Below are 57,599 nucleotides of genomic sequence, written 5' to 3'. Positions count from 1 at the left end.
CTCCCTATTTAGGTCTATTATTCTTAGAATTACTGACCAAATGATGAGGGTGGTTACCCCAGCATTATAGATTTGTTAGAAAGTGTCTTTTCTCAAATCCAAGTCATCCACAGTCACAAGGAAATAAGAAATAGCATGAGCAATACTAGAAAAAGAGGGTAGATAGCCATAAAACTTTTAAAGGCAGAACACAACACTTTTATTAGCAAAGAAGCTGGCTGTGGAAAGAAAATAAATACAAGGAAGTTTTTGTTGTTTGGTTTTGGAGGGTTTTTTTTTTTTTACCATTTTTCCCCTAACTACAATAAAAACATCAATCATGCCAGCAAAATCCCTGCCATTGCCCTTGAAGGCCAAGGTCTGCTTCCTCAGAAAGGCTGAAGATACCAGGCCTCATGCCGTTAGCACACAACTGAGTAACGAGATGAGAGTTTGAGGAACAGTCCATGGCTCTAAGCTCCCTCGAGGAGAGGAATAATAAGAGGACCCAGGCAGATGAGGATGAAGTGACTGGTCTCCTGAGGCACAAAATCCCTTCCCACAGTGCCATGCCATGTAGGATTATATTTCTTGTCAAACTCCTGCAGAAGAGACCACTAGGAACTTAGCATTACTACTCAAGTGCTGTCTTTGGAGAACAGAGGAAAGGACTTAAAAGGAACTGAGAAAGAGAAAGGGAAGAACTGGAAAACTGCATATAAGGGGGACAGAAAGAAACATAAGGACACTAGTCTGCAGAGAAAGTCTGACTGCATTATCTAGTGCCCACAGAACTTGCTTCTCTAGAACTACTTACCCACCAACATCTTTGCTTGATTTTTGAAGTTCATATAGTGTTCGGCAGGAGCACATTATAAGCAAACACTTATCCTCCTTCTATGAGCTGCAATGTCACGCTCAACTCTGCATTCTTCCAGACACTGAATGGCACACTCCACAGCATCTTGCTGCATCTCTTCAGACATATCTGTATCCTTTATCATAGCCAGCTGATCACCCATGGTTACCTGTAATAAACAACGAAAAGAATTCAAAGTTGCAGGAGCAGCTACCTGCCAGGATCCCCTGCCAAGCAGTCACACGGGTATCCCTGTTCCCAACGGGGTTTCAGGGGCCCATGCTGTGCCCGCAGCCGTGGCTCTGCGGCGGTTTTGCCGGGTGTGCCCGAGGCGCAGGCACAGCCTGTGCTCGGAGCCAGAGGAACGGGGCCTGAACGGCCCGGTCCCATCGAGCACCGGCTCCCCAGGCACGGAGCCACAGAGGCACCGCCGGAGGGGCGTCAAACCCCGCCGGACACCGCCGCCCTCCCAGCCCCTCTCAGCTCGGCACGGCCCGATGCAGGCTGGCGGCCCCGGGAGAGGGCGCAGCCGCTCCAGCGCCCGGCCCCGACGGCCTTTCCCCGCCCAGGGATGGCGAACGAAGCCCGGCACCCCCCGCCAAGGCCTCGGAGCCCCGCGCGGCTCCGGAGAAGGCTCCCGCCTGCAGCTCCCGGGGATGCGGGAGAGGGGGCGCAGCCGCTGAGGAAGAGCCCTGGCACGGGTAGGGCACCAGCCGCCCAGCCTCAGCCTTCCTGGCACCTGGGTGGGACCCGGCCCCTCTCAGGATCCGCGCTGTCCCAAGGCCGCCTCGCAAAGCCCCGCCTGGCTCTCACAAGTCTCCCCTCATGCACTCCATCGTTTGGGCAGGCACGGCAGGACCGGCCCTGCGTGGAGCGCGGCAGAGGGACCAGGACCAGAGGAGCACACAGCCCACTCCCGCCCTCACTCCGCCGCCGCGCCGGCTTAACCGACCCACGCGCACCGTGACCGCCTCCGAACGCCCCCAGCCCCGCCCCCTGCGCGCCGGCCGCCAGCCATTGGTCACCGCCACTGCCCGCCCCGGGCGCTCATTGGCCGACATCGCGGCCCTCAGGGAGGGTGTGTTCCCTTTCAGCCCAGCATGCCCCGCGCCGGCACCCGTTCCCATAGCGACAGGAACGCGCGGTGGCTGCCCACGGTCAGCGGGGACACCGAGGGACAGCGACTTCAGTTTGAACGTCCTGCACCGCTGAAACAGAGGGCACAGCAAGGGAACGGGAAGGAGACTCGGCCAAAAGGCGCCCTGGTGCTCTCTGGCAGATGGATTTAGTGTAAAGCAGTGCCCAGCTGAGCACTCTCCATTACCTCCAAGAGGTAACAAGCTCTGAGAGAACCGGGGGAAGCGGCTTCTGAGCTCCGGTTACTGAACGCACACAGAGGATGCTGAGCTTATCTTCAGGGCTCCACACATCTACCAGCGCAGTCCTTAGCTGCATCAAGTCACTGGCAGGTAGCCATTGGGTAACTGGAGTGCCTTCGACCCAGGGCAAGGGCTCGCGGTAACTCCTACTTTCCTGTCAACCACCGGGCTCCTCTGCGCAGCCTTGGGCTACTGACTCACAGCTGTGTTTAGCTCAGCATTGAGACACCCTGGATTTGAGATTTCTTTGAAAGGTGGTTGTTCACAGGGAAATGAGCACAAGTTAGGGAAAAATACAAAACAGCCATAAAACTCTGTCGTGGTTTAGGCCCAGCCGGTAGCTGGGTGCCACGCGGCCGCTCACTCACCCCTCCCCCAGCGGTACGGGAAGGAGAAGTCTAACAAAAGGCTTGGGTCGAGATAAGGACAGGGAGAGACCACTCACTAATTACCGTCACGAGCGAAACAGGCTGAATGTAGAGAGGAGATTCATCTAATTTATTACTAGGCAAAACAGAGTAGAGCAATGAGAAAATACAATCAAGTCTTAAAACACCTCCCCCCACCCCTCCCATCTTCCCGGGCTCAACTTCAGTCCCGGCTTCAACCTCCTCCCCCTCAGCGGCACAGGGGGGCAGGGAATGGGGGTTGCGGTCAGTTCAGCACACATTGTCTCTGCCGCTTCTTTGTCCTCAGGGGGAGGACTCCTCTCAACATTCCCCTGCTCCAGCATGGAGTCTCTCCCACGGGCTACAGTCCTTCACGAACCGCTCCAGCGCAGTCTCTCCCCCAGGGTGCAGACCTTCAGGAGCAGACTGCTCCAGCGTGGGGTCTCTCCCACAGGGTGCAGACCTTCAGGAGCAGACTGCTCCAGCGTGGGGTCCCTCCCACAGGGTCACAAGTCCTGCCAGCAAACCTGCCCTGGCGTGGGCTCCCCTCTTCACGGGTCCACAGGTCCTGCCAGGAACTTGCTCCAGCGTGGGCTTCCCACGGGCCACAGCCTCCTTCAGGTGCCTCCACCTGCTCCAGCGTGGGGTCCTCCACGGGCTGCAGGTGGAATCTCTACACCCCCTCATCCTTCCTCCATGGGCTGCAGGGGACAGCCTGCCTCACCATGGTCTTCACCACGGGCTGCAGGAGGATCTTTGCTCTGGTGTCTGGAGCGCCTCCTCCCCCTCCTTCCTCACGGACCTTAGTATCTGCAGAATTTCTTACATCTTCTCACTCCTCTCTCCGGCTGCAAAAGCTTCCTTTAACTGTTTTGTTTTCCTTCTTAAATATGTTATCACAGAGGCGCTGATTGGCTTGGCCCTGGCCAGCGGCGGATCCATCTTGGAGCCGGCTGGCATTGGCTCTATCAGGCACAGGGGAAGCTTCTAGCAACTTCTCACAGAAGCCACCCCTGTAGCCCCTCCCGCTACCAAAACCTTGCCACACAAAACCCAACACAAACTCCTAAAAGATGGAATACACATAACATTTTTATTAGTAAAGAAGGGAACTTTGGAAAGAAAATAAATAGAAGGCCTATTTTTTTTCCCCCTATACACAACAAAACCACCAAGCACTCCAGAAAAATCCCTGATGTTACCGCTGAAGACCAAGGTTTGTGTCTTCAGGAAGGCTGAAGGCACTGAGCTGCTGCCGTTAGTGTGCAGTCCTGCAAGCTCATGCAACTCTGAACAATGACCCACAGCTCTAACCAGCTTTAAACAGAACTATATTTACTCCATGCATGGGGAAGAAGATGAAGTGCTTGGTCTCATAAGACACATAGCTGCCAAATTTCCTTCCTACAATGCAGCGCCGAGTGGGACTGTATTTCTTCTCAAACTCCTGGAGAAGAGATCACTTGGAACTCAGCACAGTTCTCACCCAAAACCCGATTACAGATTTTCTGTCATTAATGTGTCTCTTCTTAACAAGCATCACTTTTTGAAAAAGCAGCTAAGCAGCAGCATATGCCTTTACATATAAGGACTGTGTTACTTACCTCTTACACCTCACCTGCTGCCTAGACAAAAAAAGAAAAAAAAAAAGCCCACAGCACTTTGTAGCTGAGCAGGAATAAGCCCAGGGACTGCGATTCCCCCCGCCCCGCAATGATACCATGTTCTCAAACTATACCATTGAAGTATCAGTTCATGTGATCATGTTCTCCCATCATACTCAGAAGCCTACCACGTTTCAAAAGCCAAGATATACAGCTCTACTAAAAGCAGAACATTCCAGTCAGTCATTAAATACTGTCATATCCAATAGCTCTCAAATGAGGAAACTTTCCTGAGAGAGCATGCAAGCATTTCTGATCAGTTATTATGACCCTGGATAAATTATCTCTCTCCACAATTTCTCAGGTTCCAACCAGGAGCCTCAAAAAAATCCAATCCTCTGCTCTTTGCTAACACAGAATGTCATTCTTACAAGTGGAAAAAATAAACCTGCTTATATGTCTGTCAGGGTGACAGGAAAGGAAGACCTCCCCAACAGAAGCAATTGTACCATTTAGTTGAATGACTTTTTCAATAGGTCTTCCACTCAGATTCGTGTAATATTAAACCTTCACTGGTGCCTTGGATTTCTTTATTCTCCTAAGATGGTAAAGCAGAAAGTGAATCAGAACTAAATCTTTTGCGAATCCACTATTATCCTTCATGCACATATAAAACCAGGTGTTCTGTGGACACCAGATAAACAGTACTCCAACACCTGGGATTTTAGCATAGTCCAGCACATAAAAGGAGGATGTGAATACAGAAGATGTGCAGAAAATTACTTTTCCCTGCAGATTTTGAACCAGCTAGCCAATCTTGCACAACTATTACAGAACTATGAATAGAACCTTAAGACAAATTTAAACTCAATTTAAGTCAAGGACTAGGTAAAAAGCAGGCATTCCCTCTGAGGAAAGTTATGGCAGGCTTTAAAGGGCTCTATCTTCCATCAGCATCAGTCACACTGGGAAAAGCCAGGAGATGCTCTACTATTCCACTAGACAATGAGATAGTGAAAACACAAAAATAGAAGGTATCATAAAACAAAAACTAGGAAAGGTACACGTGAGGCATGGGAAAAGGAACACAGGGACATCAGCCCAAAGGAAAAGTCCAATGTACTGTGTGTCCACAGGACTTGCTTTTCCAAAAAAGTGTAGCAACACCTACCCTGCTCAACTTCTGGAGTAGATCGTGTTCAACAAAGGGACATACCAAGCAAACATTTACCCTCTTTATAAGGGCTGCAATTTCTCTTTCAACATTATATTTCTCTATTGCCAAAATGGCACACTCCACAGCATCTTGCTGCACCTCTTCGGACATGTCCGTATCCTTTATCATGGCTGGCTGATCACCCATGGATGTCTGTATTGAACAACGAAAAGAATTCAAAGTTGCAGGAGCAGCTACCTGCCAGGATCCCCTGCCAAGCAGTCACACGGGTATCCCTGTTCCCAACGGGGTTTCAGGGGCCCACGCTGTGCCCGCAGCCGTGGCTCTGCGGCGGTTTTGCCGGGTGTGCCCGAGGCGCAGGCACAGCCTGTGCTCGGAGCCAGAGGAACGGGGCCTGAACGGCCCGGTCCCATCGAGCACCGGCTCCCCAGGCACGGAGCCACAGAGGCACCGCCGGAGCGGCGTCAAACCCCGCCGGACACCGCCGCCCTCCCAGCCCCTCTCAGCTCGGCACGGCCCGATGCAGGCTGGCGGCCCTGGGAAAGGGCGCAGCCGCTCCAGCGCCCGGCCCCGACGGCCTTTCCCTGCCAAGGCAAGCACCCGCTGCCCGGCCTCAGCCTTTCCGCTCCCCCAGACCGGTCCGGCCCCGCTGGGAAGCCGCCCCATACACCCAGCCCGAGGCCGCCTGACGAGACCCCTCACACCGGTGGCGGGCGCCGCGGGACAGGCGCTGTGTGGAGCGGAGCGGGCGCGCGCTCCCCTCAGCGGCGGTTTAACCGACCTGCAACCACCCTCAGCCCCGACCCTCGGGTGGGAGGACGGCAGAGCCTGTCCCCCGAGAGCTTACCCGCTCCTCCGGCCCCCGTAGCTCCGTCGCCGGCCGCTCCTCCCGCTCTTACCGCCTTCGGGCTCACACTCCCCCACGGCGGGGCCGGCTGAGGCGGATCGCGGCTGCCTTCGCTGCCGGGCGCACCGGAGCCGCAGAGGGGGCTCTTGTCCATGGCGGAGGTCACACAGACCGAGTCCTGCAGCACCGACGACGGCGCTGGCAGACGAGCGCCGCTGCCCCGTAATGGCGACGAGTCGCCCACAGCAGTGGCCGGGACCCGGATGGAGCCGTTCCCGGGAGGACCCGCGGGCACGACGGGACTCGTAGGCCTCGGCCGCCGCCGAGCACGCCGGGAGCTGTAGTCCCGGGCACGCAGCGGGCACTCGCACCGCCCCAGCCACCGCCCCGACCGACGACCCGCCCCCCGCCGCCGCCTCGCTCCCCACCGCGGCGCCGAGCCCCGGCCGGGCACCAGGGAGGGCTCCGGCAGCCACGGGCAGCGGCCAGCCCCCCCCACAGGGCTGCGGGACCGCCGGCCCGGCCCGAGACACCCACCGCCGCCGCCCGGACGGCACAAAGTGGCCACAAATAACGACCCGGCGGCTGGGGCAGAGCTCGTCCTTTATTTTCCAAAGCCGTTCTCCAAGACGCAGCAGCAGAAAAAGAAACAGCTCGCGCTTTGGGGCAGTACATCCAGCAAAACAAGAGGGGAAAACTATCAAAAAAAAAAAACCAAACAACAAATCGGAAGAATAAGAAAGGTTTGGAACAGAAAGAACTAAACAGTCAAGTACTTACATAGCACAAGCAGTAACTGGGCAATACTGTAGATGGCTATAAAACTCTCAAAGGCAAAACTGCTCCAACTGCTCTACTAGCAAAGAAGCAGCCTTCTGGAAAAAAAAATAAATACAAGGAAGACTTTTTTGGTATTTTTCCTTTTTATATCCACAATGTAAGATCATCTGCTATAGCATAATCCCTGCCATTGCCCTTGAAGATCAAGGTCTGCGTCCTCAGGAAGGCTGCAGTAACTAGTCAGAGGAGTCAGCACACAGTCCTGTAACCGGGTGCAAGTTTCAGTCACAGTCTGTGGTTCTAACCAGACTTGAAGAGAAGAATAGCAACTTGGCCGAGGTAGAAGTAGATGAAGTGCTTGGTCTCATGAGTCACGTAGCTGCCGAAGTTCCTTCCCACGATGCAGTGCCAAGTGGGATTGTATTTCTTGTCAAACTCCTGCAAAACAGATCACAAGAAATCAAGAACTCTTCTAAACAGGTATTCAGTTTCTGAGTAAGGCAATTAGAGGAAGAGCAGAATCTCATAAGTACTGGGAACATCTAATTTACATTTTATTGTTCACCTGCTGCTTGGTCAGACTCTTCTAAACAGGTACTCATTTTCTGAGCAAGGCAGTTAGAGGAAGAGCAGAATCTCATAAATACTGGGAACATCAAATTTACATTTTATTGTTCACCTGCTGCTTGGTCAGACAAAAAAAAAATCCGCAAAAAAAAAGAAAAAGCCACATAGCTTCCTGTCTGAGCAGTAATAAAGTCAAAAGAAATGTTTTATTCAGGCAAAGCAGTCTTTCTCCACCCATAATTCATACCACGATCTGAAACTATAGCCCTCGAGTAAAAGCTTCACCACTAGTTTTATACCCACAGAGATTAAGCCATAATTTAGACTTCATTGTTTGTCTGCAACATGGCTGATAAAGGGACACATGGAAAATTCTCTGCCACATGCTCTATAACACTAGTACTATCAACAAAAAGAAGAATTTGCATTTTACACATTTCAAACAAATCCTCTACAAAGTCCTACCAGTTGCTACAAAGAATACCTGAAAAATATTAGGCTAAACTCTCTCTTTTCCACTTCCATCGATACTTCCTGCACCTGGGAAAAAATGTCTTTCTGTATTGTGGGCATAGCAAACCAATATTTCTTTAGTGGAAGCAATCATTCTGCTTAGTTTAATTACTTTTTAAACAGCACTTCCACACAGATCAGTTTAACTTTCATGGAGAAATCAACAAGCGTCAGCTTTCCTGAGTTGATGAAGCAGGAAATAAAATCAGAACTAGATCTGTCCCATGTTCAGTATTGTTAATCCGACATAATGAACAACATGGACCTTGCAAACAACAGATAATCAGTGCCACCAGCATTTTCGTGGGTTTTTTGGGGAGTTGGTTTTTGGTTGTTTTTTTCTTGCTTAGGTCACTACCTAAGGAAAGGTGTGATTACAGTAGACTTGCACAAAACTAATTTTCCCCGCAATTTTTGACCCAGCTGAAAAGAACTGTGAACAGATCCGTAAAATTAAGTTCAGTAACACTGAAACCACAGACTATGTAAAAAAGGCTTCCTCTCAGAGGAAAACTATACAAGAGCTCAATAGAGCCCCTGTGTTTTGTAGCAGCTCATCAGTCACAGGGACAGTCAGCTGCCACTCTCTGCTCACCTGGACAATGGGACAGTGGCAGAAAAGGCTGAAGTAGAAGGTACTGCAATAAAAAAAAAAAAAAAAACAAACAAAAAACAGAAGGACCTGGAAAAGTCTACGTAAAGGGTGGGGAAAGGAACATAAGGACACCAGCCAACAGAGAAAGTCCAACTCGATTATCTAGTGCCTCTAGAACTTGTTCCTCTAGAGCTACTTGCCAAGCAGCATTCTCCCTGCTTGATTTTTCATGTGCATAGAGATTTCAGGAGGATGTTACAAGTAAGCATTTACCTTCTTGATGTGAGCAGCAATGTCCTTCTCAATGTTGTACTTCTCTAAGGCCTGAGTAGCACACTCCACAGCGTCTTGCTGCATCTCTTCGGACATGTCCGCATTCTTGATCACTGCCTTTCGATCACTCATGGTTGTCTGGATTGAGCAAAGAAGAGGAGAATTCAAAGTTGCAGGAGCAGCTACCTGCCAGGATCCCCTGCCAAGCAGTCACACGGGTATCCCTGTTCCCAACGGGGTTTCAGGGGCCCATGCTGTGCCCGCAGCCGTGGCTCTGCGGCGGTTTTGCCGGGTGTGCCCGAGGCGCAGGCACAGCCTGTGCTCGGAGCCAGAGGAACGGGGCCTGAACGGCCCGGTCCCATCGAGCACCGGCTCCCCAGGCACGGAGCCACAGAGGCACCGCCGGAGGGGCGTCAAACCCCGCCGGACACCGCCGCCCTCCCAGCCCCTCTCAGCTCGGCACGGCCCGATGCAGGCTGGCGGCCCCGGGAGAGGGCGCAGCCGCTCCAGCGCCCGGCCCCGACGGCCTTTCCCTGCCCAGGGATGGCGAACGAAGCCCGGCACCCCCCGCCAAGGCCTCGGAGCCCCGCGCGGCTCCGGAGAAGGCTCCCGCCTGCAGCTCCCGGGGATGCGGGAGAGGGGGCGCAGCCGCTGAGGAAGAGCCCTGGCACGGGTAGGGCACCAGCCGCCCAGCCTCAGCCTTCCTGGCACCTGGGTGGGACCCGGCCCCTCTCGGGAGCCGCCCCGCCCCACTGTTCGAAGCCCTCACGCGGCTCTTCTCACCGTTCGGCGGGTGCCGCGGGACCGGCCGTGTGTGGAACGGAGCGGGCGGGGCACACAGTGAGGCGAACACGCAGCTCGCTCTGCCGCCGCGTCGGTTTAACCGACCCGCGCGCACCACCGTCGCCTCCAAGCACCCCCAGCCCCACCCACTCCTTACTGACCGCTAGCCATTGGTCACCGCTACCACCCCCCCGAGCGCTCATTGGCTAGGAACCGGCGCTCTCGTAGCATTTTACTGCAGCAGTTTCTTTCAGCCCGGCATGCTTTGCGCCTGCACCCGTTCCCATAGCGACGGGTGTCATTGGAGACGGAGGCCGACACCCGGGCTCGGCGACAGCGAGGCGTCAGAGGCGGCCCCGGATCCCTCAGAGCCTCTGCTGGGGCGAGCCCAGGGCATGGCGGGTCCACAGCATTCTGCCTGTGGAGATGCCTGGGCTGGTTGCTCTCAGGCAATGCGCAGTCTCTGCTCGGCCTTCCCCTTTCTTTCCTCGCTGCTGAGCTGCCTGAACATGGCTGGTTGCTGGCATCTGTACAGCAGCCTGTCACTACAGCGTGAGAGAGGCTCTCCTGGTCACTTCTCTGGTAGGCAAAGATTGTTTCTCCCTATAGCTGAGGCAGACAAAAAAAGAAAAAAATAAACCAACCAAACCCCCAAAAAACGCATATGTGATGCTTTGCAAGGCATCCTGCCCCAAAGAACGTAGAGCAAAAAAATCAAAATTTCAGGTTTTGCTTAATTCTGCAGAAAGATATGGGAAAATCACGGTAGGGTCTGATGAAGGCGCTAATAAGTCTCAATGTGGAAGGAAGATCTTGGCAAGGAAGACCAACTCATGCTCAGGGAATGCAGTGTCAGGTCTGATTTCTCAATGGTGTGATGTAATTTCATGAGAAAGGGTTAAGTAATTTCATTGTATCTACAAAGCTGACAGCATTTCTGGATGACTCAAATAACCTGATAAGCAGGGCAGCTGTTGCAAAAAAATAGCAGAAAACATCCCTAATGTGTACTACTGATCCTACCAGGACTCGGGAACAACCTTCCACTATTCCCCTCAGCTCATTGAATCGTAGAATGGTTTGGGTTGGAAGGGACCTCAGAGATCATCTAGTTTCAACCCTCCTGCCGTGGGCAGGGACACCCTCCATTACTTTGCATTAAATGTTAGCGTCAATGGGACAGGAGATTTCATAGCATTTTGATATTAAAAAATCCTTTAAAAATTGCAAGTGTGATGTATCTAAACATCCGAAAAGAGAGGTTATGAGATTTGTTGCAAAGCTAGGCATTGAAATGAAGTGTCTACATGTATATATAGCCTGCAAATTCTTTTTGTACTTAGTAGGGCTCATTTCAGGCACTTAAACAAAGGTGTCTATGACTAAATGATATGCACAAGGTTATTCCATTTGGTCTCCAGCTGCCGTTTCAAAAGGTTAGAGAGTAACTAGTAGGTCTGCTCTAAGAGCAGCACTCACACCAGAACCCACAAACCAACCCTCCCCCCTACTCCCCACGAGGTTTTACTTTAGCTGGCAAACTGTAAAATTATTTGCAAAATTACTGAAATATGCTGCATAAGGTGTGTTGGATTTGGGTGGGGCTTTTTGGGTTAGGGTTTATTCTTTTCCCTGTCACATATATCGTACCAGGACGGTTTCAGCCCTGCACATAAGCAGCCGATAGCACTGGGGTGTTTGGCGGCTGTTCCAGGCTGAGGAGAGCCCGCAGCTCCTGCCGGGGCCGGTAGGATTTATACCGGTTTGGTATAAATACACAGTGTAGGGGCAGGCCCTGATCCCCCCGTTTCTCAGGGCCGAGTATGGAGACTGGCCACAGCCCGCCCCACCTGGGGCCGTCCCGTCCCGTCGGGCCGCCTCCCTCTCCCGCGGGGCCGGTTGGCGGAGCCGCTGGGCCCGGCGCGGCGGGCGGTGCAGAGGTCGTGCCCTTGCAAGATGGCGGCGGCGGGGCTCTGCCCGTGCCGGGCGCTGCTCGCCTGCCGCGGCGGGGCTCTGCGGGCGCTCTGCGGCTCTGTGCGGGGCCTCGCCGCGGGGCCGGAGACGCACTTCGGTTTCCAGACCGTGACGGAGGCGGAAAGGAGGGAAAAAAGTGAGGGCGGCGGGGTCCGCTACGCAGCCGTGCGGCGCCCCGGGGTAGGGCGGGCTGGGACCTAATGGGGCTTCCGGGCAGCTGGCGCCCATGGGCTGTGGGGGCTAAGGGGTGGTGCAGATGTGCTTGGAGCTGGGCCGTTGGTAGTATCAGTGTTGTGCCAGCTCGATTCTTCCCCCTCAGCTCTGGAAGGGTTACGGCAAGAGGCTGTGTTTCTCCAGAGACGTTTGTCAGGCAACAGGCTCAGTAGGATTCCGTCATTTTTTTTGTAAGGAGTTTTCAGGTGGTGTTTTTGCAGTTCCACAGGGTGGCAGACCATCATGAGGAAATAAAAGACACATTTTACTTCAACAGGAGCATTTTTTAAGTAAATTGCATCTCATTCTTGTGTCCTTTCTTTGCAGTTTACAAGGTCTTTGAAAGTGTGGCCAAGAAATACGATGTAATGAACGATTCAATGACTCTAGGGATTCATCGAGTGTGGAAGGATATCCTCGTGCATAAAATGAACCCTTCCCCGGGAACACTTCTTCTTGATGTTGCTGGAGGAACAGGTAAATAATTTTGGTGAGTTCCACATGAACATGCCACGCTGTTTTTGAACTGTCTGAGTCTGCTCAGAATTAAGTTGCCTTCCCTTTTTTCTTTTTCCTCAGTTCCCTGTTTTTAAAACTGGTGAAGCATCCACTTGATTTCCACAGAGAAGGGTTGAGAGCTAACTTCTTTGTGTTTTGTAATGTTTTGCTCCAAGACTCTGAAAGTGTTGTAGTAGTGCCATGATATGTTACAGAAAACTGTTTCCATTTATAGGAAGTCATGGACTCTTCGTTTTTAATATGTTTCCTTTATATATCTATGTGTGTATATATATACACACGCTCTCTCTGTCTCTCTATACTCTGTGTGTGATTTTTATTTTTATATGTGTAAATATAAAAATATATCTAAATTAACCCAGTTTCATGTTCAAAGCCTTATGTTCCAATTTCCTGGAGTCCAAAAACATTCCAAAACATGTATCTTTCTTTTAAAACAAATGCAGGTGACATCGCCTTTCGATTTATTAATTATGTTCGCTCTGTACGAGAGCGCCAGCTCCAGCGGAAGCTTAAGGACCATCAGAATTTATCGTGGCAGGAAATTTCTGAGAGTTACCAGGAAGACAAGTCTAAGTCACTAGGGGATTCCCAAGTGGTGGTCTGTGACATTAACAAAGAAATGTTAAAAGTTGGGAAGCAGAAAGCACAGCATCTTGGCTACTCAGAAGGTAAGTCATGCATTGTACCATTTCAGTGGTGTGCCTGATAGCAAGAATTTGATGCATGATAGCCATCACGTAATCACCACTTCAGGATTACAATATACACTATATAGCCATGGTGTATATTATAGCTGTGTGTGCATATTTGCCAATGTTGAGTTACTTTTTCAGTGAGCATGTATGTAGTATGTTGTTAAGATGTACAGTGATCTCTTGAATAATACTTGAACTTTCAGAAATACATATATGGAAGTGTCCATGAGGTCTGATACCCAGCTATCCTTCAAAATTGGTTAAATAACCTAAACCTGCTGCTTATATCTGTGCAAATGAATCTGATTTTACTAAGGCAGATAATGCAAAAGAGCTTAGCCCTAGAATGATTACATTAAAGATCTTATAATGGGAATTTTAAGAATCAAGGCAGCAAATAAAAAATGCAAGAACTAAAGTGTGTTGTGAACCTATAAAAATTTCCACAGTTAGAGCATATGCTAATAATACTCAGAGAAACTGAATTATATTAAATGTTAGTTTGCAGGTCAATGGATAAATTCACTGATATCTAGAATTTGTTGGGGACTACGCCAATCCTGATCGAAAAGCCTGATTTTAAGAAGTAAGACATAGAGAAAGAAGTTCTGCTTGTGGCTCAGCGTTTGTATGATAGTTGTTTATCCTCTGTTCATTTATGGATATTTGGCAAATATTTTAGCAATTGGAGGATCCCAAACTTTGTTTGCCTGTGTACAACCATTAGGTATGCCCTGGGCAGCCTCTGTATATGTGTTACAAGATCTCCTGCATGTCCTTTAACTGCACCCTGCTCCCACACCCCCATTGGGATTTCAGCCTACAAATTGTGTAGGCTGAAGGACATACAGAACAGCTCAGTAGCACAAAGGGACTGGAAGATAAGCTACTGGCATAGGTTCTCTCAGCTGCTCTTGCTCCCTGCTGGTGGGTTACCCCAGGCCATTGCCTGCCTGCCTCTTCTTTAAAAAACACACTAATTGTGAAAGCATTGGTTCTTCCAGCTCTGGCAGACTGCTTGCATTGTGCTTATCTGAGCAACTTGCAAGCCTGTCCAAAGCTCTTTTTATGCATCATAGTTTGGGAACACCTGAACTATACAAACATTGTAAGTACAAAAGCTTTATGACTGTAGCTTAGGACCTGAAATAAAGCTTGATGCTGCCTCCTAGCTACTATCAAGAAAACATTTTGTTTAATTGGCTGCACTTTTTAGATATTTTTGTGACTTATCAAATTCTCAAAATGAGTATTTACAGTTTTTAATTTTCTTCCTCTGTACATTATAGCTGTAGAAGCGCAACTGTTGTCTTGTTGCCTGGGTTGTCTTATGCCCCACTGTGCCACAATTCTGACTTCTTACTCTTTTTCACTCCCTTGTTCAGCACATATCCGTTTAATATGTCCTATCTTCTGGTTTTCATCCAATTCCTCCCTGTGGTAGTAATCTCACTTCTGAGCTTGCTTATCTGATGATTGTTTGAGATCTACATATTTTTTTTTCTTAAAATCGTAAGGGGCAGAGTTGTCTTTCACTATTTTCCTATGTACATTCACCAACAGTGGGGGCTGTGCATGCTGAAAAGAAACACGTGTTGCACAATCGCTGATTCTGCGTTTTGGCCAGCTGGAGTGGTAGGCTGCACTGCACATGCCCCAGTTCCTCTCATTGTACACCAACAGCCCCTTTTCTGTATCCAGTTACAAACTCCTGGCCTGTGATTTTACCACAGTGTATTCTGAGGGATGGTTTTGCTGTTGCTCAAAACCTTTTCTTGATGCTCACTTCTTAGGTGTCTTTTCAAACTGTCTGCCATTAAATAACGCTAATAATTGCTGCTTTAATAATGTGTGCTGCTTTGCATACAATACTTTCTGCAACTATAAATATATATATTTTGTAAAACCAGAATTTGAACATCTCCTGGCAACAGCTGTTGTTTTCTGCTGTGTTTTGCTTTCCTCCATGTCACTTTCTAGCATACTGCTCTTTGAAACTGCTGATCTCTGTTGCAGAAGACTCCTGTGGTTTTTCTGTTAGTATTTTTATTTTGCACTTGAGTCACCAAACCCAGTGACTTTAAGAACTATTAATTCTTAATTGAGCAGTCTTATTTTTGGTACAAATAACCTGAACATCCACATATAGACATGGCCTTGATCTATTGGAGTTTGGGAAGCAGTGCAGCTGCAACAGGATCACATACTGATAGTGCTGATGGAGGGAGTGTGGCTTTTCATGTTTGTCAATCTATGGAACCTTTCTAGAAAAATGTTTTAAATGTCTTGGCCATTGTTGCACGGCAAGACATTAATCATTGTTTATAGTTACTCTTTGAGCAGAGATTCTCTTTTTGCAACTTTGCTACAACCAAATGGCAGCCAGTTTCTGGAAAGCCAGTTGCATTCCACTACGATGCAAGATTTGGGTGAAATCTTGGCAGACTAAGGCACTGCGAGCAAAACATGCGTGTATATGTAGAAGAATGTTTTGGCTGATCTGCAAAATTAACTACTTTGCTTGGAAGACAGCTGTATAGTACAGGGTCTTGAAAGGTTTGTCAGTATAGACTAAGGTGTCTTTCCACCAACAAAAATGCAAAATTGAAGTATTAGTTTTAAATATTACTTTATTAATAATAATTTCCTTCTGGAATAGATAAGTTCTAGTCTTTCTGGAGCATTCTGAGTTATAGAAGGTCTGTTCAATACCGGGTCCTTGGCTTTTACTACAGGCTTGTCCTGGGTGCTTGGGAATGCTGAAGAGTTGCCCTTTGATGATGATAAGTTTGATGTTTACACAATCGCCTTTGGAATCCGAAATGTCACTCGTATTGATTTGGTAAGTTGCTGTAGTGTATCCTGACGTGGGGTCCTTAAGATTCATTGAGGTTCTCTTATTCTAGCGGAGGAAGCAAAGGAGGAACTCCTTTGGATAAAGGAACGTCATTGTCTACTCCTGAAACATTTAAAATAAGCGGATGTAGTGTGCAACTTGTTTGAATGAAGAATGCAATTAAATGCCCCACCTTTGTCATAAAAAGTTAGGTTTATACTAGTTGCGCCCAACCCTTCCAGCTTGGCAAGCCACACAATCCCTTCCTAAGGCAAAAAAGCCAAATGCTACAGTGATTCCCCATGACTGGATCTATAGATGCACAGCACAGTCAGTCTGCATGTCTCACATCTTCCTGAAGCACCTGATGTATATCCCACCTGCAGCGGGTCCAGCATTTCCTGCCCTGTTTTGTTCGCCTGCCTGAGCCAGCAAAGCTCCCAGAGCAGAGAGTGGGAAGCAGTTGGCTGCTGCCACCACTGCCACTGAACTAATACATTCAGCCCACTGCTGCTCAGCGTCTTTACGCTGGCTGGTAGTAGGGCTTCCAATGAAGGAGTATGATCTTAAGTAGGGTAGGTAGTACCCTTTGTTCTAAATAGTATCTGTCCTTCGAGAATGACTAGCTGTCTTGTGGGTGAAGATAGGTTAGATCATCTGTCTAGCTAGACTAGTTGTCTGGTTTGGAGGAGTGTGTTACATCCTTGGCAATGCTCCTTCTGTGGAAGGTGTAGCATTTGGATCTGAACCACCTTGAACTGTATACCTTTGAACTTCTCCTAATGTGGATGGCCTTTCACAGTGCTTCATTCACACCCTTCCAAAGCACAGGCTCTATTTTATACCCATTTGTGGATACAGCAGTCTGATAGCATAGCTCCCTGGAGACCTGATACAAAACACATCCAAGCCTCCAATTGTTTTGCAAAGCTCCCGTCACGTATGTGTATTGTTTATATTTTATCCCTTAGGAACATGACGATTGAAGCCAAGCAGATGTACAACCTGCAGAGGTTCTTGAATACAAATCTGCTGTGCTCTTGTATGAAAAAACATACAGTTGTAAACAGAATTTTGTCTTGGTTCTTCTTAGGTGTTTTATTTTGCATATAGGATGTAATTTTCAAAGTAGCCAAAGATTTTCTTCTCTCTCCTTCCTCCCTGTTCTCACATGTTGCTCATCCAAAACCCAGTATCATTTCTTCTTTGATCCTTTGGGTGTGCCTCACAGTTGAGTAAAATCTTCTATTTTGATTTAAAAAAAGAAAAAAAAATCTATCCTGCCTTCTTTTTATTTTCAGCTTCTTGTAGCTGAGTCACCTCCTCCTTTTTGGGTTTGGTCTGTAATTACAAGAGCTCTACTGGCAAACATTCATCAACTAAGAATAGGGAAAAAGAAGAAAAATTGCAAACCTGACATCACAGTTTTGACACAAAGCCTGGTATAAATCTATTTATGTAACAGCAGGAGTATTTGTGGTTTGGTTTTGTTGTTTGGAGATTTTTTTGTACTTGTCTTGGCATGCTTCTCCACATGTAAATATTGGAGATTGGCAATCAGGATTCTCTTTACTCCCCTCAGTTCATCACTGAATTGCCATCACCTGGCATTGATAATAGGCAGGTGCTGTTCTAAAGAAACAAACTTAGCGCATCTGCTTTGTCTCAGGCACTTGAGGAGGCTTATCGTGTGCTGAAACCAGGAGGAAGATTTCTCTGCCTTGAATTTAGTCACGTCAGCAACCCTCTTCTTTCCAGGTAGGAACGTGGTAACACTTTATGCCATGGCACAAGGCTCTCTTATTTGTACTCGGCCAGAATAAGAGATGGAGACACTTTGAAGCCACCTCATTGTGCACTTTTAAAATCAGATACAGTCTCCATAGCATAGTAGTACAGAGATCAACTTGTTTGTATTAATCTGTATTTGCTGTCTGCACAGGCTCTACGATTTGTACAGTTTCCAGGTTATCCCTGTTCTGGGTGAGGTAATTGCTGGCGACTGGAAGTCCTACCAGTATCTCGTGGAGAGTATCCGACGTTTCCCCCCTCAGGTAAGACAGTATTTTTCTGAATTCACTAACACACAAAACACAGTCCCAGCATAATCTTGCAGGCAGCTGGCTTACAGGCCTTCAGGTTGTTATAATTATGGCACTATTATTTTTCAGGAGGAATTTAAGGCAATGATAGAAGATGCAGGTTTTTTTAAAGTGGATTATCAGAATTTAAATTCGGGCATTGTTGCTATTCACTCAGGCTTCAAACTGTGAGTCTACTATGTAGCAAAACACACAAAAGTGTAATTTTTCTGAGGATTATGAAGGCTGTGGAATTTTGATACTACCAAGATTGAAGAGGAGTTTTAAGAACTTGTGTGACAGATACTTGCTCAGTAGTCAGACCCGGATGAACATCAGCCACCTTTTTTCCCCCCAAGAAACCTCTGGATGAAGTCACTCCTGTGGTGTTTTCTTACACTTGCATTTCTCTTCAAGTGTAACATAAAGGACGTTGCCAAAACTGAGCAAAGTTTACAAAGGAAGCAACTTCAGTTACCAGTGATGTGGATACAGAAACAGACTGACTGGTCTTTGAATAAGATGCCTCTTTTTTTAGTAAGCTTCAAGGAGGATATTGTACCAATGAGAAGTAACTTGGATTTATTAGCTTTTTATTAAGCTGTCATTATCTTTTTCATGTGGACTCTAAGGGATTATTCCCATGATTCCTTTACTTCTTTCAAAGGCACATGGAAGGCTTGTGAAATAAAACAGCTCTGCATCAACTTTTTTCACTTAAGTCATTATGTATAACCTTTCTAAGAAGGTATCCTTTCTAAGGAAGGAATGACATGACTTCACCACTACATGAAGTCTTTTTCTTTCAGTGCTAGATGCATAACCTCTATGTGAAAACACTGTTCATTTCCTTCTGTTCTTTAAACTACACTGTTGAAGAACAGGTACTTCTGTAGCAGGATAGAGGGAAAAAATCTACGGAAAATATAAATTTACATTCTGAAGTGACAGCTGTGTAGTGAACTAGTATGAAAATTTGTCTCTTCTGAAAATTGGGAGATGAAAAGACTATTGCTTTTAGCTCACCAGTTCACTTGAAATGAGAAAAGCAGCAACATCTATCTGAACTCCAGAACTTGCAGTGGAGGTTGTGTATGCTGAAACTATGCTTATCAAGAATTGAAAAGCAGTCTGTTTTCTCTTGGGGGAAAATATCTCCTGCAGTTCTCAATTACTGACCGATGATGTATTCATAGATTAGCTCAGGCTTCAGATGCTGTGGATTTGGGGGGTGAAATGGAGGCAAGGATTCACAGTAGAATAGAAGGTAATGCAAACCCCAAGAGGGCAGAAGCATAGAGAACACTCTTAAAGGATAAACTTGTTCCAATAGTTTTATTAGCAAAGAAGCTGTCTTTTGAAAGAAAATAAATACAAGGAAGACACTTTTGCCTTTTTTTATAGCCACAATGAAAATATCAGCTGCTACAGCAAAATCCCTGACCATTAACAATACAACAAAAGACCTGAAGATCAAGGTCTGCATCCTCAGGAAGGCTGAAGGTAGGAGGCTGTTTGGAGTTAGTGTGCAGTCCTGTAACCGGGTGCAAGTTTCAGTCACAGTCTGTGGTTCTAACCAGACTTGAAGAGAAGAATAGCAACTTGGCCGAGGTAGAAGTAGATGAAGTGCTTGGTCTCATGAGTCACGTAGCTGCCAAAGTTCCTTCCCACAATGCAGTGCCAAGTGGGATTGTATTTCTTGTCAAACTCCTACAGAAGAGAGAATTAGGAATTCAGCATTTGAGACAATATTGGTACAGTTCTCAAACAGGGTGTTTTTGCAGTGATATGTCTTGTTAGCAAGTGTCACTTTTGGAAGAAGGCAATTCAGGAGCAGCATATGCTCTTAAGTGCAAAGTTCATCTGTCACTTCAACTTATCTCTTGCTTAGGCAGACACACACACACACACACAAAAAAAAGGCTTCCAAGCTGAACAGGAATAAGCTTAGAACATATGTTTGGGGAAGTAAGTTTTCCCTAAAAGTCACACCATGATCTCAAACCATAAGTTTTAAGAACACCACTGCTTGTTCTGAATCTATACCAGTTAAGCTATTAATTTGACTTCATTAGCTGTTTAAACAAGGATGCTGAAAGAACTCTAGATGGAAAATTCTTTGCCACATTCTTGATACCAGGTCCTGAGCCCACATTCTTCCTACACACTGTAGTCAGGAGCCTGCTATGACTTTCAAATAAACTCATGTACATGTATACTATGAGTAAAACATTGCAGTCATGGGTTATATACTGCAATATCTAACAGCCATCAGCTGAAGAGACTATTTGTGAGAGCATGCAAGAGTTTGTTCTGTTCAACCACAGCCTTTGACTACTTGGAGCTCAATCAGGCTCCCAGTAGGAGTCACAGAGAAAATCTGACACACTGGAAGCTACGAACCATCTGTTCTGCATTAGCATGAACAGTTTGTCTTACATGTGGTGGGGAGAAAAAAAACAAACCACAAAACCACTGCTTATTACAAGGTCAGCAAACCACTACTTCTCAAATAGACTCCAGGGAGCCCCTGTGTTTTGTAGCAGCTCATCAGTCACAGGGACAGTCAGCTGCCACTCTCTGCTCACCTGGACAATGGGACAGTGGCAGAAAAGGCTGAAGTAGAAGGTACTGCAAGAAAAAAAAAAAAAAACAAACAAAAAAACAGAAGGACCTGGAAAAGTCTACGTAAAGGGTGGGGAAAGGAACATAAGGACACCAGCCAACAGAGAAAGTCCAACTCGATTATCTAGTGCCTCTAGAACTTGTTCCTCTAGAGCTACTTGCCAAGCAGCATTCTCCCTGCTTGATTTTTCATGTGCATAGAGATTTCAGGAGGATGTTACAAGTAAGCATTTACCTTCTTGATGTGAGCAGCAATGTCCTTCTCAATGTTGTACTTCTCTAAGGCCTGAGTAGCACACTCCACAGAGTCTTGCTGCATCTCTTCGGACATGTCCGCATTCTTGATCACTGCCTTTCGATCACTCATGGTTGTCTGGATTGAGCAAAGAAGAGGAGAATTCAAAGTTGCAGGAGCAGCTACCTGCCAGGATCCCCTGCCAAGCAGTCACACGGGTATCCCTGTTCCCAACGGGGTTTCAGGGGCCCATGCTGTGCCCACAGCCGTGGCTCTGCGGCGGTTTTGCCGGGTGTGCCCGAGGCGCAGGCACAGCCTGTGCTCGGAGCCAGAGGAACGGGGCCTGAACGGCCCGGTCCCATCGAGCACCGGCTCCCCAGGCACGGAGCCACAGAGGCACCGCCGGAGGGGCGTCAAACCCCGCCGGACACCGCCGCCCTCCCAGCCCCTCTCAGCTCGGCACGGCCCGATGCAGGCTGGCGGCCCCGGGAGAGGGCGCAGCCGCTCCAGCGCCCGGCCCCGACGGCCTTTCCCTGCCCAGGGATGGCGAACGAAGCCCGGCACCCCCCGCCAAGGCCTCGGAGCCCCGCGCGGCTCCGGAGAAGGCTCCTGCCTGCAGCTCCCGGGGATGCGGGAGAGGGGGCGCAGCCGCTGGGGAGGGACTCCGGTGCGGGGCAGCCGCCGGGACACGCACCGCTCTCAGCAGCGCCGGCTGCCACTGTGCCCAGGCACCGGGAAGACTGAGGCATAGCAGCCCGGGCCTGTCCCAGTCTCCCTCAGAAGCCGCCCCGTCCCAAGCGCCCTGCCCCTCACGCCGCTCCCCTCACCGTTCGACAGGCGCTGCGGGACCAGCCCTGTGCAGAGCGGCTGACTACTTAGTGCGCGGTGCGGCCGCCTCCCAGCGCCCCTCAACCCCGCCCCCTGTGCATTGGCCGCCAGCCGTTGGTCACCGCCACTGCTCCCCCGAGAGCTCATTGGCCAGCACTCGGCGTTTTAGTGGGGTTTTACCCTTGCGTTTTCTTTCCGCCCGGCATGCTTCGCGCCCGCGATCGTTCCCATAGCGACCGGCGGCGGTGTGGGCGCAGCCTGGGGCTCGGCGGGAGCGGGGCCTCCGGGGCGGCCCCGGATCCCCGCCGCGGGATGCAGGTGAGGTACCCGGGAGCACGCCCCGCACGTCCGACGGAGCGCACGCTACTGGGGACGTGAATGCAGATTTCGGCCGTGTACGGAAAGCCTCCAGTCCTGGCTCCCGTGCTACTCTGGCATCGTCTAGCGATCCTGGGCCAAAACACTCGTTCCTTCAAGTACGCTGTCTGCAATGCGTTTTAATCTGCCTACCAGTTTCTGTAAAACACCTTTCCACAGCTGATAGTTGGGCCCCAAAGGCCATTTTATTACCCACCTCAGCCCAGATCACAGGCACAGAATTTAACCCGGTAATCTCTGCAACAGGCCTTGTTTCTCTTGGAGCTGGGATAGCTCTTGTGGAAAGGTGCCCCTTACTGAGAGGAAAGCCCACCCATGTCGAGGGAAGGAGTTCCATAAATGGCACTGGATCATCTTTCCCATTCATGTGTCTGTTTTCAATTTGCCTTTATCTTTTAGACTAAGTGACCTCTGATAGAAATCTTTTACCCATGTTTACCAAGTATGATCATGCGAGCTCTAAACTTTGTTCCTTCAGTGAACTGAGTCCATTAGACTTCTTGCATGTCATTTAAGGCATCTTTTGCAGACCTCACCATTTCTGCAACTCTTGCCTTTTCCCTTTCCCTTTCCTTTTCCCTTTCCCTTTCCTCTTCCATTTTCTTATGTTTTGGGAGATCCCCAGCGCTCTGTTTTGTTAGTTTCACTCTCCCTGGGGCACTTTCTGCTTATGCTCTTGTCAGCAGCTAGAAAATTGCTGTTGAGTCTTCCAGAGCTGGTGATCTATTAATAACAGGACTCTGAAATATGTCTATAGCAAACAGCACAGGATAACTTAAAAGAAAGGTTTTCAAATACTGGTTGGTGGGACTGCCATTTCCTTGTAGAAATAAAAAACTTGAGAGCAGTCATCCACCTCACTTGAAATGCAAATATTTTTTATGTTAGTACAATATAGTTACCTGCTCAGCATCACTCATTGCAAAAGTAGCATAACTGCAAGCAACCTTTTGCTTTTGCAAGCTCTGAGGCAACCTCAGAATAATATACCGTCCCCACAATATTAAAACTGGATAACGTACTTATGTCACTCTAAAGTATGTCAGAAATAACTTCTGATTTTAGCTCCCAGGTTTTAGCATTCCAATTAGAAGAGATGCAATTCACAGCTTTGCTTTCTGTCTTGCGTCAGGAGCATGTGTTAGGGACAACTCTGAAAGTTATGAAATTAAGGGAATTTATCTGGTTTAATGCAGCAGATGAAAGGGACCTTGTGTGCTAGCAACTTGAAGAAGCTTTGAATAGTCTCAGGGCCACAGTAAGCAATTAATTTACAGAACTGTGTGTAGTATCTGCAGCACCAGCAATAGTTCTTTGAGTACTAGATAGTTTTGCACTGACAGACTTGAACCATTTAACAATCTTCCTAGTGCTTACAATGAACTTTAGAAACACCCATGAATCTCTGAGGAGGTGGTTGTGTTTGGTAGCTGCAGGCGGATTTCTGTGCATTTATTAAGAAATGGTTAGCTGAAGGAACAGATGTGATGACGACTGCAGGAAATGTCAGTGTGGGTGAGATACATGTCGTTAACGAGAAACATTAAAGCCTGAGATACACGGCTTTAAAGAGAAATATTACAGCCTTACTTGTTAATCTAGAATATAAAAGTATAGTTTCCCTCAGGACAGAGCTGCAGGGGAAGGCAGAACAAATACACATAGGAGGTGATAGCTGGAGTAGAGGAGGTGCCGAAGAAAATTGGGTAATGGATAAGGCATATCATGAGATCCCTCTTGCAGATGGAGATTAGATTGTAAGCACTTTGCAGTTGAGGCTTTTTGTTTTGTTTTGTTTTCCTCTGTGTTGAATACTGTATCACTAGATCTAATAGAGATTTTTCCTGGGGCTGCTAGTTACTATCAAAACATAAAATAATTATTACCAATAAAACAACTTCCATGTTCTTTTTTTTTTTTTCATAAAACTGAAGAAATCTCCATCTTGAAATTTTCTTTGTAAACCTGGAATCTATATGCTAGGGCTTCTAATCCAATTTTATATGTTACAGATCTACATAGTAGTGGAAAAACCTTAGCAGGTGTAAGTCAAGTTATCTCCGTGGTCTCCAGGGAAACTAGATGCATTTACATCATCTCAGAATCTGGCCTCCTTTTGTTGTTTTGTTGGGGTTTTTTTAACCAAACAGATTATTTTTTTTCTTTTTGCTGTATCTGTTAACCACTGAGAAAAGATGAGTTATTTCGCATATATACATTATGTTTGCCTCACTGCAGTTACAAGGAATTTACAGGTAGCAATTTTATTACACAAGTCCTTAACTGTATTTATTCACTTGCCAGGGTTTATAACTTGCATTGTGGCAGAATACTGTAAAGATCCGACCCAGATTCAGACCCACTTGCATGTTAAGGCCCTGCGGTGAAAGCAGGTGAACCGGCACCATGAAGGGCGTCTCGTCCCCACCTCAGGGTGCAGCCGGGACCCAGTAGGGCTTCGCACCATCCCGTGGGGCGCAGCACCCACCCCATTAGGCATGCTGAGGGCAGGTTGAGGCACTCACGTATTCTGCCCCATAGGTAGCTCATCTGGCCTTTGTTAGGGTTTCTGTTTTGGTGGTTGCAGGTGTCTGAGTCAGGGCTGTAATCCACTCATTAGCGGTGAAGCTGCAACAAACCCCTTCATTAAGGAAATGTGTGTTTTCCACTTCTAATGCAGTTTGGGCTGTGGGGAACAAGTATCAGGCAGTCTGTTCTCTTGCTGGAGTGTGTGGGTAAGGGAGCAGCAGTGAACTGGCAGTTTTAAGCTTAACCTGTGCTGTATTGGGAATGTAGCATCACCCTTGTCCAAACTGTTGGTTTGGTTGTTGCTTTTAGATAGTTACTTGCTGATATATTGTGTTGGAAGCTCCTGCGGCCGTGCAGTTCACTCTCAAATTCCTCTTCCTTTTTCTATGTAAGTAACATTGTCCCCGTTCTCTCTGATGGTCAGAGGAGGAGGCCAAAATGGATACAAAAGTGGGGATTTCTCAAAATGGGAATACTCTGCTAATGTGCTTGTTGTATGGCGTGACTTGAGGTCCTTCCTTGTTGTGATTTTTATATGATTCATCATAAATTACTTTTAGGCTGAGCTTGTATATTTGTAAAACTTGTAGCATTTGCAGGGTCTGAGTCTTGAAAAGCCTGAGACTAAAGCACTACTACAGTGTTACAGCTCTGCAGAGAATTAGATTAGTGGGGTTAGATAATGACTTTAATTCATCACCCTTGAAAGAATTCAAGTATCTTAATAATTACATGTTTTATGCATATATATATATATGTATGTGTGTATATTATGGAGACTTAAATAATGAAGTAACTGCACAAATAAGAGGACAAGTGTTTTCTCTCACTTTCTGCCAGAGAAATATGAAAAAAAATCAGTTCCAGAAAAAACAACAGTTCAAAGCTTACCAAACATGCAACCTTTCAGAGCAGTGAGTGAAAGTGGATCCTACCCAGTGGCTGTGATTTCTTATACCAACAAAGGCAGCTGTATTCCTTTTCACTCAGCCTCAGGTTTTCCATTAAATACGTGGCACAAAATGAACGGCCCAGGAAGGAGCTTGTCAAAGCAGTTTGTACACACGGTATTAAGAGCAAGGCACTAATGGCTGAACCTTGTACCAGTACTGTTCAAACTCTTCAGTATTTTTTTCAGTGTTTTTCAAACTATACTTCTAATATGTTTGGTGGACTTTTGAGATGTTAAGAAATAAGGCAGGTGTATCATTAATCTCTAATTTATATTACCTGTTGTTTACAGGCATGTGGAAGATGCAGTTCATAGGAGGCATAGTTATTATGGCTATGCTCAGGACTTCCTTTATCACACAGCAGGCAGGACCTGAAGGGACACTTGCACCAAGCTGGTGGCGTTTATTATGCGGAAGTACAGAAAGACAGGAGTAATGGCTTTTCTCTGCAACGAGTTACAGAACATGCACTGTGTAAGCTGGATGACATAAAGCTACAATCTCATGAGGTGAGTTTCTGCCCTCAGGGGAAGCATGTGCCTGCAGAGTCATGGAGGAGCTTACTTTCCTTCTCCTGTCAGGCTCTCAAGAGCTGTAAGAGCTGACTCAGAACTGGTGATTAGTAGTATCCTATTACAGTAACTTCAGGGGTCTTTTCTAGCACTTCTGAAGAAAATTCCACTGTGGCTCAGGGTGTAACTCGATGCACAAGAAAAGATAATGAAAATTGGAATAAATAATTCTACATTCTTAAATCTCTATGTGGATGGGGCATCATCCAGGAAGGAAAGTTACTGCTGCTTCTAATAAAGCTGTTGCTAGCTTCCTCCTAACAATGTCTGTCTGCAACACTACAGGGTACCCCATACTGGGGTACTTGTATTTCTATAAAATGTTCCAACAAAAAAATAACAATTATAGTGCGTATTTAGTTCACTGGGCTAACAGAACAAAAAATGCCAAGTTCACAAGTAATTATATTCTTTATTTACAACAAGTTTAGCCACACAGGATATTTTAAGTAACACAAACAACTGCAGTGCTTTGTTTGAAATGGAAAAATGGTTTAATCCAGAAAATATTGCTGGTGCCACTACAGATACATGTCTGGTGGACACAAATACTTATGGCAAAGATTTATTTCAAGCACAGCTATTTCTGTGCTTGAAAAGTACTTTCTTAAATTATGTACAACTCCAGGTATTTAATTTGTGAGAATAAAAATACAACGTGGGAAATAGGAGGTAACCCATACAGACATGGAGCATAGAGATAAAATGGAAATATTCAGTAGAAACAAAATATTTGAGTGAATCATATTATCAAAGTGCCTTTTCTTCCATAATGAAAATCGGAGTTCCATCTGCACATGACAGAGGCACTCAGCGATGTTGCAGACTCCTCCTCTGTAACAGACTTGGTTACTTCTGACAGGGGCAGAGCCAGCGTCGAGCTAAAGGTGAGAAATAGGCAAATACAGGCTTCCAACCTCTCGTTTTCCTCTTGATGAAAATATATGCTGGGGTATTTCAGCTGTGACTACACAAAACTTCATCTTCCCAAATAAAATACCAAAATGGTGTTTGAGTTCTGGGCTTTTGCTAAGAGCTCTGGAGAATAGTCTCTCGTTCTTCTAGCTTTGGTAGAGGGATGTTACCTGATAGAAAACAAAAAGAAAGCTGTGTGAGACCAGCTGTAGGTTACCTTCTGGACAGCACAACTTAGCACAAAACTGCTTCTCTGGTTTATTCTAAGTTATGTACAGGCAGCTTAAATTTCCTGAACAAGTAAGGAAAGTAAATCCTGTCTGACCTCCTGTAAATAATCACTCAATATGCGCAGTAACCTCAGAGTACGGTGAGCTTCTGTTCTGCTTTGGGACCAATAGAGTGCAGTGTTTTATACAGATGGCTGCAGTTACTTATTTTAGTACTTCCTTATTACTAGCTAGTATTTCTGAAAGTAAACGCAGCTATGGCAGGTTATATTCCTCAGGTTAATTCAAGCAAAATTAAGATATTTTTATAAGCAAAATAATACCTGGTGGGGCTACAAAATATTCCTCTACTTTCTCTCTGGCATTTTTCAGCAGCTCATTCGTGCAGTTGCCTTCTGTAACATCATCATCTCTGAGATACAGACACCTGAAGAACAAAGATTACTAGAAAAATTACTAGCTTGTCTTTAAGCTGTTCTATGAATATGAAGTAGGAAGTGTGGCTTATCTCTAAACCTGGTTTAGGTCTTAAGTAAGCATTAAGTATTGGAACATTTTGAAGCAACTAAGAATGCCACTGACAGGTATTTGGGGAGCAGCGTGTGCAGACCATTCACGACAAGTAAGATACACAAAGGAGCTGGAGTTCATCTTTGCTACGCTTACACATAAAAGTCATGGGTGCCAACATAATCCTCCTTCCACACAAAACCATGGTAAGACTTTTTTGTAAGCAAAGGGGCCAAATGCATAACCAGGGTGATACCCAGGAAAAAAAAGTTACAGAAACAAATAGTTTGATATGTTAGTAGTTAAAAGGAGGCTGCTGATTGTGATGCATTACCTGTCCTCCAGGACCGAATCCATGGGTTCTACGCCATCGGTGTTCACATCACGAAGCTGATCAGCAAACTGGATTGCTTTCTGCAGCCGCTCAACGCCCTCTGCATCACGGAAATCAACCAAGGCCAGGTGTTCCAAGTGATCCAGCACTTCCACCGTCACTTTTTGCTGTACAAAGGTGGCAAAGGTGAGCAAGTTCAGTATAGTGCTATTTTTCTTCTTTTAACTAAGAACTCGTTACATGGCACCCCCCCGAGTTTACGTCTGCTGGGACACGGTCATTTCTTGGAAAACTAACTTTAATCGAAGTCCTGTTTTCTCCTCCTTATAATCTCCCGCCTAGCGAAGGGCAAACCGGAGCTGGCGCTCGTTCCGGTAACGGCGCCCGAGGCGGAGGGGGGCGGCAGGAGGAACCGCCCGGAGCCGTGTTTCGGGGCTGCGCTCTTGTCCCCTCTCGTTCTCCCCCGGCTGAGCTGCCCTACCTGCGGGGTCGGCCGCGGTTCGCCGTGCTGCCACGCCGGGCGCGGGGGAACCGGCGCGGGGGACGTGCCGGGCGCCGTCAGCACGGCCCGGGCAGGAGGGACCGGCAGCCCCCCCGCCTGGAGCCACCGGCCGAGGCGCAGCGCCCGCATCTCGCGCTCACGGCGGTGCCCCGCTACGTCACCTCCCCGCGCCGGAAGCGCGTCAGAGCGGCGCCGGGGCCGGGGTCGGCGCGGTGACAGGGAGCGGGCGGGCGCTCGGTCGCCGCCATGAACAGCGTTGGCGAGGCGTGTACCGAGCTGAAGCGCGAGTACGACCAGTGCTTCAACCGCTGGTTCGCCGAGAAGTTCCTCAAGGGCGAGAGCGCCGGGGACCCCTGCGGGCAGCTCTTCAAGCGCTACCAGCTCTGCGTGCAGGTGCGTTGCCGCGGAGACATGAGTACCGTCACGCCGCTCCTAGTTCTGCCCGTTCGCTTTCCGCCCCAAGCGTTCTTCCACCGGACTTGCTCTTCTTATCGCTCTCCTGGTAGCCCCAGGAGGAGCCTCCGCCCGCAGCTGCGCACCCCAGTGTGCTGCTCCACGTTTCCTTTCGTCTCTTCTTTCTGCCGGTGGTGGCGTATAATATTCTATAAGTGTCCTTTACTGTATTTTTCTCGTTAATGTAACTTCTTAAGCCTGCTGGTTTAGAGGCTGTAGTACTTTATGTGATAGGATCTGGATTGTAGTTCAGCATGAGTTCTTAGTATGTACTTGAGCATCTCTAATATTGAAGCTTTATCCAAACCAGTCTTAAGGCTACTTTTTCTAGATCGTGTTTTGTACCAAAGATTACATCACTTAACACTACAAAGACATGTCATGTTTAACTTTTTGGTTTTGTTTTTGTTTTTCTTCTTTTCAGAAAGCGATCAAGGAAAAGGACATACCCATTGAAGGCCTGGAGTTCATGGGCCCAAACAAAGGAAAAACTGAAAACTCCTCTTGACCCCAACTGTATGGATGGGAGTCACTAATATGAGCCTTTGGGCTAAGCAACATCACCAGGCGTAAGCCTAGATGCCACCTAGGCTTTTGTTAAGCTGCTTTCTAGGAAGCAAGGAACCGTATCTGCTTGTGAAAACAAACAGCCACCAAAAAAAAAAAAGAAAAAAAGACTGGATCATATGGTAACTACTGCCTCCTTTTGAGTGAATTTTGGTGGTGGTTCAGCATCTAACAGCGTGAAAAGCTGTTTGAACTAACTTCCTATTGAATGTACTCTATAATGGGAAAATGCTTATTAGAGTGGGCTGAGGTAGTAGTTGCTTTATTACCACTTTCCCTTGCTTATTTATATAACACTTGAAAGTGTTCAAAAAGACTATGAAAGAGGTTGATTTACTTTGTATTGTCTCTATGCTGCTGAATTTTGGTGGAAGAAGTTTGTTTTATATGATCTTGAATGCTGAGGGGCTAAAGTATTGTTTTGTATCAGCAACAGAGATGGTAAAAAAGCACTCTATTGGACCTGCAATAACTTCGCTAAAATAAATATAACCAAGTTATATTTTGTTCAAGTAGGTAACTGTCCAGTAGAATCTGATTGTGACCTCTAGGAGGGATGGAGGTAGCCTGCAACAGAAGCCGAAGAGAACACTTTTAATGCAAAGGCTGCTTCCTTCAGCCTTTTCTGAGGTACTGAAACAATCCTGAACTGGAGTTCTCTCTCCTTTAGCATTATGCATTCCTGCAGTAAGGCTGCAGCGCAGACCTGGCCGTCCCTTCCTACACAACCACAAAGCACCAGGCTGGCCACCATCACTGTTAGACTTTTGCTTGTGGTAGTTAAAGCATGTGTTGAGTGAGGGAAACATTGGGTTGAGGCTTGACAGCTGATGATGTGAAAAGCCCCAGCTGCTGCTTGGGGATGTCACCTGCTCACGAAGCTGCTTCTCAACTGTGTGTACTTCACACCTAGGACAGCAAACAGAAGTTATTTGTGCTGGCTTGTAAATGGCAGAAATGCTTGCAGCAACTAGAAGGGTGTTTGGAAGAGAAGCAAGAGATCAGGATCCATGCTGTCCAGTGGCCCTGTGAGTGCTGTGGCAGGGGCAGAGACTTCCATTGATCCTCATACAGAGATGGGGAAAAGTTGTCCCCTCTCATTACACCAACACAGGTGAAAGAGTAAAAAATACAACAAAAGAGATATCAACTTCCTAATTCTCCTAGAATTACAGGGAGGAAAAAAGTGAGCTTTGTTCTCTTTGCTTTTAAGCACTACCTGAATGATCATTCAGAGGTTTTACTTTTTTTTTTTAATTAAAAAAAAAGTTGCAGTTCTCAGACATAACTGGCTTGTCTGCACCACAGCCCCTCATAATGACCCCAAACACTGTGAGTAGTGCGAGAGCTGTGCAGAAGAGGAACTGCAGCAAAGCGGGGCTGTTGTTCCCCATGTCTTTGGCAATGGCAGTTGGGTAGCCCAAGTTAGCCACACTCCTATTCTAGTGCTGTGTCAGTACAGGGGCTAAACAAATAATCAAACAAGCTGTTGACACTTCAACTGCTGGGTCACTCAGGTACAAAGAAAAATAGTAAATAAAGGGAAAGGTCTTACTAAGGGCACCGTAAATAGCATTTTGGGGACTGTGAGTATGCAGGTTTTGTTGTTTTTGTTTTTTAAGAAGTAACTGAAGAAAAGTTTGCTTTTCTGTGATATTCATGTAGGAGTAAGTGCAGAGCAATTTTGTCAACTTTAAAACAACTGTGCCCATCAGTGCCTTATTCTGTGCTTTTAACACAGAAAAGCTTGTCTTAGCAGTCATTTTACTGCTAAGTGAATGAAATAAATTGCATTGAAGCATGGGGAGGGGTTTCCCACAGTGCCCACTGTGAGCTGCTTGCTTGCCATCCATCACTCCTTTCAGCAGCAAGGTGCCAAGTCAGCCGCTGCATCCTTCCTTTTGGGAAAAAAGGTATTAATGATAGCCAAGACATAGCCCTCTCTTTTATACCATGCAAAAAACCATAGAAGTTGCAGAAGGAATTGGAAAATGGTTGACTTGCAGAGAAGAAAAAGTTCAAAATTAATACTGTACTGGAGCAGACTCAGGGCTTTAGAATTGGCTGTTAACTACAGAAGATAATTAAGCTCTTCTAGGTTAAGAAGCTTCTGAGTGACACAGTATGTATTACAGACGTACGCAATGGAGCAAAACCTGTGTTTTCATTTTTAACACCTGTATGAGAGACTTTGTACAACCAGACTGCAGCTTGATAAAAAGCAGAATACTGAACAACATATGTGCTGATATACTAGAAAATTTGAGAGCTGAAGATTCGAAAGTGCGCAGAGCTTAATTAACATCTTTGCTTGCACTCACTCCCCCAGAAGGGGCTAAGAGAAAATTGCCTTCATGACTTAATAAATAGTGCAATAGCTGATTCTGGAGAATGTGCTTCAGTATATACTGAATTTTAATCTACAGTAATAGCCTGATAGGTGTTCATCTGGCTGTGAGCTGTGGGTTTACAGTGAACAGTTAAACCAGACATGAGGAATATGAAATTGAGTAATGTCCTATGCCGAATGCATTCCTGTTAGCATTAACAGATACAGGAGAAGGTATTAATATTCAGGCAGTCAAACCCCCAAACTCCTGCGCTGCATCCTGTGGGAAGCCTCAATGTTTTAATCAAACACTGAACTAAAGAACTTCTAAGGATTCAGATTAACAAAAAAGTCAAATCCTAAATTCAAGTTCAGAGTTGTTTATTAAAGGACCTCTACACATGTACAGACAGAGGCCACAATACCATTCAGCTTCATCGTAGAAGGAATGTGGAGTTTTATAAGTGATGGTTCCCTAAATGATGGTTCCCGCACAACATTCTGGTCCAAGACAGGAAGAGCCAACGTTCTGGCTGTGGTCAACATCTCAGTTTTCATCTTCATAACCGGTTGGGAGAGGATTAACACGGGGGTTGTGGAATAGAGTTTTGTTCCCATCACCCCAGGGGAAAGGCTGTTGAAAGAAGGAGGAGAATGAGCCAGTGGCAGCTCACTGAAAGATCCATACAGCACAGGAAACCAACAGCAATATGGATTCGCACGATGCGCTGATGTTCCCAGACTGCAGGAAGCAAGAGCTGGAAAACAGTCTCCCTGTCTCTAGACAAGATCCTTGCTCTTGCTTAAATATCAACTGCGCTATACTATTGGACCCCAGTTTTGAAAATTTGGGATCACGTCCGTTAGCTTTTAGTTTAAGGTAAGTACAGCAGCTCTAGGACTGAAATGTTTTTCAGCAAGACAGCAGGATTACTTGGCAGTGGGGAGGCTTGTGAATACCACAGGTCCTTCATCAGAGCTCTGAAAAACTCTTTTGCTGTCTCAGAAACAAAAAAGAGAGCCTTGAAACAGAGCAGGCAAACGTACCTTGGTCCTGATCCGGAGGTGAGCGTAAGGAACAAACTCGGGTCTCTCGTGCTCGTGCTGCCCTTTCAAGTAGCAGTTCAGCATGCAAACACCAACCCCGGGCAGAGCCACCACGAAGGTCAAGAGCTTCCACAGGCGGGCTAGTAGAAAGCGTTACACGAATTAGAACAAGTCACATTTCCATTAGCGTTAGTGACCTGAGAGCGCGTTAAATGCGGTCAGTACCTTAACGAGGAATGACGCCACGTCCCTCCCCAGCGCGCAGGTCTCCTCCCCGGTTTCAGGGAGAGGAGAGAGCTCCCCTCTCCTGCGGGGATCCGGGGCTCACGGTTCAAGCCACAGCTCTCCCAGGGAGACTGCCGCCCCCCGCGCCGGAGCCCACACCGCCGGAGCCTGCCGAGCGCCCCGGCCCCGCAGCAAAGGGCAGCGGCTGTCAAGGACAGCGACGCGCCGACCGCGAGCCCAAGCTACGCCCTCGCCCCGAAGAGACCCGTTACCTCCGCCGCCTTCGTGGGCTACGGCCGACATGCTCCGCCCCGGCAGGGAGCGGGGGGCGGTGGCGCCGAGCAGCAGCCGGGAGACCCTTCCGAGCGCCGCCATCCTCTCAGCGTCCGCGGGCGCCCACCGGAACCGGAACCGACGGCGGCCGACAGGGAACCGGGCATGCGCACTCCGCGCCCACCGCGAGCCTGACCTTGAGCGGCGATTGAGGCCGCCATACTGCGCATGCGCCATCCTTGAGGGGCGTGGGAGGGTGGATCCGTTAGTGACGTACGCGCCGTGGTGTGTCGTTAAAGGAGGGGGCAATGGGCGCCATTTTGGTGGTGAGGGGCGGGGGAGGTGTGTGGCTGGTTGAGGGTGGCCCCGCCCCGCCGCCGTGGGATGAGGAGGGTGTGGGGGAGCGCTGGCCTCCTCCCAGCGTGAGGGGACCGTGGGGCTGGGGCAGCCACGAGGGGCTGTCGAGGGGCTGTCGAGGGGCTGTCGAGGGGCTGTCGAGGGGCTGTCGAGGGGCTGTCGAGGGGCTGTCGAGGGGCTGTCGGGCTGGGGCACAGAGAAGGGGGTCTGCAGTGATTTGTACTGGCTTCCACCCGGTGTGGATGGCACCTGTGGCCACACAGCTCCCTGGAGCAGGAGGAAACCTACTGATGTATGGCATCGCGTGCAGAGGCAGTCGGGGAGGGAGGTCTGCCAGCGTGGCCGTCCATGAATGAGGTTCAGGGACTCTGTGGTCAGTGTAGGATCCCAGGACTGTCACCTAGGCCACCTGTGTGGAATTTCCCATCAGTGTGCAGCTGTATTTGAGTTTCTTTTATGCAACAGCAGAGAAAGGCTGTTAGATTTGTTAATGTGACTTTTTCATGTTGGGGACCAATCCCATCACTGCCATATAAAAACTGTTTCAATCATGACAGTAAAATGATGTTTACCATTAATGAAATGCAATTTTGTAACCACTGGTGTGTTTTCAATTATGTGGATTCCTGGGGTGATAATGCTGAAATAATAACATCACTTGAATAAACATGAGATCTCAAGAAAAAATAATAATTAATTTACAAATAATTATTATTATTTTATTCTTTATTGGAGCCTGGTGGTTGGCTGTTTGACCTTTGGGAGAAGCCATGCAGATGGCTTCAAGCACTTAAAACCACAGTGAAACAAGAAAACCCATCCTGCGATGGATGTAGAGAGTGAAACAGACCAAGTGGGAAAGTAGAGAAATGGGGCTTTGAGGAAGGGGTATGGAAAGGTCTGGTCTGATGATGAAGGAATTGCATCTTCCTCCTAACAAGGTATGTGTCTTTGTGGAAGGAGGAGGAGGAGGTTTGTCAAGTGAAAGATGAAGAGGAACTGAAGGAAAGTGCGAGAGCTCCACCCTGGTTTGGGGTTATGTTACTATGGAGCGCTGCTCTGGCCAGGTCCATGTTTCACCTTGTCCCACAAAACTGATTGCTTCTCCCTTGGCAAGGTCAGAGCACGTGGCATGGCTGGGTTGCTGTTACGGCATGGTTGGTGATGGTAGGGACCTGTGTTTGCTGCTGGGGAGTGTGAGTTCTTTCTGTCACCTGGAGAAGGACTCGTGTCTGAATTCACTGTGTAGCATATAGGAATGGTAAGGTGGCCTGGATCTTGGAAAGCTGTTGTGAAACATACCTTGGCATAAAAATATTGCTCAGTTGTTTATGTTTATTGTATCTTTGCAGTGTAAGCTAAGTACTTTGGTTTATTTGTTATTCTCTTTATTTTTTAAATCACAATTACCTCTTCCAGCAATTTGTTTTCATATTATTTAATTTAGTAATTTATTTTAAGAACAGTCTTGCTTTCATACTGAAAGGACAAGTTATTCCCTGGTGGCATCGTGTGTACCTACAGAAGTATTATTCTGTCTTCATTGACATGATGCATTTTGTACAGTACAGACCTGAAACCACTGCAGCTTGCTGTGTGCACGCTTAGCTGCTTTGCTGAATGAGGCTGGGAATGTTATGTCATTAAGTCGTCCCCATTTGAGGTAGATTTTGCTTTTCTCCACCTGCATCCTTTGGCTTCAGGCTTATGAGATATGTAGTATCAGACTTTAAAAAAGGAATTTGCATGTGACTTTTCTTGGGAACAGAAGATGCAAGAATTACTTTGTATAATATTTAAGTGATGAAACCAAGATTAATTTCTGTATCCTAAAGCAAATCACGAGTGTTGTTTTTATAGCAGGAGCTATAAACTACAAAACAAAACTACTTCTTTGTAGCAAAGAGAACTATAAGTAAGCAATGGACAACAATGGTTACAAAAGAGGAAAAAAAAGGTCAGCAAAACAAGAAGCAAACTTCTGTCTAGGGTGAGGAAAGAAGCGTAAAGTGGTAGTCTCTAAAATAAAAAGAATGTCAGCTGTGCTGCTGCAGTAGCCTCAAAAGACAACATGCAAGTGCTTGGCAGGAGGTGAGAGGAGCCAAGGTGAGCTTCTCCCTTGTTGTCCCTGATACCTTCATTCCTCTGACAGTCTTGAAAATGCTCTTCAGAAGAAGATGCTCACAGAGAGCAGTATGAAGTAGTGGCAACTCTTAGCACAGCTGCCCCCGGTTAAAAGAAGTTCCTTGTGAGCATTTCTTCCACCCATGGAGCTCCAAGGGGCTTGTGGAGAGTTCAGGACTGTCCTCTACCTGAGTATGATGGCAGTTTCATTATGGTCTGGGTTATACTGATTTAAAATGGGACTTTCTTAGGCTTTATCATCCCAACAGCTGTGATTAATCTCTGTATTAGGTGTGTCAGGAGTCTAATGAGTCTGATTCACCTCTTATTTAAATATGTGGTGTAAATTGGGAGTGACTGCTAGAAGACACAAAAGATTCCATGTGAAAAATTTCTTCTCATTGAGATGACAGGTACTTGAAGAAACCTAGATATTTTAAGAGTATTGTGAAGAATGTTTTTATATAGTTGTATGAAATACATGTAACTGTGCAATATTTAATGGTTATTATCCCTGTGATGATTGCAGTCATCCTGACACCGTGTGTTTTTACAAAGGTGTGGGGTAAATATCAGTGAATGAACAGACGACTCTGCCACTGCCTCAGTAGCTCTGTCTGGGTTATTGACCTGTGGTGTGGGAACCCCCTCTTGTACTCACTGGTATGCACTGCTGCCTTACAGAAGAGACTTCATCTGAGTTTTTCCACAACTGACCTATTTGAGGGCCTCTCACTTGAATTAGAAACTAGCTTATCACCTTTAAAAACCTGGTCCTAAATCCAACCTTGTGAGGAAGTTTCAACACGTACATTTTTCCAGAAGACCCAGCATCCTTGGGAGCTTTCTGAGTGCAGAAATGCTACAAAATTAGCTCTGAAAAAGTAAAAGGGGGAAAAAAAAAAGTCACTTTGAGAAGGCTGTTTTCAGTGTGGGCTAGAACTGTAGTCTGACTTGGTTACTCAGTGAATGTCTTCTGCTGGGTGTGCAGCACCTGATTTGAACACTTTGGATTGTATCACTGTTCTGTTTAGCAAAATTTGAACGATTGCAGCGAGCTGGTGTTCAGTAGAGGTGGAGGTGACCTGCTAAGCTGAAAAAGAATGTTTGCAGCACAAAAGAAAGCTTGGGTTTATATGTGCTAAGCACAGAAATGCTTGCAGAGGCAGGAAGCATCAGCCTTCAGGTAACCGCTGTAAAAGTTAGTGAGTTTTGAGATAGGGAGGTTCCACTGTAATTCAGAATCAAAGGCCACTTTCCAAAGACTCACCTCTCACCTTTCTTTTTCTTATTTTTCCTAGCTGCAGTGGTGGCTAGCGGAGAGAAGAAGACACGGATAACAGCATGAATCACTGATGAGATGTGATTTATAAAAGCCTTCGATACCGTCAGCTGGGGCCGAAGGCTCTCAGAGCAATGCCGGACTGGCCCGCCTGGTGGCAAACTGCTTTCACTGGAAGTGCCTCTCCGTTTAGGAGGTTTGGGAACGACAAACGTGCTCACTGGGACTTCAGACTGTAATCTCATCTCTCTGCATTTTCAAATTTTTGGGGACCTGCTCATCTCTCAAATAGCAATGTCTCCTCCATTAGATACTCTATTAACAAACACAGCTACAGAGATAGCGCCTGTGTCTCAAACTTCACAGTTTCTGGGGGGTTCTTCATCTTCTCCCTGTAGTCCTGGAACTGCAGAAATCAATATTCTGCCATCTGTAAATCCTTTGTTCCCCTTTTCACCAGGGCTTTATCAGCTTTGTAAGTGAAGGAGGGAGGGTGGAAGAGGGCGTTGAGAGAGCCATTGTCCCTTCTCTCGGGAATGATCTGGAAGTGCTATGCAAATCTTCATTTGAAGACCCTGGGAACTGGGGGAGGGCTTTAGCTGCGAGCTCAGTAGGAGGGGAGCTCTGCATCCCTGCTCACACACTCCTGCCTAGTGCAAGTAGCTGGGAAGAGTTTTTTGAACTGGCAGAAGAGACGTTTTGTGCTTTGTGCGCTTCTGTGAGGCTTTGCGCTACTTATGTCCCCTGCTTTGTGCTTTTTTCTGCCTGCTTCTTCTAAATGTTTGCATAAGAATTGGGTAAGGGAGAGATCTAAGAGCTGCGATTAGCAGTGCTGAAGTCGGAACGGTGCAGGGTGCAGCACCCCTCCTGCCTCCCCACCTCGTGCCCTGGAGTCTCCCACCAAGCAGCGGTGCAGTTCCAGCGGCGCAGCCCGGCTGCTGGCGTTAGCAGAGAGCACGGACGCAGTTTCTGTAAGCGAATGATTCAGCTGGTCAGGAGTAGTGGAGTAAAAAGGTTTGCAGTTCTCAAATTATCACGTTGTAGCCAGGTCTTAAAAAGCCTCCTCTTAACGGGGGCAAAGACTCACAGACCAGTACCTGCTTTACGAAACCCTGCTGTCTGTCCTGGCTTGGCTCAGAGCTCTGTGTCACCTGTTTTGTATTAGGGCAGGGTCACACGAACTGCCAGTTTCCTGAAGCTGTGTGGGTCCTTCTTAGGCCTCATGGAAGGGGAAATATCCTGGCTGCATAGACACATGGGCGAACAGGACAGCGGGGGAGGGAGAGTGCAGATTCATATTTAGTAGGCATTTTTGTGTTTATAAGCTACTGTAAGGGCAGTTGTAGTCTTTTTGGTTTTTCTGACCTTCGTTTTCATGGCATCAGCCCCATTGATTGTTTTTCAAACTTTGAGGGGTTTTGCGTTCCAACAGGCCAAAAATTACTCTCAAACCATGACAGCCCTGGAAAATGCCTCACTCTTCTGGACTGTTGAGAAGATGCAGCCTTTTAAAAATCTCACCTTTATCAAAGCCACAGGAACACATGCCACGAGACCTGATTCTCTCTTACCTCCCACGTTATATCCAAAACAATGTAAAACTCTGGTGTTTTGTTTTGCAAGTACTTTACTGCTTTGTAGAGGGAAAGTGCATCCCAAGCATACTCTCAAATGCACAATTGAGTCTAAATCTGACATTTTTTTTTCAAGTGTAACTCTAGAGTGACTCAGCTGACCTGGGTGAACATCCACTGGAACCATGCTAGCTGGAAACCAGCCTGGGTGTGCCCTCTCGCTCCTGTAAGTGCTCCCAACTACCTGTGCACGCTCGCGCATCCGTGTAGATGCTTTTCCGAGTACACTTGTTTGCATGCAGGCTGGTGTATGAATGCACATTCTTCTCACCCGCTCTTCACATATGCATGCAAACACACACACATTCTCAAGTGCACACACCCATTCCCTTTCTCTGGTATACATTTGCGCGCATACACAGACCTTTTTGAAAGCTCCTGTTTTCAGAAAGGTTTTATTTATAGGTCCTGCCTGGTTGTGAATGTGAAAGGGAGAAAGCCCCTCAGAGGCTTCCTTTCATGTGTAAATCAGCCTAGGCTGAGAGCATTGGGGTCACAGAGAGGAGGATTTCACTCTTAATTACTCAGAGAGAAAGCAGGCAGGGGACTTTCTCAAACTAATAGGGTTGTTCTCTGCTGGGGAAAGCAGCTTGAGATGCCCAAGTTTCTCTTGCATCAGACTTTGGGCTCTGATTCACAGGCTTCTTCTGCAAGTAGCAAGAGCTGGTGTGTACGTGGCACTTGGAACAAACAGTTCAGCTTCCAAACCGGGTTACTTATTAAAGATGGTTATGTTCATTCTGATAACTGGGTGTTCTTTGGAGACTAGTGGAAGAACTGACCTAGTCTGCTTTATTTTTATGCCACTTTTATTGAAAAAACTGTATTAGTCTGTGCTGTGTGTATCTGTGACTCCATCTGAGGACCTCAGCGTTCTTCCTGGCATACCTGAAAGCTCCCACTTCTGTGCCCAGCAGAAAAATGTTATTGTCTAGAGATTAGTCCAGTGAGCAGGGCCCTGAACTTGGACTTAAAACCAGCCCTGAATTCCCAGTTCGGCACCAAATCCCTTTGTGACCTTTGACAAGAGATTCGCTACCCCGTGCCTGGCTGTGAAACAGCATAATCTCTCTAGGATGGGGCTGTTAAGAACAAAAGTCAATATGGATTGTGATACTCTTGAAATAAGGCTGTGAATGCCAAGGTAAATGTGGGTGATGAGCATGTCTGAAGAGATGTGGGGTTTTTCCCTGGAATGCAGTGCAAGCACGTGGATTCCTCTGCTAAAGTATCACTGTCACTTTTCATGCACTGACACAAAACTGACTCTGGAAACGTACTGCGGGGACGGGGACACCCCAGTCACAAACCACTCGTTCTCTACAGGAACCATGGGGCTTGTACAACCACTCACTAATACAAAGTGCAGCTGTCAGTAGTTGCAAGGAAGAGATCTGTGCTGTCAAGTGCACGCACGCAAGCAAGTATATTTTTTAACTTCAGTTAACTCAGCTAAAATTCGATCCTGTCATCTGCACCTCCTTTTTATATGGCCTCTGCTTTTCTGGATAGGAAATAAATGCTTTGAGGGCAGAACGTTCCCAACCTGTGCACAAACAGCCCCCCAGGAGCCCTGATACAGGATTCTGGAAGCTGGGTTAGTTCAGCTTGCCTGGGAAGGCAGAGGTTTTAGTCTGGGAGCACCTGTTTGAGGAAGCTCACGGTAGTGGTGGGGGCCGTGGGCAGAGGAGGTCAGCAGTCTGAAGTGTCTGCAGAGGTCAGAGAGAAATGAATGGGTCATTTCTTTTGCAAATGAAGAGCTGCAGCCTGGAGCAGCCTTAGCAGAGCCCAGCATGTGGGTCCAGGCTGTTCCTTTTATGAGCTGATGGAAATGGGGCCCAAAAGGACTTCCATGATGGAGTTCTGTCACAGCCTTTGTTATCTTTGCCTCCCGCAGCATGCACTGGGCATAGAATATGGATCGAGGGTTATCCTGGCTACCAGCACAGTCAAGAGGATGAAGGCTTTATGGCTGCATAGAAAACCTAAGGCTGCAGGGTATCGTTATTGCCATTCCACAAGGAAAATCTTGTTTTAAGATGTAGAACACATGTTTCTTTCTGCTTTAGTGCTCCTTTTTACCCAGCCTACCCTAAAATGAGTAAATCCAAGGACTGCTTTAAAATAATGCACATAACTGAGTAACAGGGATTAAAAAGCCTGGTTTCTCTTCATTCTGGTGGTAGATTGTCAGTTACTTTGACAAAGCCCTGTGAATGCTTTATGCCTCACTTTTTCTGTAAAACTCTGAAGAATAGTAGTGTATTCCTTTTTCTAAAACATTTTGAAGATTTGGGGCACAGAGTGCTTTATATATGCAAAATGTCTGTCAATGAAGTCTCTCTTTCTCTACTTTTTATGCAACAATGTTACTTTCTCTGAATTGTTGAATTAGAATTGGGTTTACGTTATATAAACAGCGTCAGTTCTGTCTTGCCATTTGCTCTTTTGCTTCTTTGCAGACCACCAGGGAACTTCTTTTGCTGTGCTGTAGCAATGGGAGGTGGAGACACCTCGAGGAGAACGTCGAAACAGACAACAGCAATTACAGTCAATAACATCTATGACTTGAGAAAATCTTGCCTCAATTACAGGTTTGTGTGTGATCTGTGCATGCCATCTTTCCTGCATACAGGTGTTTAAAATAAGGCAGGGCATGGGAATAACTTTCCCTTGTAGGGGCTCTAGGAACAGCTTGTGATTACTCTTGGCTTTTCACAACCTCAGAGTAGGGCAGGATGGGGGTTTTAAGGGAAGGCAGCTGAGGTTGGACTAACTGTGCTCAGGGTTTTTCCTCACTGCTGTGATGTTGCAGCCATGACAAGCAGTTAGATGTTAGAACAGTCCTGGGACCGCCAGAACTTGCACTAAAGAGGAAAATGAACTTAGGTTTAGATTTTATTTTCTAGCCTCTGCTATGTGTGAAGGATTGGGGTTTTTTATGGCTTTTATCTCCATTTTCCTTTAGAAACCTCAGGAGGACTGTCCACCTTTCAAATCTGTTTTGATGTGTTTTAAATGCATGATATGGAGCACAGCCACTCTCAGTAGGTTGCGGAAAGAGGACATAAAATCATAATGTGTCTTCGGGGGGGTAAGCATGTTCTTTATTTCCTAGAAGCATCAGCCAGGTTTACATCACATTGTGTAAGAAGAGCTGCAAGAGAAGATGAATGTTTCTGAGGGCTTAGAGACAGTTTCATGTTTGGGGTAAGGCTGAGGTTAGCCATGGAGCCTGCGTCCAGGCAGTAATTTGACAGCAGACATGGGCACACAGTAATGCAGTCTCTGAAAATCACAGAAGCCTGCTGAGTTATTGTGAGCTGGAGGAGCTTTTCTGTTTGTGGGCACATGGGTCTGCCTGCCTCACATTGTGAAGACATAACTGAGACATAAAGGAGGCTGGCAAATTGCAGAACACTGATGGAAGGGGGGACAGGGGGCAGAAGAAGAAAAGTTAAGAGTTTGTAGACAAAGGGCTCAAGCCTAGTTGTGAATTCCTAGCAGGTAGTTGGTCTTTAAATGAAAGCATTTGTCAAGTAACTACAGATTTAATGTGGGAATTGGATAGATATCTGCAGAGGTTTTTGCACCCTGTTTGCAGTGTGATTGCTGGAGATGTTGAGAGAAAGCAGTTTTGCTTTCTACCATGGTGTATATTTGTTCATGTGCCTAAACTATATAGGGCAGGCAGTATAGAGGATATCACACAATGAGACACAGATGACACTATGGGGTATGGGCATATAGTGTCTCCGCAGATTGTGACTGATTGTAAATAAGGCATATAACCTGCTTTCCTTCTGTTAGTACCCCACCATACCGTGAGCATCACTGTTGGACTATCCAGGGCCTTGCGTCAGCAGCACTGTGCTGTACCTGGCTGATGGTCTATATCCCCTGTCCCACAGACCCACTCCTGTTCCACCTGGGCAATGCCCCCTGCTCAGCATCTCCGTTGCAAGTAGTGGCTTTCTTGGACCCTATGTTATCTCTTCTGATTGCACTGGGACATTGGTGTCACGATGTAGTTGCTTGGTTGTGCTCAGCAGTGGCTGTGATCAGACTGCACATCCGCACTGTGCCCGTCACTGAACTGCTGGAACAGATGCATTCCACGGAGCACAGCCAGCAGCTCCTCTCTGGTCAGTGTGTATCCCCTTTCTGTGCCTGTGAGGGCTCAGTTAGGGAATATAACAGGCTCTGCGTGGCAGGTTGGTAGGCAGTCCCCCCCTGCACTTCCCCCAGCGTCCTACCACAGCTGTAGCTGATGCACAGGGCTGTAGTATTTTGAGATTGGTCCCTCATTCCAATTTCTTTTTTTAACTTTCAAAAGCCTCTTCTTGAGCCTTGAACCATTCCCATGCTGTAACCTGGTGAATTAATTGCTAAGGACTCAGAAGTTTCAGATAGATGTGTGCTGAAACTAGCTACATGGTTGGCCATTCCTGTAAATCATTGGACTCTTCATAAATTTCTTTCTGGGCTTTTTCTTAAAAGCCCTCTCCCAAAGTGGACACAAGACAATGGACACCAGCAGGCACAGCTCCCAGTGACTAGGATATTGTCACATATCCAAAAGCCTGGTGGGAGGAGCAGACATTAGGTCTGAATTCATCCTGGCAGGGAGATTTGGCTGAGAGAGGAGGAAAAGAAGGAGGTCAGAGGCAGCTCCAAGGAAACGGCTTTGGTTTAAAATGTTTCATTAGAGTTTTCACACTGGAAATACAAAGTACGGGAATACAATTGCTTGGCAGAGGCACCACATTTAGTAACAGTCTGTATACGTTCAATACTCTATACAGAAGGAGACAAAACATATCCCTGGCCGTCTCAGCAAAATTACAGGTCCCTCTTGTGAATGTGACTTTTTTTTTTTCCAAAATAGCTTACATAATCTGGAAATGTTTTTTTATCAGTTTTGATAAACAGATGTTCTTTTTCCAGTAGATCATTGCTCTCTGCTGAGGCTGTGCAGCCTTTGCAGGGCAGACTAGCTTTATCTAAGCAGTGTATCAGTGTCAGTCCAGCTGGGAACACTACTGGGATGCTCACCTGACATTGTTTCCCTTCCCCTCTGTGTCTGTCTCTGATTTTTTTCCCTGTTGTATCTCAATAAGATAATCACGGTCACCCTTTTCCAAAGGGTTACTCTTCCTCTGTTGATTTGACAAGCTCCTTTTTTGGAGATAGTTCTCACTTGCCACTTGAGCTTTATCTCCTCAGGATGTTTTACCTCCTTACGCAGGCAGGGCTGGGAGTTTGGACTGGCACACATACCTGCAACACCTAGCCAAATGCAGGTTATGGCAAATGTCACCACTGAGGAGGCAGGGAATGGGATGCCAGTATGTCTCGTCTGCTTTCTTCTTTTGGGACATCGCTTGACCAAAGAGTATATGGTCTGGATGGATTTTTTTAATGGGAAGTCAGGATTAGTTTACATTTGTTTTTTTCTGTTTTAAGTTATAGGTGAAAAACTTAAGAGGTGCTTTGTTGTTACATCCCAGTGGCAGTTTTAAATTTACTCTGGCTTAGAAAAAAGTGCTTCCAAGCAGACTGGCAAAACAAAAGCACACATACAGTGCCCTGCAAAGGTCGTTCCTGATCAGACCCTGAAACAGATGAAGTACAGTTTGTCAATCTTTCATGCCACCAACCCTTGTGCATGTTTGTACCCAGGTTCTTTTGTCAGCACTCCAAGTAATGCTTATGTTCTCCACTGACTGTGCTGGGCAGCATGTTGTCAGGGCTCTGGGTGCACCAGCTGATTCTGCAACCTCTTTCCCCTGTCCTACAGGTTTGGCTGCCTGTGTTCAAGGTCTGCCCTGATACGGTGGAGTGTAACCTGGCATCAGAGTGCTGTGAAAAGAGCTGTGTGCCAAAGAGCTGAGAGAAGCCTGCTGGGGCCTTCCCACTTCCCTTGGGAGCCACGGCACAGAACTGCTCTTGTCCTCAGTCCTCATCTGGGGCAGGCCGTAGGGATGTCCGTGTCTGGCTTTGGACCTTGCTCCTGACCCTGACTTGACTTTCTGGTTTGGCCTCAGACCTGGCTCATCCCTACAGGCTTGTCTGACGGTCACTGGGCTCCTGGCAAATGTGGTTGCTGTCACTGGACCTGCTCTGCTCTTCTTGCGTGGTCACTGTGGCACTGTGCCCCTTTACACTGAGGTCCTTTCCCTGTGTCCCTCACTCAGCCCGGCCCGCCTCCACTCCTCGTGCTCCCCAGGCTCCTCTGCCGCTGCTGTGCTGCCCTGCTCCCGGCATTGGCCGCAGCCTTTTAGACACAGCATCTCCATCCGTCTGAGAAGTCAGAGAGTAAAGGGGCAGTGATACGAGAGACAGTGTGGGATCATGCTGGTTTATTGCTATGACAAATAAGAAGGATGTGGCATTAGCTTTGCCTCCCTTCATTTCCAACTTCCTGAAAAGACAAACTGAAAATTGGGTCTGTTGGACTCGGACTGCCAAGAAAACAGCCGGCAGGAGGAGCTCTCTAGACGTTTCGCCGGATCATTTTCGGACAGTCATAGCTGCATGTTTCAAGGGCATCACTTTAGATCTACTTTCTTGGGACTTCCTTGCAGACAAACCAGCAGCAACAGAAGACAGAGGCAAGTTCCTGGTATTGCAGCTGAGCAGCTCCAGTGAATTTTTTTTTTTTTTGAGACTTCTCAGATTCCTTTTCCTACCATGATATCTTTCTCTGTCGCTGTTTCAGAAAGTGTTTCAGAAGTGTTCCTGAAGATGTTAGGGATTCTTTCTGGTCTCTGGAAGGTGACAAGTGTTTTATCTCTCCAGAAAGTTAGTGTAAGATTTTTATGGACAGCATCCTAACTGCAGAGTAAAGAATTCCAAAGCAATGCTTGTCTTTGCATAGAAAGATATCCTGCTGGATTCCTCATGACCTCTGAGGGGACCTGTAACCAAAGAAGCTCTGAAACATATCAATACCACTCTGAGTATTGGCTTAACAAAGTTATTCAAATAGTTCTGCCTCCTTGTGTACAGTTCATCTTTTTCTTCTGTAAGAAGCAGGTACAGAGGACGGTAGTCACTCTTTTGCACAGCACTGTATTCTCATCAGTTAGGTGCAAAGTATCACCCTGCTTCTTAAGGCCAATCTTGCAACCCTAAATTGCCTGGGCCCCATGGCTGTGCCTCTGCACTACCTTTAAAAAAGAATTAAGATTATTTTTTTAATGTGGTGAATTCTCTACTTTTGTAAGTCTGGCCCTCATTTAGTTATCTAAGTGGGAACTTGATGCCTTCTGGTCTTGAATGTTGCTGTAATAATTATTTTGATTCTGAATATGCCAGAAACTATTCTAATGCATATCAGTGTAAATTAAGTCAATAGAGATTCTTCAAATTTATCCTGGCGTTCAAGAGAATGGAATTCATGCACTTCAATTTACAGCTTATTAAGTGATCAGAATTAATGAACTCGCAACAACCTTTTCTGTTCTTGTTTACACATTTTCTTCCTATTCACTCATAACGTACATGATTTAGAAAAAGCAGAGGGTTGAAAAGGCAGTGTGTGGGTCAGATATGTCCCACAGAGCACAGCATTGTGCTTCAGGCTTTAATCATATTTGCAAAGCTGCTGTGTCGAAATGGCACCTTCTGACTCAGTTGATGCACAGAAACCCAGTTCAATTTTCAGAACCCCCTCTGCATTCTGAAAACTAGTAAAATGTTTGTACTGAGGAACAGGGAAGGTGTTCTTCAGAGTTACTGGAGTTTAATAGATACAGAACAATTCCTCCTTTTTTTGAGAGTAAGTTTTCGGTGTAGTACCATATTTCATCTGGAGGTTGAGAATAATGCAAATCATTGGATCCACCTTTCCTTTATTCTGAATTTGGAAATCACGTGGGATGTCACCAAGAAAACCTCACTTAAACCCTCTTTTTCCCAAGACCAACTGAAGGTTATCCCACTGTGCTTCATTCAGTTCAAGGTTGGAATCACAAAAGGATCCCTTTGATTTTCATAATGTTTAAGGCTAAACTTGTCAGGCTGCATGCTCATCCGGACATCATTTTTCTCTGACTTCATGGAACTGGACAACTTCTAAATGCTCTGTCTGATCAATTGCAAAAATTTCAGAGACTTCCTATTATTACTGGGAGAGAGAACACCACTAATTTGTGAAAATACTAGGAAATCAAAAAGGGAAAAATAGGGGAGCAACAGTAATTTAGATACCGCTGCACTTGTAGATGAAGCAACCGGGTGATAGCACTTGCATACCAATACCTTTATCTCATCTCTGCCTATCACTCTAGAAAAGTCATCATGTGAGCACACTGAAAGATCTGTCACCAGATAAATAATAATACAGTGCTTGTATGCAACCTCTGCAGAACTGGAGGAGAATGAAGAGCTAAAGTTAGAAGGAAAAAGGATGGGGGATGCAGCAACCCTGATATGAGGGAGTTGAGGGTACCCTGCTACAGCAGTAGCGCGGGTGTCCACAGAAACCCTGAGAGTGACATTTAGAGAACCTGTTTACTCAGGGGAAGAAGGTAGATGAGATGTTAAATTGCTGTTGTAGGAGAGAATGAGGAATTCCAGAAGAGGAAAATGTTGGGATCACAGCAACCTATACACAGCCTGCTTGGGGGCACACACGTGCCCCAGGCATTAGAGGAGAGGCTGAGGCATTTGGAAAGGTGGCATACGAGGCATTTGTGCGGGGCGGGGGGGGAGTGCAGCTTATGTTGTAAATCCCTGTATGAGAGCGCAAAATCTTCAAAGGAACAGCTTGTAGATAGTGAACTGCCCTCAAGAAATGAGAAACAGAGGGCAGGCCAGCCATCTTGCACTGAGCAGCTGAGCGTGAGGGGGACCAAGGTAGCAAATGGGAAAGGTTGTTTCAAACGAGGGCTGGTTCTGGCTGATGTATGACTTGCTGAAAACCAGAGAAACTGGTTAGTAACTCAGGCAGGCTAGAGTGGAGCCCAGGGCTGGACAGAGCTCCGAGCAGAGCCACACAAGCAGCTAACTGTGAACTCGGTCCCTGCAGAGCTGCTGAAACTGCCTGCCTGGCTGCTCCTCTCTGTACTGGTGCCGAGGTGCCTCTCAGGGGCTACCGGGCAGTCCCTGCGTGTGAAAGTACCGTGCAGAGGCAGGTAGTCTCTGGAAGTCCATGTATGGCAAATTCCTAGGTCTTTTTACCTCTTTTTGCTTATGTACTTGCATACCAATGTTAGAAGATGAGAGAGACCCTCTGAGGAAAGAGCAGTGAAGTGATACTGGACTCACTCTGAGGATTTGTAAAAACAGTGGGAGGAGAGCCCGTGATTGCATTAGGGAAGGTAGAGCATGTGGCATTCACACGACTCAGCTTTAAATACAATTGACTTAAAATTCTGATTGAAAACCAAACGTGCCTTAATGTAAGTTTCAAGTACTGCTCTATTTCCGAAGTTGTTACTTTTTTCCTCTTTCCTAGTGCTGAGTGTTCAAGCCCACAAGGCCATAACTTAACACTGCTAGTATTTCCATGTTCTGTTTCTTTAAGAAGTTCATAAAACTTGTCACAATACCCCAGTAAAGCTTTTTCTGCTATGCTATCTAATCCAAAGTAGTTTATATCAGATTTATGTTCTGGCAGCTCTGCGATAAACTTGGACTCTACCACATTACAAACACAAAAGATTACTTAAAGTTGTCGTTACTGAATTTGAAGGATTCTTTTGTTTCATGCAGTCCTGCACCCCCGTACCAGGGTTGTGGTCTCCGTGGCTCTGCACCTCATACGCTTACAAACTTAGGCAGCCTGGGATGAAGACATTTCCACCAGTGACAATTTAATATTTTGGTATATTTAACCTCTTCTTTGAGTTAAAATTGTGGATGTCTAAAACATAGTAGAAGACATAAAGCATTGGAGAATTCAGTGAGGTCTGATATTTTGACCAAATGGTCCTTGAGAGGTAAATGCTAGGTTTCTCCTCTCTTGTGTAAGTCCCCTTAAATGTGATGTCTCAATTCATAAGGCTCCCCTGAAACCCTGGATCAACCTTGTGAAATTCCTAGAAAAAGACTATTACGCAGAAAATTATGAGACTCTTGATTTCCCCCCTGGTGTGAGGGGAAACTTAGCCTGAAAACATAAAAGACTGAAACTACGATGTCAGTCACACCCTCAACACAAAGATTATAGGTGTAACCAGAGGAGGAATTCATCACAAAATCTCTCTGATCTGAAATCAAGCAGAACTCTGGAAACAGCTGCCAAATACCCAAGGCCAGAGACCTCTCATCCTGGAGCCAGTTCTCATGTTATCCAGTGCTGTAAAGCTTGTTCTATCCCCAATTTATGGAAAGAGAAAAGATTACTGACATCCGTTGTAGAAGCTGGAATGTTTTATTTGGGTTTTTTTTTGTTAAAATGAATCTACATTTGGCTGAAGAAATAGTAGTTTTTCTCACTGTGAATCTAGGAGGAAAAGATACTTACTCTCTCTGCACTTCCGAGTGAGAAGTTCACCTTGTAACATCAAGCATACCCTTGGGGTTGCAACTAGCAGTGACTACCATCGTTGATAGTACAATGGTCTGTACTGTCTAACTGCCCCTGGAGCAAAAGATCAGTTTAATCATTAATGAATTCATTTTTAAATTATTTGTCTTGAGAAGGTTATATATTACTTGTGTGGGACCGTGCAACCTGGTCTCTATATTCTGTACTCACGACCATTGCTATTTTGCATGTTCATTGTCTGATTCTGCTGACATTTGTAAAGCATTCATGGAATTTGAGGGTTTTCTTCTAATGTTATATCCCAAACACATGACTGGCTCAGTGGGACTCTCATGAAGGGTCGCTCTGCATTGCTGTAAGGTCTGTTGGAAGTCCAAGCGTGCAAAGGCAGCAGCTGAACAGGGCAGGGACCGGCAGAGGACACGGTGAACTTCTCAGCTGGCTTCTCATTTCCAGCCCCATGCTCTGTTCTGTTGTGTTCTGCTGTGAGAATCCTTCAATTCTTCTTCCCTTTGGGTCTTTAATGCTAGCAGATGGAAATCCAGCTCAACTTTCAAAAACTCTGAATAATTTATTAAGAACAAAATTGTTGGGTCTGAGAGCTGGTTCCTTCTCTCTCTTTCTCCTTTTCTCTCTGCAAACTGCCTTTCAGAGGCAAAGTTTCTAATTACAGGTCAGGGAGGCAGGTTTAATCACACAGCAGAGCTCTTGATGCAGCATTAGAGAGTGTTATTTATACACCTGAATTAATAGGGATGCAGCATTTCAGTTGAGAAGAATAAGGTGGTTTTCAATTTCACTCTTTTTATGTGAAACAAACCACATCAGATTCACTGGGCTTTTTGACCTAAATTATTGGGATTCTGAGTAACTAACAAGTAACTGCTGTGCAGAGTTAGAGCAAAAAGAAGCAAGAATAGACAGAGAACTGCTCATGTAGCAGGGAAACAACAGAAGCAGGATGTATCAGAAAAAGCTGGGAGGGCATAGAAAGACGAAGCCATTGGGAAAGCCGAAGAAGGTAAAAATACACACGTGCAGCTGTCTGTCCCAAGGAAGACTTTTGGAGAGTGGTACCATCCACAGAAATGGAAGGGCAGCCTGCAGTGTGTTGGCGCACACACAGATACCTCAAAATACTGTTGTTTTAAGGCCAAGAATAGGAGAGGGGGAGATGAAACCTGAAGCGTGAGGAGTCCCTTGTACTCCGTGCTGCAGGGAATGGGATCCCTGCTCCGTCAGCACTTAGCGTCACCATCAGCTTTTACTGGAGGTATTGGTTCCGTAACACTGAAAAGAGGTGAGGAGTCCTGGACGGGATTGTTCCTACAGTGTTGCAAGCTCCAATGTGACTTATTTACAGCAGTACAGAGATTAATTTTCTCTGATATTTTGGATATGAAACAATCCCTGTGGACTTTCATCCAGTTTTCTCTCTAACTTGTGTAGTTTGGCTTCACGTTTGGTTTTTGCTTGGCTGCTTGGAAAGTCTGTGAAAATTTCTAGGAACTTTCTGGACATTGTTCAGGGTTAAAAAATGGGAGACCTGTTCCTATGTGTCTGATTCTCTGAGTCATGGGATACGCTGAGTTTACTGAGATCCTGAAGTTTGAGCTCTGCGATAGGCTTGTGTATCTCCCACCAGGTAGATGTGTTGGGCCACGTGATAGGAAAGGGCCCCCAACACGAGGCTATTCCTTCTAGCAGTGGTTCTCCTGGTTGTGGTCCATGGGTAAGATACCTCTCCCACAGTGTGCCCAGGTACCTGGCAAAGCTATCAAACTCACCATCACCTGCCAAACCAACATATCTGCTGCATAAAAATCCCAAAGTGACAGAGAGGGACGTTATGCTTCAAAATAGCTGAAATGCAGGTTCTGTGGGTATGGAGCAAAGCATAGCAGCCAGAATACCGGGTCTTATGCTCAGTACGTGAGACTTGGCATGGCCTTGAGCTCCTAGAAGCTGTATTTTGCTGCGAGTGGTAGATCTGTAGAAGCCATACTCAGCAGTCTCTAAGCTGAGAGACAGATGAATGCAATGTAGTCAGTACCTACTTAAGTAAAAAAAGGTTATCTACTTTTGTAAATTTACTTTCAATCCCAAGATAATTTTTTTGTTTAGATTACCTATACTGTGAACCTTGTTCTCATGTATGTCTGCAAATCATTACCACGGTGCTGGAGCAGTATGTGCAGGGAATAGAAACTGAGTCACCAGGCACAGAGTGTCCCAGGGCTCCGGCCATTGGATCTGTTGGGCTGGGTCAGGATCCAAAACTGGGTTGGAACTGGATGGAAGCTCAGTTGCAGAAAAGAGATCACAAGCCTGAGGGAGCAAGCAAAAGAGAAGCCTTCAGCAGAGAAAGGTGGAAAATACTGCTCTTGGACGCAGCGGGAGCAGCCCAGCTATGCTATGCTTCCTAGGCTTTGCATTGCCAACAGGAGGTTTTCTACCAGGCTGCAAGGGAGGAGGATGCAAGGTCTGCGTGCGCTCTCCCTGTGACATCCCTGTTATTACTGTCACATGCAGATGGCTGACACCCGCCGTGACAGAGGCAACCAAGGGTTTGGTGTTGTGCTGTACTAGACAACTTGTCGGGTGGGTGATAGTCAGGCTGCCCTTCCTGTGGGAGGAGATTTAGAGAGCACTGTTGCTTTTTGGTATGTATGTGGTTTTCTCCTCCAAAAATAGCTATCTGTTGAAGTGGGAGGATTTCAGAGATGGGAGAGGATTAGCAGTGATGACATGGATGGTCATATTTCAGGGCAAACACCTGTAAATCAGTCTAAGCCTGTAAGTAGCAACCTCTTAAACTGAATTCACCTCAGCAGCACTCGCCCCGTGCCTGTTCAGGAAGGCTGGAGCTGGCTACCCAGCCCTCGGAGTGCGGCTGGTGCTACAAGCTCAGCCCTTTCCCATCTCCTGCACCAGTGCAAACGGAGCAACTATGGATGTTTACAGCTGACAAGACAAAACACATTAAAGAGGTGATGACATCTTTTTAATACATCTTCTGCATTTCTACTTCTGTCTTATCCCATTTCTGACCCTTCTTGGAGCTCTGAAATGCTTTTCCTTCTTGTCTTGTTTTTAGGGGCTTTTTTAGTAGAGAAATTCTTTTTACCATTAGAGATGTTAGATCACATCTTCCAGTGCTGCCCCTTCTGTTCAGCAGAAGAGCTGCTAGCAGGGATGTCTTGCCTGGTTTTCTAGAGATGAAGCATACAGCTGTTGTAGCATCCTCTGCCCTTTCCAATTTGCAGGCATGCAGTGAGAAATCAGGATGTTAACTTGAATCCTCTGTTATTGCTGCTTTCAAAAAGGACTCTGCTATATGAATTTCTGAATGAACTGCTGCAAACTCCCATTTAATGAACTTTGCGTAGCAAAGTGTTTGGAAAACATTTCCTGTAGATACGTGGCTTATCTACAAAGTATTAATGATTGTTAAATTACTTTGTGAGCAAACTCTCTTGTACCTGTGACCTGGCAGTGAAAATGTTATAGGGTCACAGAGCTCAACCCAGTTCTCCCATCAACTTCCAGCGTGATTTCTGACATTACAGTGGTTTTGTGCCTGGGTTCCACTATTCCATTATCCTGGGTTTCTGAAAAAATAATATCAACCTCACCAAGGCTCTGAAGACATATGAGATCTTTGGCTAGCTCATGCATGCAACTGAGATTGTATAAAGAAAGCATCCTTATGTTTTCTGATATTTAATTTTTCTGTTAGCTGCTCTCCCTTTTACATAACTTACGTGTGTGTGTGTGTGTATATATATACTTACTTTTATATAACTTTATATAACTTAACTTTGAATTTATGGTGAATATTGCTGTGAAAGAAGATCCAGTAATTTCAAATATTAGGTTTTAATAGTAGTTTATAAGTTTTCTTTCTTTCTAAAGGAATCCAGCAAAGTTTCATCATTCTTATTAGCTTGTCACCATGAGATTGGAGTGTAGGTTTGTATAACATTTTCTTTGTTACAGGGATTGGTAGTAGATACTTCAGAGAAAGTATCCAGTATAAGAAGATGTACAATAGGGAATTTTTTTCTGTAGGCGAGGCAGTGAATATCCAGCACCAACTGAGGTCCCAGCTCTGACCTCAGCATGTGAGCTGGTCCCATAGCATCTGATAAGCCACTGATTCCAACAGAATTACGTCCTTCCTTCGAGCTAAGCATACGTTTAAGTGGTCTACTGATCTCAGACTACAGATCCAAGATCTGCTAAATCCGTTAAATTGTCTTCTATTTAACGTAACTGGCTGTTGCAATTAATGGTATAAATGTCTCTCTCTGTCATGTGAGTAGTAATAGGAAGGTGCCTAACTGGGCGTTGTTCAGAGCACAGCAGTCCCTTCAGGTCTGCTGGAGACTGGCGGGCTGTGTTTAATACCTGTGTGATACGGGGCGCGCAGTGCAGCTCTGGATAATGCAGGACTAAACACGCTTCTGGTGCTCATCTGCCCCCTCTCTCCCTTATGCTTGTTTTCGTGAAGAAACAAGCCTGGCTCACCTGATTGTGGCACTTGAGAACTTCACCAAATTGTGGAGCTATTTTATTTTCTCAGATGTTCTCATGATAGTGCAGACATTGCAGGTAATCTCTTTGCTTCAGGCTGCTGTCTCTAACCACTCTGCCAGGTAAACACAGGTGAGTGTCAAAGTCCAGAACAGCGTGTTGTGAACGATGAAGAGCTGTTGTTTTCTTCTGTCACTTTGTATTCACAAATAGCAAGTTGTAAAGACTGAGAAATGTGTGTAAGTAGGTCCAGGGAGCGATTAGAGTTCTACATAGATAATACAGGTCTTTTTGCACATCTTCACATGGGTGCTGTTGCTGCCCTGCAGCATGGGGATTCCAGTGATGCCGATGCTGGATTTTCCAGAAGGGACTGGAAATAAAGAAACGGGACAGGTTTGACAAGGCAAGTCCATTTCTACTGTTTCCGTATGAGCTCAGTAAGATAACTGCTGCAGATCTAAAAGGTTCTTAAGAGTCACCGCTTCTTCAGGTCAGTTACATGCGCTGTTCTCCCAAGAAAAGAAAACTTTGGCATTCAAAACAATTTGCATCAAAAGAAATGAAAGTGAATGTCATCATCCCTGTTTTACAGATGCAGAAACTAAGATTTCAGCAATGATTTATGCAAGTGAGAGAAAACCAGGAGTCAAATCTTGTATAAGGATGCTCTTGTAAATACCTGTCCTGTGTTTTCACTAATGTGAAGCTAAGTGTTCAGAGTTCCTTCTGGCTTTGGAGTTTGGGAATTACAATTTGGGAACAATTGGTGTGCCTCTGAGATGCTGCATTCATCACTTCAGGATTGTGCTGATAGTCACTTTCCTTGCTGAAACACATCCCCCTAGTTTCATTCCAGGAACTATGAGTGTTAATTTAAGAAACTTTTGTTAATAGTAATGTAAGCAGTTTTTGGGGAGGGGAAGAATCAGCTGTATCAGAAAGCAGATCCAGTTTGCATGTACAGAACAATAAAGATGTGGCTGTGACAAAATCCCATTCCCAAATTTTCTCGAGTGCTTTTGGGAAACACTGCACCTCTGTGGGAAGCACGGTTGGCCTGGACGAGTTGTTGGCATACAGCTGTCGATAAAAAATGCAGTCTGTGCCATTGCCTGGGTAAAGAACGTTTTATTTTCTAGTAAGCATCAAGAGTTGCCAGTGTCATTGAAATTTTGTAGCTCTGAATAGTTGCTGTAAATTTTATCTGGGCAATATCCCCAATTGTGTTAGATATAATTACGTTCAAAGTTCTTTTTAATCATTTATTTGGAACATGTCCCAAGATTCAGCAGTTTTGGATTGGGACAGAAATTGAATTATTTATTATCAATTAGAGGTTGTCAGAGCCTTTGACACCACGTCGAGCTGGCATTGTTTCGTATCTGTATTAATGATCGTATAGATAAAAGCATGAAATTATTGGTTAGGAAGCTTTTATTCTAGGCTGAGGAGGCTAGTTTGCATACTTGGCTGGATGCTTCCCTACACTCACTGTCATTATGGCTCTGTTTAATCAAGTCAACGTTGCCTGTGGAATCGCTTGCCCATAAATTGATGAATTGAGTGTAAGAATAATTCCCCCTAGATGGAACCCAGTTGTGACTTCCCTTGCCATATCAGCCCAGCACGTTTAGACTCTTCTGCTTTGGCTGTGGTCTGCTATAGACCCTGGAACAATCTTTGTCACATCTGTTCTTTTCTTACGAGAGCCGTTTATTGATGGCTGTTGGTGCTATGGTAATGCTGGATGCTGAGCTTTTGTTCCCCCAGGTGAGGGAATAGAGATGATAACCTCGCAGGTGTTCTTGAGCTCTCTTCACAGCTCTCTCCTGCATCCTTCTCTCATCAGCGTGGGTCTTAGAAGTAATTTTTCTTATTGTGTTTTGGCACTTTGCGAGAAACCTCAGCTTAAGAGGAAGATCATGTGTCAGAAGACTGCATAGGGTAATCCCAGACATGTTGCTGCAGAAAGGGAAACTGCTGGGAAATCAGAGGAAAGGAGCATGGAGAAGATGCCACTTGTCTCCAGGAATGGCTGAGGAGAAAGGATGTTCATGTGATGTTATCTCATCCCTGTGTCTTCTGGATTTGGCTGTTGCCAGGGTTAGTATAGCCTTAGTGGGAGAAAGGGGTGGGGGGGAACTCCTGAGGACATAACTTGCACATTTTTTTGTAGCAAATACAGATTTTTTTTCTGCCTGCACTCCAAGCTGCGGGAAGCAACGTGCGTTAGCCCAGTACAGAGACTGATCCAGCATGTTACAAGATATGATTTGAACAAGGTTACAAGAAGTTACATGCTAGATCCAGGGAGAGAACAGGAACTTCTCATATGGTAGATATAATAATTCATGTTACAGCTCCCTCACCAGTTCTGCTCCCTATTGGAGTCAGTTTCCCTCCTATCAATCTTTTGTGAATTCCAGTATCATTTCTTGAAATTTATGTAAATGTCTCAGTGGGATTACTGATCTGTTAGTTTTTCTTCTTCTGAATTTTTTTTTTCTGCTTCACACACACTTATCAAAAGCAGGGTTGACCCGCTGTCACAAGGAAATTATCGCACACACCACTTTTCCAATTATTTCATTACAGCAAAGGAAACTGGAACTAGAGAAAGACAGAAGATCTCATTTTACTGGGAAATGTTGAGATTTCAAAACCTTTTCCATTCCAGAATGAATCACATTTTAAATCAAACTTTCTTACAAAATGAAACTCTGAAAACATTGTTTTGTTTTGATCAAAGCAGCTCCTATGATTTCAGTGTCTTTAAACTGAAAAAAGTTATTTTATATATCTTTATGTAACTTTTTATGTAATTGTATTTATTTTTGGTTTGAAAAGCTTTTCTTGATAACATCCAATACACTGAAAATGCCAAAATAGGCCTTTTTTACATTATTGAAATACCTCGTTTATTTTGTTGAACAGAAAAATCACCATGTTTTTCAAAACAGTTGGGTTTCAACAAACATTTTCCTTTTAGCATTCCTCCACACACAAACACTCATTATCTAGACAAATATTTTAATACTATGTAACTCTCATTCTTTTCAAATTGGTGTCTGTATGGTAGGAAGTACCTCTTCCAGTGAGCTCATTGGGAAAAGCCGAAGCTGCATGTATCCAACCTCTCAGGCTCAGTACTGACCTCCACAAAGGAAAGTATGCAACTGGAATTCCTGGAACAGACCTCTCTTCAAGTATGTGCTTTGTATCAAAAAAGATGCTATTTCTCAAGGGAAAAAAAACCACCAAAAAAACCCAAAACAAAACCCGAGTCAACCAAAGTCCAGTAACAACAAATCAACAAAAATAAAACCACTTTGGTTATAAAGCAGCTTTTGTCTTGACTTGCAGAAGGTGCAATGGCCCCTTCATCCGCTCAAATTCTTCTACTTAGGGGGAAAAAAAAAAAAGTGGAAATGGAGAGTGTGGCGTGTCGAGCTGCGGTACAAACGCTGCGAGCAACTTTTCTTTCCCAATCTGGTAGTGATGTTTCTGATTCCCAACCTCCCTCTTCAGAAGCTGACAAGCAGCAGCAGCAGCTCTCAACTGAGGCGGACTTGGGAAATGACTAATTAAACAGCG

At 46.1% G+C, this 57,599-nt stretch overlaps 7 protein-coding genes and 2 long non-coding RNA genes across 14 annotated transcripts; 4 read left to right on the top strand and 5 right to left on the bottom strand.

Moving 5' to 3' along the window:
• Positions 1-3,680: 3,680 nt before the first annotated feature.
• On the bottom strand, positions 3,681-6,518 carry LOC129213999 (dynein light chain 2, cytoplasmic-like). Its single transcript, XM_054844971.1, has 3 exons — positions 6,235-6,518; positions 5,442-5,579; positions 3,681-4,053 (listed from the first exon to the last, which is right to left on the bottom strand). The coding sequence occupies exons 2-3, from the start codon at positions 5,571-5,573 to the stop codon at positions 3,916-3,918; spliced, it is 270 nt and encodes an 89-aa protein (XP_054700946.1). The 5' UTR covers positions 5,574-5,579; positions 6,235-6,518; the 3' UTR covers positions 3,681-3,915.
• Positions 6,519-6,820: 302 nt separating this feature from the next.
• Positions 6,821-9,882, bottom strand: LOC129213949 (dynein light chain 1, cytoplasmic-like). The gene is made up of 3 exons (XM_054844839.1): positions 9,746-9,882; positions 8,963-9,100; positions 6,821-7,452 (listed from the first exon to the last, which is right to left on the bottom strand). The coding sequence occupies exons 2-3, from the start codon at positions 9,092-9,094 to the stop codon at positions 7,315-7,317; spliced, it is 270 nt and encodes an 89-aa protein (XP_054700814.1). The 5' UTR covers positions 9,095-9,100; positions 9,746-9,882; the 3' UTR covers positions 6,821-7,314.
• Positions 9,883-10,055: 173 nt separating this feature from the next.
• On the top strand, positions 10,056-18,773 carry COQ5 (coenzyme Q5, methyltransferase). 2 transcript variants are annotated; one of them, XM_054844301.1, is made up of 7 exons: positions 10,056-10,327; positions 12,260-12,409; positions 12,898-13,122; positions 15,885-15,991; positions 17,655-17,743; positions 17,928-18,039; positions 18,157-18,773. In XM_054844301.1, exons 1-7 carry the CDS (start codon positions 10,141-10,143, stop codon positions 18,256-18,258), a joined length of 972 nt encoding a protein of 323 aa, XP_054700276.1. In that variant the 5' UTR covers positions 10,056-10,140; the 3' UTR covers positions 18,259-18,773. The 2 variants fall into 2 exon arrangements, with proteins under 2 accessions (XP_054700276.1, XP_054700277.1); XM_054844302.1 differs by lacking the exon at positions 10,056-10,327 and adding an exon at positions 11,656-11,855.
• Positions 18,774-19,213: 440 nt separating this feature from the next.
• LOC129213713 (dynein light chain 1, cytoplasmic) lies at positions 19,214-21,900 on the bottom strand. 2 transcript variants are annotated; one of them, XM_054844306.1, is made up of 3 exons: positions 21,621-21,737; positions 20,927-21,064; positions 19,214-19,776 (listed from the first exon to the last, which is right to left on the bottom strand). In XM_054844306.1, exons 2-3 carry the CDS (start codon positions 21,056-21,058, stop codon positions 19,639-19,641), a joined length of 270 nt encoding a protein of 89 aa, XP_054700281.1. In that variant the 5' UTR covers positions 21,059-21,064; positions 21,621-21,737; the 3' UTR covers positions 19,214-19,638. The 2 variants fall into 2 exon arrangements, with proteins under 2 accessions (XP_054700281.1, XP_054700280.1); XM_054844305.1 differs by lacking the exon at positions 21,621-21,737 and adding an exon at positions 21,754-21,900 and having other exon boundaries at positions 19,223-19,776.
• A 91-nt stretch (positions 21,901-21,991) lies between these two features.
• On the top strand, positions 21,992-28,322 carry LOC129213716 (uncharacterized). Of its 2 annotated transcripts, none has more exons than XR_008579505.1 (3): positions 21,992-22,072; positions 25,905-26,123; positions 28,187-28,322. It is a non-coding gene; the product is annotated as an uncharacterized LOC129213716 (long non-coding RNA). The 2 variants fall into 2 exon arrangements; XR_008579504.1 differs by lacking the exon at positions 21,992-22,072 and adding an exon at positions 22,082-22,230.
• GATC (glutamyl-tRNA amidotransferase subunit C) lies at positions 26,579-28,853 on the bottom strand. The gene is made up of 4 exons (XM_054844303.1): positions 28,657-28,853; positions 28,176-28,342; positions 27,655-27,758; positions 26,579-27,271 (listed from the first exon to the last, which is right to left on the bottom strand). The coding sequence occupies exons 1-4, from the start codon at positions 28,804-28,806 to the stop codon at positions 27,216-27,218; spliced, it is 477 nt and encodes a 158-aa protein (XP_054700278.1). The 5' UTR covers positions 28,807-28,853; the 3' UTR covers positions 26,579-27,215.
• Positions 28,854-28,923: 70 nt separating this feature from the next.
• TRIAP1 (TP53 regulated inhibitor of apoptosis 1) lies at positions 28,924-30,197 on the top strand. The gene is made up of 2 exons (XM_054844307.1): positions 28,924-29,070; positions 29,555-30,197. The coding sequence occupies exons 1-2, from the start codon at positions 28,924-28,926 to the stop codon at positions 29,636-29,638; spliced, it is 231 nt and encodes a 76-aa protein (XP_054700282.1). The 3' UTR covers positions 29,639-30,197.
• Positions 30,198-32,390: 2,193 nt separating this feature from the next.
• LOC129213712 (cytochrome c oxidase subunit 6A1, mitochondrial) lies at positions 32,391-33,730 on the bottom strand. Its single transcript, XM_054844304.1, has 3 exons — positions 33,571-33,730; positions 33,074-33,213; positions 32,391-32,660 (listed from the first exon to the last, which is right to left on the bottom strand). The coding sequence occupies exons 1-3, from the start codon at positions 33,671-33,673 to the stop codon at positions 32,574-32,576; spliced, it is 330 nt and encodes a 109-aa protein (XP_054700279.1). The 5' UTR covers positions 33,674-33,730; the 3' UTR covers positions 32,391-32,573.
• A 130-nt stretch (positions 33,731-33,860) lies between these two features.
• LOC129213741 (uncharacterized) lies at positions 33,861-46,280 on the top strand. 3 transcript variants are annotated; one of them, XR_008579519.1, is made up of 6 exons: positions 33,861-33,897; positions 37,354-37,569; positions 39,045-39,134; positions 41,431-41,562; positions 41,937-42,062; positions 44,769-46,280. It is a non-coding gene; the product is annotated as an uncharacterized LOC129213741 (long non-coding RNA). The 3 variants fall into 3 exon arrangements; XR_008579520.1 differs by lacking the exon at positions 33,861-33,897 and adding an exon at positions 35,459-36,034 and having other exon boundaries at positions 37,354-37,530; XR_008579518.1 differs by lacking the exon at positions 33,861-33,897 and adding an exon at positions 35,459-36,034.
• The last annotated feature ends 11,319 nt before the right edge of the window (positions 46,281-57,599 follow it).

Source organism: Grus americana, chromosome 16, assembly GCF_028858705.1.
Source record: "Grus americana isolate bGruAme1 chromosome 16, bGruAme1.mat, whole genome shotgun sequence".
In the NCBI taxonomy this organism is placed as follows: Eukaryota; Metazoa; Chordata; class Aves; order Gruiformes; family Gruidae; genus Grus; species Grus americana.
The sequence above is the reverse complement of the archived record's forward strand: the minus strand, read 5'-3'. Positions and strand labels throughout refer to the sequence as shown.

What these genes read in the sequence shown, in the direction of transcription:
- LOC129213999 (XM_054844971.1), bottom strand. Translation starts at nt 5,573, where the DNA reads ATGGGTGATCAGCCAGCCATGATAAAGGATACGGACATGTCCGAAGAG. An exon ending in TTGCAGCCCTTATAAAGAGG is followed by an intron (nt 4,054 to 5,441) that starts GTAAATGTTTGC and finishes TCTCTTCTCCAG; the next exon opens with GAGTTTGAGAAGAAATACAG.
- LOC129213949 (XM_054844839.1), bottom strand. Translation starts at nt 9,094, where the DNA reads ATGAGTGATCGAAAGGCAGTGATCAAGAATGCGGACATGTCCGAAGAG. An exon ending in TTGCTGCTCACATCAAGAAG is followed by an intron (nt 7,453 to 8,962) that starts GTAAATGCTTAC and finishes TCTGTTTTGCAG; the next exon opens with GAGTTTGACAAGAAATACAA.
- COQ5 (XM_054844301.1), top strand. Translation starts at nt 10,141, where the DNA reads ATGGCGGGTCCACAGCATTCTGCCTGTGGAGATGCCTGGGCTGGTTGC. An exon ending in CTCTCCTGGTCACTTCTCTG is followed by an intron (nt 10,328 to 12,259) that starts GTAGGCAAAGAT and finishes CTTTCTTTGCAG; the next exon opens with TTTACAAGGTCTTTGAAAGT. An exon ending in TGATGTTGCTGGAGGAACAG is followed by an intron (nt 12,410 to 12,897) that starts GTAAATAATTTT and finishes AAACAAATGCAG; the next exon opens with GTGACATCGCCTTTCGATTT.
- LOC129213713 (XM_054844305.1), bottom strand. Translation starts at nt 21,058, where the DNA reads ATGAGTGATCGAAAGGCAGTGATCAAGAATGCGGACATGTCCGAAGAG. An exon ending in TTGCTGCTCACATCAAGAAG is followed by an intron (nt 19,777 to 20,926) that starts GTAAATGCTTAC and finishes TCTCTTCTGTAG; the next exon opens with GAGTTTGACAAGAAATACAA.
- GATC (XM_054844303.1), bottom strand. Translation starts at nt 28,806, where the DNA reads ATGCGGGCGCTGCGCCTCGGCCGGTGGCTCCAGGCGGGGGGGCTGCCG. An exon ending in AACCGCGGCCGACCCCGCAG is followed by an intron (nt 28,343 to 28,656) that starts GTAGGGCAGCTC and finishes ACCTTTGTACAG; the next exon opens with CAAAAAGTGACGGTGGAAGT. An exon ending in GATTCGGTCCTGGAGGACAG is followed by an intron (nt 27,759 to 28,175) that starts GTAATGCATCAC and finishes TTTGTTCTTCAG; the next exon opens with GTGTCTGTATCTCAGAGATG.
- TRIAP1 (XM_054844307.1), top strand. Translation starts at nt 28,924, where the DNA reads ATGAACAGCGTTGGCGAGGCGTGTACCGAGCTGAAGCGCGAGTACGAC. An exon ending in GCTACCAGCTCTGCGTGCAG is followed by an intron (nt 29,071 to 29,554) that starts GTGCGTTGCCGC and finishes TCTTCTTTTCAG; the next exon opens with AAAGCGATCAAGGAAAAGGA.
- LOC129213712 (XM_054844304.1), bottom strand. Translation starts at nt 33,673, where the DNA reads ATGGCGGCGCTCGGAAGGGTCTCCCGGCTGCTGCTCGGCGCCACCGCC. An exon ending in AGCCCACGAAGGCGGCGGAG is followed by an intron (nt 33,214 to 33,570) that starts GTAACGGGTCTC and finishes GCTTTCTACTAG; the next exon opens with CCCGCCTGTGGAAGCTCTTG. An exon ending in ACCTCCGGATCAGGACCAAG is followed by an intron (nt 32,661 to 33,073) that starts GTACGTTTGCCT and finishes TTCTTTCAACAG; the next exon opens with CCTTTCCCCTGGGGTGATGG.